This window comes from Entelurus aequoreus, linkage group LG14, assembly GCF_033978785.1.
Source record: "Entelurus aequoreus isolate RoL-2023_Sb linkage group LG14, RoL_Eaeq_v1.1, whole genome shotgun sequence".
Lineage (NCBI taxonomy): Eukaryota > Metazoa > Chordata > Actinopteri > Syngnathiformes > Syngnathidae > Entelurus > Entelurus aequoreus.
Window position 1 is genome coordinate 35,306,176 of NC_084744.1, and position 72,089 is coordinate 35,378,264.

At 39.9% G+C, this 72,089-nt stretch overlaps 2 protein-coding genes across 2 annotated transcripts; both read right to left on the reverse strand.

Moving 5' to 3' along the window:
• Window positions 1-12,810: 12,810 nt before the first annotated feature.
• Window positions 12,811-24,086, reverse strand: LOC133664280 (5'-3' exoribonuclease 1-like; the record flags this gene model as incomplete). The annotated part of the gene is made up of 2 exons (XM_062068792.1): window positions 12,811-15,542; window positions 23,979-24,086. Coding segments are annotated over 2 exons (399 nt in total), but the record flags the coding sequence as incomplete, so codon positions are not given.
• A 2,709-nt stretch (window positions 24,087-26,795) lies between these two features.
• On the reverse strand, window positions 26,796-58,819 carry LOC133664811 (5'-3' exoribonuclease 1-like). The gene is made up of 23 exons (XM_062069733.1): window positions 58,785-58,819; window positions 55,332-55,427; window positions 55,123-55,226; window positions 54,793-54,918; window positions 52,203-52,365; window positions 49,417-49,530; window positions 49,019-49,117; window positions 42,657-42,772; window positions 42,452-42,598; window positions 42,297-42,386; window positions 41,104-41,239; window positions 37,955-38,144; window positions 37,824-37,893; window positions 37,573-37,762; window positions 35,991-36,059; window positions 35,808-35,891; window positions 32,313-32,396; window positions 32,065-32,244; window positions 30,093-30,201; window positions 28,481-28,638; window positions 28,247-28,360; window positions 27,157-27,256; window positions 26,796-27,099 (listed from the first exon to the last, which is right to left on the reverse strand). Exons 2-23 carry the CDS (start codon window positions 55,419-55,421, stop codon window positions 26,810-26,812), a joined length of 2,823 nt encoding a protein of 940 aa, XP_061925717.1. The 5' UTR covers window positions 55,422-55,427; window positions 58,785-58,819; the 3' UTR covers window positions 26,796-26,809.
• Window positions 58,820-72,089: the final 13,270 nt, after the last annotated feature.

Sequence of the window (72,089 nt, forward strand, 5' to 3'; positions counted from 1 at the left end):
TACCACTGATAACTAAGTCAAAACTATTGACCACTAATAACTAACTCAATACTATTGATCACTTATAACTAACAATACTATTTAGCACTAATAACTAACTCAATACTATTGATCACTTATAACTAACTCAATACTATTTACCACTAATAACTAACTCAATACTATTGATCACTTATAACTAACTCAATACTATTGATCACATATAACTAACTTAATACTATTTACCACTGACAACTAAGTCAAAACTATTGACCACTAATAACTAACTCAATACTATTGACCACTAATAACTAACTCAATACTATTTACCACTGATAACTAAGTCAATACTATTGACCACTAATAACTAACTCAATACTATTGACCACTAATAACTAACTCAATACTATTTACCACTAATAACTAACTCAATACTATTGACCACTAATAACTAACTCAATACTATTTACCACTGATAACTAAGTCAATACTATTTACCACTGATAACTAAGTCAATACTATTGACCACTAATAACTAACTCAATACTATTTACCACTGATAACTAACTCAATACTCTTTATGACTAATAACTAACTCAATGCTATTTACCACTGATAACTAACTCAATACTATTGATTACTAATAACTAACTCAATACTATTTATGACTAATAACTAACTCAATGCTATTTACCACTGATAACTAAGTCAATACTATTGACCACTAATAACTAACTCAATACTATTGACCACTAATAACTAACTCAATACTATTTACCACTGATAACTAACAATACTATTTACCACTAATAACTAACGCAATACTATTTACCACTGATAACTAAGTCAATACTATTTACCACTGATAACTAAGTCAATACTATTGACCACTAATAACTAACTCAATACTATTTACCACTGATAACTAACTCAATACTATTTATGACTAATAACTAACTCAATGCTATTTACCACTGATAACTAACTCAATACTATTGATTACTAATAACTAACTAAATACTATTTATGACTAATAACTAACTCAATGCTATTTACCACTGATAACTAAGTCAATACTATTGACCACTAATAACTAACTCAATACTATTGACCACTAATAACTAACTCAATACTATTTACCACTGATAACTAACAATACTATTTACCACTAATAACTAACTCAATACTATTGATCACTTATAACTAACTTAATACTATTTACCACTGATAACAAAGTCAAAACTATTGACCACTAATAACTAACTCAATACTATTGACCACTAATAACTAACTCAATACTATTTACCACTGATAACTAAGTCAAAACTATTGACCACTAATAACTAACTCAATACTATTGACCACTAATAACTAACTCAATACTATTTACCACTGATAACTAACTCAATACTATTGATTACTAATAACTAACTCAATACTATTTATGACTAATAACTAACTAAATGCTATTTACCACTGATAACTAACTCAATACTATTGACCACTATAACTCAATACTATTTACAACTGATAACTAACAATACTATTTACCACTAATAACTAACTCAATACTATTGATCACTTATAACTAACTCAATACTATTGACCACTGATAACTAACTCAATACTATTGACCACTAATAACTAACTCAATACTATTGACCACTGATAACTAACTCAATACTATTGACCACTAATAACTAACTCAATACTATTGACCACTGATAACTAACTCAATACTATTGACCACTGATAACTAACTCAATACTATTGACCACTGATAACTAACTCAATACTATTGATCACTTATAACTAACTCAATACTATTGACCACTGATAACTAACTCAATACTATTGACCACTAATAACTAACTCAATACTATTGACCACTGATAACTAACTCAATACTATTGACCACTAATAACTAACTCAATACTATTGACCACTGATAACTAACTCAATACTATTGACCACTAATAACTAACTCAATACTATTGACCACTGATAACTAACTCAATACTATTGACCACTGATAACTAACTCAATACTATTGACCACTGATAACTAACTCAATACTATTGACCACTGATAACTAACTCAATACTATTGACCACTGATAACTAACTCAATACTATTGATCACTTATAACTAACTTAATACTATTTACCAGAGGTGTGGACTCGAGTCACAAGACTTGGACTCGAGTCAGACTCGAGTCATGAATTTGATGACTTTAGACTGGACTTGACAAAATGTAAAGAGACTTGCAACTCGACTTAGACTTTAACATCAATGACTTGTGACTTCACTTGGACTTGAGCCTTTTGACTTGACATGACTTGCTACTTTCCCCAAAACCCAAACCTTAAAAAGTTATTTGGGAGCGCTCCGTATCTTTCATTTTATACGTCTGTGTCTATAAGCGTGTGTGCTGCTTGTCAGCTGGTGTGCTGTCAGTACAACAGCCAATCAAATTAAATCTACATTGTTTTCATCCCACAGCTCTCATCCAATCAAATTGCAGGACAACCACCGAACAAGAGTTGTCAAACAATGCGGCAGAGAGAAACAATTATGCCAAAGTTGGTTTCGTTCGGGTATAAAAACTACAACTTGGTCAACAAAAAACGAATTGCCGTATGCAAATCACGCAGTTCGAATATTACAGACGGAGACGCAACAACTTCCAACTTCGTTCGACATTTGAAGTTGCACAAAGAAGGGTAAGTTTTGAATGTAAGATAACATTTATTGGCTAAGTAACATGACTTTTATTTGCTGTGTAGTTAAATCAGTGAGGCTGTAAACTCACTGCTAACGTTATAACCATAGACATCTTATAAGTAGACGCAGCATCGAGCGCTACTGCCTACTGGCGCAGACGAGACGAGGAGCCGCCATCTTGGAGTGGTGATCCGCTCCACTCAGTGCAATTCATTTGGCAGGAGCAATGAACTGTCAGCAAATTTAATTCATCTTACCTCACTGAATACCACTCATTTTCACGCGTTTTTTTTGTCAACCGTGTAGCTATGATAACGGACACATGTTTTGGCGTTTTTATTATTCATAGTTTGCTTAACAGTAATATAATATTCTTATATGCTATAAGTGACCAGACGTCCGAGATCAAAACTGGGAATATAAGCCCAGAGAAGGGGGGAAAAAAACGGTCAGCTATTTTTAAGTTGAAGAAACAATATGATTAGATTATATATGCATGCGTATATCCTACATAAACAATGTATGAATACATTAGATATCTATATATTTTAGGGACCTATAGACTTTAACTCTGTTGCTGCAGCAGCAGAGAGTTTATTCTGTCTTGACACTTTGTATTGATATTTTGTATTACATTCTTCCCTTAAATGATCATGTTTACAGTGATTGTTTTATATCTATTTTTTATGTATGTCGCTTTGGATAAAAACGTCTGCCAAATACTTAAACATATATAAACACCTGAAAGTCTTTATATCAGCTAAAACCACCAATCTGTTTCACTGGATTCAGAATAAAACCAAATGCTGTCTTACCCAACAATGTTAGTATTTGAATATTGTTACTTGAAGACTTATTCCTGGTTACAATTATACTGTTAAGAAAGTATTGTCTTATACTTTGCCTAAAATGAGAATGCATCATAATCAGTGGCGGCTGGTGAATTTTGTTTTAGGTGGGGCTGAAAGTTTGTAAAGCAAACCCCTGTAGGGGCGTCATCCTCCCCCAGAAGATTTATTTGTGATTCTCACATACAAATATTGAAGATCTTTGCTCCTTCTCAACTTTGTGGTAATGTTATTTTCATAAAATACAACCAATAGTATGTTAATGTTTGTTTTTGCAAATGTGTTTATTCTGTAAAGGAATGAGTTAAATGTTTAAAATTGTTTAAACTATTAAAATGACTGGTTAATAGTGCTATTATGAATTGCAATGTCAGCACCATTTTTTTCCCTGCAATTTCAAATGCACTTGTTTTAATAAATAAATACAGCGGTTTAAAAGCATACACAATCTGTGTAAAAATATTAGTCTGTGGTTAAAAGGACTTGAAAGGACTCGAAACTCAAAATGCAGGACTTGGGACTTGACTTGAGACTTTCTAGTCTTGACTTTGGACTTGACTCGGGACTTGCCTGTCTTGACTCGGGACTTGACTCGAGACTTGAGACTTACTTGTGACTTGCAAAGCAATGACTTGGTCCCACCTCTGCTATTTACCACTGATAACTAAGTCAAAACTATTGACCACTAATAACTAACTCAATACTATTGACCACTAATAACTAACTCAATACTATTTACCACTGATAACTAACAATACTATTTACCACTAATAACTAACTCAATACTATTGATCACTTATAACTAACTTAATACTATTTACCACTGATAACTAAGTCAAAACTATTGACCACTAATAACTAACTCAATACTATTGACCACTAATAACTAACTCAATACTATTTACCACTGATAACTAAGTCAAAACTATTGACCACTAATAACTAACTCAATACTATTGACCACTAATAACTAACTCAATACTATTTACCACTGATAACTAAGTCAATACTATTGACCACTGATAACTAACTCAATACTATTGATTACTAATAACTAACGCAATACTATTTATGACTAAAAACTAACTCAATGCTATTTACCACTGATAACTACCTCAATACTATTGATCACTGATAACTAACTCAATGCTATTTACGAGTAATACCTAACTCAATGCTATTTACCACTGATAACTAACTCAATACTATTGACCACATACTTCAACAAGTACTGTCTACTGCAAAGTACTGATAGCATCCTAAGACTAAAGTACACCAGAGTACACAGTGATGTAGTAGCAGTACTTCAACAAGTACTGCCAGTCAGACTAAACAGAAGCCCAAACTGGACTGATGAGGTCTACTGAAGACCACATGGCCAAGTCACACAGGCTGGCCCAGGGTCCACAGACAAAAACCAGGACTGACAGCTGGGAGCACTGAGGGTGCATTCAGGGCCACAGTGCAGGATTCTTGGTGGATGCACCCGGACCTCAGGTGGTCTCAGCTAACTGCACCTCCATGCATACTCACAGGACCAGGTACAGTTTTTGGTGGGCGACGTCTTGTTAGGGCAACCACACTGACCTGTCTCCTTGATTACCAAGGACAGCTTTACTAGACCTCTCTTTGGGTCTACAAGGAGGTGTGGGTGTGCCATGGACCAAGAACCATCTTGGTACAAGGGGCTAAGATAGTGACTAAGTCAGATGTGGACTAAGTCAGATGTGGACTAAGTCAGATTTTGACTAAGTTAGATGTTGACTAAGTCAGATGTTGACTAGGTCAGATGTGGACTAAGTCAGATAGTGACTAAGTCAGATAGTGACTAAGTCAGATGTTGACTAAGTTAGATAGTGACTAAGTCAGATGTTGACTAGGTCAGATGTGGAGTAAGTCAGATAGTGACTAAGTCAGATAGTGACTGAGTCAGATGTTGACTAAGTTAGATAGTGACTAAGTCAGATGTTGACTAGGTCAGATGTAGACTAAGTCAGATAGTGACTAAGTCAGATAGTGACTAAGTCAGATGTTGACTAAGTTAGATAGTGACTAAGTCAGATGTTGACTAGGTCAGATGTGGACTAAGTCAGATAGTGACTAAGTCAGATAGTGACTAAGTCAGATGTTGACTAAGTTAGATAGTGACTAAGTCAGATGTTGACTAGGTCAGATGTGGACTAAGTCAGATAGTGACTAAGTCAGATAGTGACTAAGTCAGATGTTGACTAAGTTAGATAGTGACTAAGTCAGATGTTGACTAGGTCAGATGTGGACTAAGTCAGATAGTGACTAAGTCAGATAGTGACTAAGTCAGATGTTGACTAAGTTAGATAGTGACTAAGTCAGATGTTGACTAAGTTAGATCTTGACTAAGTCAGGTGTTGACTAGGTCAGATGTGGACTAAGATAGATGTTGACTTAAGTCAGATTTTGACTAAGTTATATGTTGACTAAGTCAGATGTTGACTAGGTCAGATGTGGACTAAGTCAGATAGTGACTAAGTCAGATAGTGACTGAGTCAGATGTTGACTAAGTTAGATAGTGACTAAGTTAGATAGTGACTAAGTCAGATGTTGACTAGGTCAGATGTAGACTAAGTCAGATAGTGACTAAGTCAGATGTAGACTAAGTCAGATAGTGACTAAGTCAGATAGTGACTAAGTCAGATGTTGACTAAGTTAGATAGTGACTAAGTCAGATGTTGACTAAGTTAGATAGTGACTAAGTCAGATGTGGACTAAGTTAGATAGTGACTAAGTCAGATGTGGACTAAGTTAGATAGTGACCAAGTTAGATGTTGACTAAGTTAGATAGTGACTAAGTCAGATTTTGACTAAGCTAGATGTTGACTAAGTCAGATGTTGACTAGGTCAGATGTGGACCAAGTTAGATGTTGACTAAGTCAGATGTTGACTAAGTCAGATGTTGACTTAAGTCAGATTTTGACTAAGATAGATGTTGACTAAGTCAGGTGTTGACTAGGTCAGATGTGGACTAAGTCAGATAGTGACTAAGTCAGATAGTGACTGAGTCAGATGTTGACTAAGTTAAATAGTGACTAAGTCAGATGTTGACTAGGTCAGATGTAGACTAAGTCAGATAGTGACTAAGTCAGATAGTGACTAAGTCAGATGTTGACTAAGTTAGATAGTGACTAAGTCAGATGTTGACTAAGTTAGATAGTGACTAAGTCAGATGTGGACTAAGTTAGATAGTGACTAAGTTAGATGTTGACTAAGTTAGATAGTGACTAAGTCAGATTTTGACTAAGTTAGATGTTGACTAAGTCAGATGTTGACTAGGTCAGATGTGGACCAAGTTAGATGTTGACTAAGTCAGATGTTGACTTAAGTCAGATTTTGACTAAGTTAGATGTTGACTAAGTCAGATGTTGACTAAGTCAGATGTTGACTAGGTCAGATGTGGACTAAGTCAGATAGTGACTAAGTCAGATAGTGACTAAGTCAGATGTTGACTAAGTTAGATAGTGACTAAGTCTCTAAGACCTGTCTCCTTGATTACCAAGGACAGCTTTACCAGACCTCTCTTCGGGTCTACAAGGAGGTGTGGGTGTGCCATGGACTAAGAACCATCTTGGTACAAGGGGCTAAGATCTAAAACTGAACTCCTTGGGACCTAGCAGAATCAAATTGTGTCCAACAACAGAAACACGAGAATTCTTTCAATTGGTGCCGTGACCCGGATTTGCCGACTGTGAGTCCTCTTTGGACTACCCGGAGGATGAAGAGACAGTGTTAGAGGTCAAATAACCCATAATATGGGTCAAAATCACAATGATGACATTCATTAGACCAGCAGTAAAGTATCAAAGTAGATTGATTGATTGATTGATTGAAACTTTTATTAGTAGGTTGCACCGTACAGTACATATTCCGTACAATTGACCACTAAATGGTAACACCCCAATAAGTTTGTCAACTTGTTTAAGTCGGGGTCCACTTGAGGTTATGGCGGTCATTTACGTTAAGGAAGTAGTTTGACATGTACTTCGGTATCAGGGAGGTGTAACAGATTTTATAGACTAGGCTCAGTGCAAGTTGTTTAACTCTGTCCTCCACCCTGAGCCAGCCCACTTTGGAGAAGTGGGTAGGAGTGAGGTGGGATCTGGGGTGGAGGTCTAGAAGTAATCTGACTAGCTTGTTCTGGGATGTTTGGAGTTTAGATTTGAGGGTTTTGGAGGTGCTAGGGTACCTCGGGTATTTACTGTTCCTAATATACATAAACGACACGTCATCGGCATGCGACTGTGAATTGTTCTTGTTTGCGGATGACTCGGCCCTGCTGGTATCAGGTATTGTCTGATACCAGCTGACTGTTTTGAAGCGATCCCAAGCAACATGGACCAGGTTGCTCGTGAGCACAGGGGACCAGTCCCACTCATCTCATTTTAGGTTGAAATTATCACTGGAGTATTTTCTAAGGGATCTGGATTTGGCTGTTATGTGGCCGTTGGCTTTGGGTTCAGCTATTTTGCGGGTGCAGAAGGTTAGATAGTGGTCGCTAAGACCACAGATCATGATTATGTTATACCGGTCTGATGTGAGAATGAGATCTATGGTTGATTGGGTGGAATCACCCTTGTAGGTAGTGTTATTAGCTGGGAGAGACCATGCCGATTACACAGCTTGCTGTAAGATTTGAAGACAGGTGCATCTCTGTGTTGAATATCTGTGTTCAGATCTCCAGTTATAATTTTCTCCACGTTGTCTACCAGAGCTAAGCACTCCTCCAGAGCACCATAGAAGTCACTCTGATTAGGGGGTCTGTAAACAGTCCCTATTAGTACCGGCTTAGCGTTTTTAAATTTGATTTCCGCCCCATTGTGGTTGAGATCAGTGCGAGTTATGTATTTAATATCCTGGTGAATATACATACAAACACCCCCACCATGTTTATTCCTGTCCTTTCTGATAACCGAGAAGTTTTCTATCTCTATCTCTGAGTCAGAAACACTTTGATCAAATTTGGTTTCAGAGAAACACAAGATTTTTACCTTCGTGTTGAGGAACGTTTCTCTGATTTGGTCGAGTTTGGTTCCAGAGAGGCTGTTCACATTAAGGTGGATGATGTGTAGGCCACTGGAACCAAAAAGAACATCAGAGTCCGCTGTGGAAAGGTAATGTCCGGAAAAAGGAGGGATGGCCATGTTGGTTGTTATTGAAGTTGTAGAGCAGTCCAGTCCAGTTCACTGTTTGGATGGAGAGGCTTGGGGGAGGGGGAGTGAGGCCCATTGTTCATCAGCCAGGTGATGGGGGAGGGGCGGAGTTGGAGAGGGGGGGGGGGGGGGGGGCAGGTAGGGGGTTCGGGGGTGGGGGTTGTTTTCGCGGGCTTTGGTGAGGCTGAGAACAGTGACCAGGGACTTAGTCCAATCATGAAGTAAATACTTGGTCCTCCAAACACAAATAATCCAACTTAGTCGTGAATAAAACATGGTGATCACAGGTGGACTTAGTCCAATCATGAAGTAAATACTTGGTCCTCCAAACACAAATAGTCCAACTTAGTCGTGAATAAAACATGGTGATCACAGGTGGACTTAGTCCAATCATGAAGTAAATACTTGGTCCTCCTAACACAAATAGTCCAACTTAGTCGTGAATAAAACATGATGATCACAGGTGGACTTAGTCCAATCATGAAGTAAATACTTGGTCCTCCAAACACAAATAGTCCAACTTAGTCGTGAATAAAACAAGGTGATCACAGGTGGACTTAGTCCAATCATGAAGTAAATACTCGGTCCTCCAAACACAAATAGTCCAACTTAGTCGTGAAAAAAACATGGTGATCACAGGTGGACTTAGTCCAATCATGAAGTAAATACTTGGTCCTCCAAACACAAATAGTCCAACTTAGTCGTGAATAAAACATGGTGATCACAAGTGGACTTAGTCCAATCATGAAGTAAATACTTGGTCCTCCAAACACAAATAGTCCAACTTAGTCATGAATAAAACATGATGATCACAAGTGGACTTAGTACAATCATGAAGTAAATACTTGGTCCTCCTAACACAAATAGTCCAACTTAGTCGTGAATAAAACATGGTGATCACAGGTGGACTTAGTCCAATCATGAAGTAAATACTTAGTCCTCCAAACACAAATAGTCCAACTTAGTCGTGAATAAAACATGGTGATCACAGGTGGACTTAGTCCAATCCTGAAGTAAATACTTGGTCCTCCAAACACAAATAGTCCAACTTAGTCGTGAATAAAACAAGGTGATCACAGGTGGACTTAGTCCAATCATGAAGTAAATACTTGGTCCTCCAAACACAAATAGTCCAACTTAGTCGTGAATAAAACATGGTGATCACAGGTGGACTTAGTCCAATCATGAAGTAAATACTTGGTCCTCCAAACACAAATAGTCCAACTTAGTCGTGAATAAAACATGGTGATCACAGGAGGACTTAGTCCAATCATGAAGTAAATACTTGGTCCTCCAAACACAAATAGTCCAACTTAGTCGTGAATAAAACATGATGATCACAAGTGGACTTAGTACAATCATGAAGTAAATACTTGGTCCTCCTAACACAAATAGTCCAACTTAGTCGTGAATAAAACATGATGATCACAGGTGGACTTAGTCCAATCATGAAGTAAATACTTGGTCCTCCAAACACAAATAGTCCAACTTAGTCGTGAATAAAACATGGTGATCACAGGTGGACTTAGTCCAATCATGAAGTAAATACTTGGTCCTCCTAACACAAATAGTCCAACTTAGTCGTGAATAAAACATGGTGATCACAGGTGGACTTAGTCCAATCATGAAGTAAATACTTAGTCCTCCAAACACAAATAGTCCAACTTAGTCGTGAATAAAACATGGTGATCACAGGTGGACTTAGTCCAATCCTGAAGTAAATACTTGGTCCTCCAAACACAAATAGTCCAACTTAGTCGTGAATAAAACAAGGTGATCACAGGTGGACTTTGTCCAATCATGAAGTAAATACTTGGTCCTCCAAACACAAATAGTCCAACTTAGTCATGAATAAAACATGGTGATCACAGGTGGACTTAGTCCAATCATGAAGTAAATACTTGGTCCTCCAAACACAAATAGTCCAACTTAGTCGTGAATAAAACATGGTGATCACAGGTGGACTTAGTCCAATCATGAAGTAAATACTTAGTCCTCCAAACACAAATAGTCCAACTTAGTCGTGAATAAAACATGGTGATCACAGGTGGACTTAGTCCAATCCTGAAGTAAATACTTGGTCCTCCAAACACAAATAGTCCAACTTAGTCGTGAATAAAACAAGGTGATCACAGGTGGACTTTGTCCAATCATGAAGTAAATACTTGGTCCTCCAAACACAAATAGTCCAACTTAGTCGTGAATAAAACATGGTGATCACAGGTGGACTTAGTCCAATCATGAAGTAAATACTTGGTCCTCCAAACACAAATAGTCCAACTTAGTCGTGAATAAAACATGGTGATCACAGGTGGACTTAGTCCAATCATGAAGTAAATACTTGGTCCTCCAAACACAAATAGTCCAACTTAGTCGTGAATAAAACATGATGATCACAAGTGGACTTAGTACAATCATGAAGTAAATACTTGGTCCTCCTAACACAAATAGTCCAACTTAGTCGTGAAAAAAACATGGTGATCACAGGTGGACTTAGTCCAATCATGAAGTAAATACTTGGTCCTCCAAACACAAATAGTCCAACTTAGTCGTGAAAAAAACATGGTGATCACAGGAGGACTTAGTCCAATCATGAAGTAAATACTTGGTCCTCCAAACACAAATAGTCCAACTTAGTCGTGAATAAAACATGGTGATCACAGGTGGACTTAGTCCAATCATGAAGTAAATACTTGGTCCTCCTAACACAAATAGTCCAACTTAGTCGTGAATAAAACATGGTGATCACAGGTGGACTTAGTCCAATCATGAAGTAAATACTTGGTCCTCCAAACACAAATAGTCCAACTTAGTCGTGAATAAAACATGGTGATCACAGGTGGACTTAGTCCAATCATGAAGTAAATACTTGGTCCTCCAAACACAAATAGTCCAACTTAGTCGTGAATAAAACATGGTGATCACAGGTGGACTTAGTCCAATCATGAAGTAAATACTTGGTCCTCCAAACACAAATAGTCCAACTTAGTCGTGAATAAAACAAGGTGATCACAGGTGGACTTTGTCCAATTATGAAGTAAATACTTGGTCCTCCAAACACAAATAGTCCAACTTAGTCGTGAATAAAACATGGTGATCACAGGTGGACTTAGTCCAATCATGAAGTAAATACTTGGTCCTCCAAACACAAATAGTCCAACTTAGTCGTGAATAAAACATGGTGATCACAGGTGGACTTAGTCCAATCATGAAGTAAATACTTGGTCCTCCAAACACAAATAGTCCAACTTAGTCGTGAATAAAACATGGTGATCACAAGTGGACTTAGTCCAATCATGAAGTAAATACTTGGTCCTCCTAACACAAATAGTCCAACTTAGTCGTGAATAAAACATGGTGATCACAGGTGGACTTAGTCCAATCATGAAGTAAATACTTGGTCCGCCAAACACAAATAGTCCAACTTAGTCGTGAATAAAACAAGGTGATCACAGGTGGACTTAGTCCAATCATGGAGTAAATACTTGGTCCTCCAAACACAAATAGTCCAACTTAGTCGTGAATAAAACAAGGTGATCACAGGTGGACTTAGTCCAATCATGAAGTAAATACTTGGTCCTCCAAACAAGAGCAGAATAAAACCAAATGTTTGAAGGAGAATGTCCAAGGTGACCTTGGATTTGGTCAAGACCAGAAGAGCCAGGACCAGAACAAAGACCAAGGAGACGTTTCCAAAGCATAGAATCATTTAATTGAACATGATCACATGACTATCAGAGCTTGTACAACATAGCAGGACAAATATTACAAGAAATAAAAAGTCAACAACACAAATAAAAGGATTAGTCACGTGTTGGACTGTACTAAGTCAGGAGTAATATTGACTATCTTGAAGAGGGACTGTACTAAGTCAGGAGTAATATTGACTATCTTGAAGAGGGACTGTACTAAGTCAGGAGTAATATTGACTATCTTGAAGATGGACTGTACTAAGTCAGGAGTAATATTGACTATCTTGAAGATGGACTGTACTAAGTCAGGAGTAATATTGACTATCTTGAAGATGGACTGTACTAAGTCAGGAGTAATATTGACTATCTTGAAGATGGACTGTACTAAGTCAGGAGTAAATATTGACTATCTTGAAGATGGACTGTACTAAGTCAGGAGTAAATATTGACTCCCACAGACAAGCAAATGTAAAAAAGTACAGAATGAAAACAAGAAAATAGTCTCTGATCATGCAGATTTAAAAAGTGTTTTAACCAAATTAGTCTTCAAAGAAGTAGTTTTACATCCAAACTTAGTCCTCTGAAGAAAACCAAAGGGGGCGGAGCTACTCTCTGACTTCTATTTGTAGTTTGCCCTTCAAAGGCGAGGAAAAGATGACATCACTTTTAAATCAAAACACAGCAAATCTTACAGTTTTGGCTGCTAAAGTTAGCATGTTGCTAAAGTTAGCATGATGCTAAAACGTAAACATGTCACCAAAATTAATGTGATGCCAAAGTTAGCATGTTGCTAAAGTTAGCATGATGTTAAAATGTAAACATGTCGCCAAAATCAATGTGATGCCAAAGTTAGCATGTTGCTAAAGTCAGCATGATGCTAAAACGTAAACATGTCGCCGAGATTAATGTGATGCCAAAGTTAGCATGTTGCTAAAGTTAGCATGATGCTAAAACGTAAACATGTCGCCAAGATTAACGTGATGCCAAAGTTAGCATGTTGCTAAAGTTAGCGTCTTGCTTAAGTAAACATTTTGCAAAATTAAACATGTTGCTTCAGTTAGCATGTTGCTAAAGTTAACATGCATGTCAAACTTAAGCTACAATGTAAGCATGTTGTTAAAAGTTAGCATTTTGTCAAAGTTACAGTGATGATAACAAGTAAACATGTCATCAAAGTTAGCATGTTGCTCCAGTTAACATGTTGCTAAAGTTGTCATGTATGCTAAAGTTAGCATGATGCTAAAACGTAAACATGTCGCCAAAATTAATGTGATGCCAAAGTTAGCATGTTGCTAAAGTTAGCACGATGCTAAAACGTAAACATGTCGCCAAGATTAATGTGATGTCAAAGTTAGCATGTTGCTAAAGTTAGCATGATGCTAAAACGTAAACATGTCGCCAAAATTAACGTGATGCCAAAGTTAGCATGTTGCTAAAGTTAGCGTCTTGCTAAAGTAAACATTTTGCAAAATTAAACATGTTGCTTCAGTTAGCATGTTGCTAAAGTTAACATGCATGTCAAAGTTAGCATTAAGCTACAATGTAAGCATGTTGTTAGAGTTAGCATTTTGTCAAAGTTACAGTGACGATAACAAGTAAACATGTTATCAAAGTTAGCATGTTGCTCCAGTTAACATGTTGCTAAAGTTGTCATGTATGCTAAAGTTAGCATGATGCTACAATGTAAGCATGTTGTTAGAGTTAGCATTTTGTCAAAGTTACAGTGACGATAACAAGTAAACATTAAAGTTAGCATGTTGCTTAAGTAAGCATGTTGCTCCAGTTAACATGTTGCTAAAGTTGTCATGTATGCTAAAGTTAGCATGATGCTACAATGTAAGCATGTTGTTAGAGTTAGCATTTTGTCAAAGTTACAGTGACGATAACAAGTAAACATTAAAGTTAGCATGTTGCTTAAGTAAGTATGTTGCTCCAGTTAACATGTTGCTAAAGTTGTCATGTATGCTAAAGTTAGCATGATGCTACAATGTAAGCATGTTGCCAGAGTTAACATGTTCTTAAAGTTACCATAACAAGTAAACATTTGACCAAAGTTAGCATGTTGCAAAATTTGGCATGTTGTTTAAGTCAGCGTGACGCTAAAGTAAACATGTTAAAATTAGCATGTTGGTAAAGTGAACATGTTGCTACAGCTAGCATGATGTTAAAGTTAACTTCTTGCTAAAGTTAACATGTTGCTTCTGTTAACATGTTGCTAAAGCTAGCGTGTTAAAGTTAACATGTTGCTAAAATGAGCATGTTAAAGTAAACATGTTGCCTACGTTAACATTTCGTAAAAGTAGCAAAAGGTGGTATCTTGCTAAACTTAGCATGTTGATATAGTTGGCATGGTGCTAAAGTAGGTACATTGCTTAAATTAGCGTGCTGCTAAAATGTGTATATTTTTCAAGTTAGCATGTTGCAAAAGTTAACATGTTGCCAGAGTTAGCATGTTGCTAGAGTTAGCATGTTGATATAGTTGGCATGTTGCTAAAATGTGTATATTTTTCAAGTTAGCATGTTGCAAAAGTTGACATGTTGCCAGAGTTAGCATATTGCTAGAGTTAGCATGTTGATATAGTTGGCATGTTGCTAGAGTTAGCATGTTGATATAGTTGGCATGTTGCTAAAATGTGTATATTTTTCAAGTTAGCATGTTGCTAAAGTTAGCATGTTGATATAGTTGGCATGGTGCTAAAATGTGTATATTTTTCAAGTTAGCATGTTGCTAGAGTTAGCATGTTGATATAGTTGGCATGGTGCTAAAATGTGTATATTTTTCAAGTTAGCATGTTGCTAGAGTTAGCATGTTACATGAAGATATGACATCACTGCTCCGACACTTTACCCGACTCAAAGTTGACAGCCAGTTTCCTGTGTTTCCTTTTGGAGGCGGAGCCGGGGGTGTGGCCAGTTGAGGGTTTATTTGGCCGGGGGGGAGTGTGCGGGTCTGCCGTTGTCGTGGCAACAGCCTCTGCGCGAGGAGACGACTGGTCTTCTCTGGGCTTCTGAGCGTGTGATTGGCCAGGGGGCGTGTCCTGGCCTCTCCTGGCCGCTGATTGGGCGGCGCTGTAGAACTCCTGACCCTTCTTATTGGCCAACACCCGCTTCTTGGTCACCTGATCAACAACATCACACTTCACTCTAGTAATACTTCTAGTAATACTTCACTTTCTACTACTCTGTGTAGTAATACTTCACTTTCTACTACTCTGTGTAGTAATACTTCACTTTCTACTACTCTATGTAGTAATACTCACTTTCTACTACTCTATGTAGTAATACTTCACTTTCTACTACTCTATGTAGTAATACTTCACTTTCTACTACTCTATGTAGTAATACTTCACTTTCTACTACTCTATGTAGTAATACTCACTTTCTACTACTCTATGTAGTAATACTTCACTTTATACTACTCTATGTAGTAATACTTCACTTTCTACTTCTCTTTGTAGTAATACTTCACTTTCTACTACTCTATGTAGTAATACTTCACTTTCTACTACTCTATGTAGTAATACTTCACTTTCTACTACTCTATGTAGCAATACTTCACTTTCTACTACTCTATGTAGTAATACTCACTTTATACTACTCTATGTAGTAATACTTCACTTTCTACTACTCTATGTAGTAATACTTCACTTTCTACTACTCTATGTAGTAATACTTCACTTTCTACTACTCTATGTAGTAATACTTCACTTTCTACTACTCTATGTAGTAATACTTCACTTTCTACTACTCTATGTAGTAATACTCACTTTCTACTACTCTATGTAGTAATACTTCACTTTCTACTACTCCCCTAGTAATACTTCACTTTCTACTACTATATGTAGTAATACTCACTTTCTACTACTCTATGTAGTAATACTTCACTTCCTACTACTCTATGTAGTAATACTTCACTTTCTACTACTCTATGTAGTAATACTTCACTTTCTACTACTCTATGTAGTAATACTCACTTTCTACTACTCTGTGTAGTAATACTTCACTTTCTACTACTCTGTGTAGTAATACTTCACTTTCTACTACTCTATGTAGTAACACTCACTTTCTACTACTCTATGTAGTAATACTTCACTTTCTACTACTCTATGTAGTAATACTTCACTTTCTACTACTCTATGTAGTAATACTCACTTTCTACTACTCTATGTAGTAATACTTCACTTCCTACTACTCTATGTAGTAATACTCACTTTCTACTACTCTATGTAGTAATACTCACTTTCTACTACTCTATGTAGTAATACTTCACTTTCTACTTATTTGTAGTAATACTTCACTTTCTACTACTCTATGTAGTAATACTTCACTTTCTACTACTCTATGTAGTAATACTTCACTTTCTACTACTCTATGTAGTAATACTTCACTTTCTACTACTCTATGTAGTAATACTCACTTTCTACTACTCTATGTAGTAATACTTCACTTTCTACTACTCTATGTAGTAATACTTCACTTTCTACTACTCTATGTAGTAATACTTCACTTTCTACTACTCTATGTAGTAATACTCACTTTCTACTACTCTATGTAGTAATACTTCACTTTCTACTACTCCCCTAGTAATACTTCACTTTCTACTACTATATGTAGTAATACTCACTTTCTACTACTCTATGTAGTAATACTTCACTTTCTACTACTCTATGTAGTAATACTTCACTTTCTACTACTCTATGTAGTAATACTTCACTTTCTACTACTCTATGTAGTAATACTTCACTTTCTACTACTCTATGTAGTAATACTCACTTTCTACTACTCTGTGTAGTAATACTTCACTTTCTACTACTCTGTGTAGTAATACTTCACTTTCTACTACTCTATGTAGTAATACTCACTTTCTACTACTCTATGTAGTAATACTTCACTTTCTACTACTCTATGTAGTAATACTTCACTTTCTACTACTCTATGTAGTAATACTTCACTTTCTACTACTCTATGTAGTAATACTCACTTTCTACTACTCTATGTAGTAATACTTCACTTTCTACTACTCTATGTAGTAATACTTCACTTTCTACTACTCTGTGTAGTAATACTCACTTTCTACTACTCTGTGTAGTAATACTTCACTTTCTACTACTCTATGTAGTAATACTCACTTTCTACTACTCTATGTAGTAATACTTCACTTTCTACTACTCTATGTAGTAATACTTCACTTTCTACTACTCTATGTAGTAATACTCTCTTTCTACTACTCTATGTAGTAATACTTCACTTTCTACTTCTTTGTAGTAATACTTCAGTTTCTACTACTCTATGTAGTAATACTTCACTTTCTACTACTCTATGTAGTAATACTTCACTTTCTACTACTCTATATAGTAATACTTCACTTTCTACTACTCTATGTAGTAATACTTCACTTTCTACTACTCTATGTAGTAATACTTCACTTTCTACTTCTCTTTGTAGTAATACTTCACTTTCTACTACTCCTAGTACTCTTTGTAGTAATACTCACTTCCTACTACTCTATGTAGTAATACTTCACTTTCTACTACTCTATGTAGTAATACTTCACTTTCTACTACTCTATGTAGTAATACTTCACTTTCTACTACTCTTTGTAGTAATACTCACTTCCTACTACTCCTAGTACTCTTTGTAGTACTCATCTTAGTACTTGTTTGTAGTAATACTTACTTTCTGCTACTCTTAGTACTTTTTGTAGTACCCATCCTAGTACTTTTTTGTAGTAATACTTTCTACTACTCTTAATAGTCTTTGTAGTAATACTCTCTTTCTACTACTCTTAGTACTCGAGTAAAACCTGTGTAAAAGTTGGGTAAAGGTAGAGTACAAGTGGAGTAAAAGTGGGGTAAAACTTGGGTAACACTAGCGTAAAACTTGGGTAACACTAGTGTAAAACTTGGGTAAAACTAGAGAAAAACTAGAGAAAAACTTGGGTAAAACTAGAGTAAAACTTGGGTAAAACTAGAGTAAAACTTGGGTAAAACTAGAGTAAAATTTGGGTAAAACAAGAGTAAAACTTGGGTAAAATTAGAGTAAAACTTGGGTAAAACGTGAATAAAACTTGGGTAAAACTAGAGTAAACTTGGGTAAAACTAGAGTAAACTTGGGTAAAACTAGAGTAAAACTTGGGTAAAACTAGAGTAAAACTTGGGTAAAACTAGAGTAAAATTTGGGTAAAACAAGAGTAAAACTTGGGTAAAATTAGAGTAAAACTTGGGTAAAACGTGAATGAAACTTGGGTAAAACTAGAGTAAACTTGGGTAAAACTAGAGTAAACTTGGGTAAAACTACAGTCAAAGTTGGGTCAAAATTGAGTCAAAGTTGTGTCAAGGTTGGGTCAAGGTTAGGTAAAACTGGAGTAAAACTTGGGTAATACTAGAGTAAAACTTGGGTAAAACTTGGGTAATACTAGAGTAAACTTTGGTAAAACTAGAGTACAACTTTGGTAAAACTAGAGTAAACTTGGGTAAAACTAGAGTCAAAGTTGCTAAGTTGGGTAAAACTGGAGTAAAACTTGGGTATTACTAGAGTAAAACTTGGGTAGTACTAGAGTAAAACTTGGGTAATACTAGAGAAAACTTGGGTAATACTAGAGTAAACTTTGGTAAAACTAGAGTAAAACTTTGGTAAAACTAGCGTAAACTTGGGTAAAACTAGAGTCAAAGTTGCTAAGTTGGGTCAAGGTTGGGTAAAACTGGAGTAAAACTTGGGTAATACTAGAGTAAAACTTGGGTAATACTAGAGTAAAACTTGGGTGATACTAGAGTAAACTTTGGTAAAACTAGAGTAAAACTTTGGTAAAACTAGAGTAAACTTGGGTAAAACTAGAGTCAAAGTTGCTAAGTTGGGTCAAGGTTGGGTAAAACTGGAGTAAAACTTGGGTATTACTAGAGTAAAACTTGGGTAGTACTAGAGTAAAACTTGGGTAATACTAGAGAAAACTTGGGTAATACTAGAGTAAACTTTGGTAAAACTAGAGTAAAACTTTGGTAAAACTAGAGTAAACTTGGGTAAAACTAGAGTCAAAGTTGCTAAGTTGGGTCAAGGTTGGGTAAAACTGGAGTAAAACTTGGGTAATACTAGAGTACAACTTGGGTGATACTAGAGTAAACTTTGGTAAAACTAGAGTAAAACTTTGGTAAAACTAGAGTAAACTTGGGTAAAACTAGAGTCAAAGTTGCTAAGTTGGGTCAAGGTTGGGTAAAACTGGAGTAAAACTTGGGTAATACTAGAGTAAAACTTGGGTAAAACTAGAGTAAAACTTGGGTAAAACTTAGACTTAGACAAACTAATGATCTACAAGGGAAATTGTTCAACACACTAGCTCATCAGGTAATAGACTGATATCATCAGGTAATAGACAGATGTCATCTATTGCTGTATGGCCAGTGTTTTATACAGGTAATAGACTGATATCATCAGGTAATAGACAGATGTCATCTATTGCTGTATGGCCAGTGTTTTATACAGGTAATAGACTGATATCATCAGGTAATAGACAGATGTCATCTATTGCTGTATGGCCAGTGATTATACAGCAGGTAAACAGCTTTGCAGTTGTCCTTCCAGTCCAGTCTGCTGTTCAAGTGGACTCCCAAGTACTTATACTGCTCCACTACTGCCACCTCCCGGCCCCGGATCTTGATGGGCTCCACCGGGGTCACTCTCTTCCTGAAGTCGATGACCAGCTCCTTGGTCTTGTCCACATTAAGGACCAGATGGTTCGCCTGAGACTACTCCACAAAGTCAGCGATCAGTGTCCAATTCCTGTCCCTCTGATACACCCGACCACAGCAGAGTCGTCAGAGTATTTCTGCAGGTGCCAGGACCTGGAACTGTACTGGAAGTCTGAGGTGTACAGGGTGAACAGGAAAGGAGACAGGACTGTGTAGCACCTACACCACTGACCACAGTATCCGACAGGGAGCTCCCCAGTCGCACAAACTGGGGCCTGTCAGACAAGTAATCAGTGATCCAGGAGACAATGGATGAACTGACACCCATACTTGTCACTCATCAGAATTGGCTGAATGGTGTTAAAGGCACTGGAGAAATCAAAGACCATGATCCTCACAGAGCCCTTCCCACCATCCAGGTGAGAGTGAGTACCATGCAGCAGGTAGATAACAGCATCATCCACTCCTACATGGGGCTGATATGCAAACTGTAGAGGATCCAGGGAAGGAGCCACCAGGGGTCTCAGCTGATCCAGCATAAGTCTCTCGAGGACCTTCATGACCTGGGACGTCAGGGCAACAGGTCTAAAGTCGTTCAAGCCCGATGGGATGGGATTCTTGGGCACCGGCACCATGCAGGATGTTTTCCATAGTGCTGGTATCCTTTCTAACTTCAGACTCAGGTTGAAGATGAAGTGCAGGATCTCAGTTAGCTGAGCAGCACAAGTCTTCAGAACCCAGGGGTTGACTCAGTCAGGGCCTGCTGACTTGGCTGGGTTGACTCTCTCCAGCTGTCGTCTCACATGGCCAGGTGTCAGACACACCGGGCTGGCTTTCACAGTGGGGGTGGAAGTGGGGGAGGGGGGAAAAGAAACAGCGGTGGCAGGTAACAGAGAAGGAGTTTGTGGATTGATGGTCAGGGGAGGTGTGAGGACAGGAGTAGTGGGGGGAGGGCCAGTAAGGGGTGTATTGCTAAATCTATTGAAAAACAAATTCAGCTGGTTGGCTCTATCTACACCCCCATCCAGCAGTTAGGCTTTGTTGTTGAAACCTGTGATGGCTTTCATGCCCTTCCACACATCATGAGTGTTGTTCTGTTGGAGCTTAGCCTCTAGCTTCCTCCTGTAGGCATCTTTCCCTTCTCGCAGCTGAACTTTAAGCTGCCACTGAATCCTCCTCAACTCGTCCCGATCACCAGATCTGAAGGCTAGCTTCTTTTTTTTATTCAGCAGCACCTTTAGCTGGCTGGTGATCCAGGGCTTGTTATTTGGGTAACAGTGGACAGTTTTTGTAGGGATGATGGAGTCCTCACAGAAATTGATGTAGTCTGTGATGCTGTCTGTGATGCTGTCAATGTCTGTCCCGTGAGGCTTACAGAGTACTTCCCAGTCTGTAGTCTCAAAGCAATCCTGTAAAGCAATGCATGCCTCCTGGCTTCTCCTTTGCTCTGACTTTGTTGAAACGGGCCGCCTCCTCACAGCAGGAACATATTGAGGTGTTAAAAACACCAGATTGTGATCAGACCGTCCCGGGGGGGTGTTAGGGCAGTATGCATCTTTTGAATTAGCATAAAGCAGGTCCAGAGTTTTATTGCACAGTGCACATATTGATGGAAAGTGGGTGAAATAGAGTCCAAAGAAACATGATCAAAGTCACCCGAAAGGAGAATGAGGGCATCGGGATGTTTGGTCTGTTGCTTAGCAACAGCGGCATAAATGGTGTCACAAGCAACAGCTTTGTCAGCAGAAGGAGGAACATACACTCCGATGAAGATTACACAAGTAAACTCCCTTGGCAAACAATATGGTCGAATTCCAACAGCCAGAAGTTCAATGTCCGGCATACAAACACACTCCTTAACAGTAACATGTCCAGGATTACACCACCTCTCCTTCACCAAGATGGCAATCCCGCAGTTTTACCCAAGTTTTACTCCAGTTTTTAAGAGTAAAACTTGGGTAAAACTTGGGTAAAACTAGAGTAAAACTTGGGTACAACTAGAGTAAAACTAGAGTAAAACTAGAGTAAATCTTGGGTAAAACTTGGGTAAAACTAGAGTAAACTTGGGTAAAACTACAGTCAAAGTTGGGTCAAAGTTGAGTCAAAGTTGGGTCAAAGTTGGGTCAAAGTTGAGTCAAAGTTGAGTCAAAGTTGGGTCAAAGTTGGGTCAAAGTTGAGTCAAAGTTGAGTCAAAGTTGGGTCAAAGTTGAGTCAAAGTTGGGTCAAAGTTGAGTCAAAGTTGAGTCAAAGTTGGGTCAAAGTTGAGTCAAAGTTGAGTCAAAGTTGAGTCAAAGTTGGGTCAAAGTTGAGTCAAAGTTGGGTCAAAGTTGAGTGAAAGTTGAGTCAAAGTTGAGTGAAAGTTGGGTCAAAGTTGGGTCAAAGTTGGGTCAAAGTTGGGTCAAAGTTGGGACAAAGTTGAGTGAAAGTTGGGTCAAAGTTGGGTCAAAGTTGAGTGAAAGTTGAGTGAAAGTTGAGTGAAAGTTGGGTCAAAGTTGGGTCAAAGTTGGGTCAAAGTTGGGTCAAAGTTGGGTCAAAGTTGGGACAAAGTTGAGTGAAAGTTGGGTCAAAGTTGGGTCAAAGTTGGGTCAAAGTTGAGTCAAAGTTGGGTCAAAGTTGGGTCAAAGTTGAGTGAAAGTTGGGTCAAAGTTGGGTGAAAGTTGGGTCAAAGTTGGGTCAAAGTTGGGTCAAAGTTGGGTCAAAGTTGGGTCAAAGTTGGGTCAAAGTTGGGTCAAAGTTGAGTCAAAGTTGGGTCAAAGTTGAGTCAAAGTTGGGTCAAAGTTGAGTCAAAGTTGGGTCAAAGTTGGATCAAAGTTGGGTCAAAGTTGGGTCAAAGTTGGGTCAAAGTTGAGTCAAAGTTGGGTCAAAGTTGGGTCAAAGTTGAGTCAAAGTTGAGTCAAAGTTGAGTCAAAGTTGGGTCAAAGTTGGGTCAAAGTTGGGTCAAAGTTGGGTCAAAGTTGAGTGAAAGTTGGGTCAAAGTTGAGTCAAAGTTGGGTCAAAGTTGAGTCAAAGTTGGGTCAAAGTTGAGTCAAAGTTGGGTCAAAGTTGGATCAAAGTTGGGTCAAAGTTGGGTCAAAGTTGGGTCAAAGTTCAGTCAAAGTTGGGTCAAAGTTGGGTCAAAGTTGAGTCAAAGTTGAGTCAAAGTTGAGTCAAAGTTGGGTCAAAGTTGAGTGAAAGTTGGGTCAAAGTTGAGTGAAAGTTGGGTCAAAGTTGAGTCAAAGTTGAGTCAAAGTTGGGTCAAAGTTGGGTCAAAGTTGGGTCAAAGTTGGGTCAAAGTTGGGTCAAAGTTGGGTCAAAGTTGAGTCAAAGTTGAGTCAAAGTTGAGTGGAAGTTGGGTCAAAGTTGGGTCAAAGTTGAGTGAAAGTTGGGTCAAAGTTGGGTCAAAGTTGGGTCAAAGTTGAGTCAAAGTTGGGTCAAAGTTGGGTCAAAGTTGAATCAAAGTTGGGTCAAAGTTGGGTCAAAGTTGGGTCAAAGTTGAGTAAAAGTTGGGTCAAAGTTGAGTCAAAGTTGAGTCAAAGTTGGGTCAAAGTTGAGTCAAAGTTGAGTCAAAGTTGAGTCAAAGTTGGGTCAAAGTTGAGTCAAAGTTGGGTCAAAGTTGAGTCAAAGTTGGGTCAAAGTTGGGTCAAAGTTGGGTCAAAGTTGAGTCAAAGTTGAGTCAAAGTTGGGTCAAAGTTGAGTCAAAGTTGAGTCAAAGTTGAGTCAAAGTTGGGTCAAAGTTGAGTCAAAGTTGGGTCAAAGTTGAGTCAAAGTTGGGTCAAAGTTGGGTCAAAGTTGGGTCAAAGTTGAGTAAAAGTTGAGTAAAAGTTGGGTCAAAGTTGAGTCAAAGTTGGGTCAAAGTTGAGTAAAAAGTAAGAGTGAAAAGTGGTGTTCTCTGACCTGCAAGGGGATGAACTGCTTGTGCGAGCCCACAGGTGCAACATGGTGCGAGCCCACAGGTGCAACATGGTGCGAGCCCACAGGTGTAACATGGTGCGAGCCCACAAAGTTGGGTCAAAGTTGAGTCAAAGTTGGGTCAAAGTTGAGTCAAAGTTGGGTCAAAGTTGGGTCAAAGTTGGGTCAAAGTTGGGTCAAAGGTGAGTGAAAGTTGGGTCAAAGTTGAGTGAAAGTTGGGTCGAAGTTGAGTCAAAGTTGGGTCAAAGTTGAGTCAAAGTTGGGTCAAAGTTGGGTCAAAGTTGGGTCAAAGTTGGGTCAAAGTTGGGTCAAAGTTGGGTCAAAGTTGAGTCAAAGTTGGGTCAAAGTTGAGTCAAAGTTGGGTCAAAGTTGGGTGAAAGTTGAGTCAAAGTTGAGTCAAAGTTGGGTCAAAGTTGGGTCAAAGTTGAGTGAAAGTTGGGTCAAAGTTGAGTCAAAGTTGAGTCAAAGTTGAGTCAAAGTTGGGTCAAAGTTGGGTCAAAGTTGGGTCAAAGTTGGGTCAAAGTTGAGTGAAAGTTGGGTCAAAGTTGGGTCAAAGTTGGGTCAAAGTTGAGTGAAAGTTGGGTCAAAGTTGGGTCAAAGTTGAGTGGAAGTTGGGTCAAAGTTGGGTCAAAGTTGAGTGAAAGTTGGGTCAAAGTTGAGTGAAAGTTGGGTCAAAGTTGAGTGGAAGTTGGGTCAAAGTTGGGTCAAAGTTGAGTGAAAGTTGGGTCAAAGTTGAGTGAAAGTTGGGTCAAAGTTGGGTCAAAGTTGAGTCAAAGTTGAGTCAAAGTTGGGTCAAAGTTGGGTCAAAGTTGGGTCAAAGTTGGGTCAAAGTTGAGTCAAAGTTGAGTCAAAGTTGGGTCAAAGTTGGGTCAAAGTTGGGTCAAAGTTGGGTCAAAGTTGGGTCAAAGTTGGGTCAAAGTTGAGTCAAAGTTGGGTCAAAGTTGAGTCAAAGTTGAGTCAAAGTTGGGTCAAAGTTGAGTCAAAGTTGAGTCAAAGTTGGGTCAAAGTTGGGTCAAAGTTGGGTCAAAGTTGGGTCAAAGTTGAGTCAAAGTTGAGTCAAAGTTGGGTCAAAGTTGGGTCAAAGTTGGGTCAAAGGTGAGTGAAAGTTGGGTCAAAGTTGAGTGAAAGTTGGGTCAAAGTTGAGTCAAAGTTGGGTCAAAGTTGAGTCAAAGTTGGGTCAAAGTTGGGTCAAAGTTGGGTCAAAGTTGGGTCAAAGTTGGGTCAAAGTTGAGTCAAAGTTGGGTCAAAGTTGGGTCAAAGTTGAGTCAAAGTTGGGTCAAAGTTGAGTCAAAGTTGGGTCAAAGTTGGGTGAAAGTTGAGTCAAAGTTGAGTCAAAGTTGGGTCAAAGTTGGGTCAAAGTTGAGTGAAAGTTGGGTCAAAGTTGAGTCAAAGTTGAGTCAAAGTTGAGTCAAAGTTGGGTCAAAGTTGGGTCAAAGTTGGGTCAAAGTTGGGTCAAAGTTGAGTGAAAGTTGGGTCAAAGTTGGGTCAAAGTTGGGTCAAAGTTGAGTGAAAGTTGGGTCAAAGTTGGGTCAAAGTTGAGTGGAAGTTGGGTCAAAGTTGGGTCAAAGTTGAGTGAAAGTTGGGTCAAAGTTGAGTGAAAGTTGGGTCAAAGTTGAGTGGAAGTTGGGTCAAAGTTGGGTCAAAGTTGAGTGAAAGTTGGGTCAAAGTTGAGTGAAAGTTGGGTCAAAGTTGGGTCAAAGTTGAGTCAAAGTTGAGTCAAAGTTGGGTCAAAGTTGGGTCAAAGTTGGGTCAAAGTTGGGTCAAAGTTGAGTCAAAGTTGGGTCAAAGTTGGGTCAAAGTTGGGTCAAAGTTGGGTCAAAGTTGGGTCAAAGTTGGGTCAAAGTTGAGTCAAAGTTGGGTCAAAGTTGAGTCAAAGTTGAGTCAAAGTTGGGTCAAAGTTGAGTCAAAGTTGAGTCAAAGTTGGGTCAAAGTTGGGTCAAAGTTGGGTCAAAGTTGGGTCAAAGTTGAGTCAAAGTTGAGTCAAAGTTGGGTCAAAGTTGGGTCAAAGTTGGGTCAAAGTTGAGTCAAAGTTGGGTCAAAGTTGGGTCAAAGTTGAGTCAAAGTTGAGTCAAAGTTGGGTCAAAGTTGAGTCAAAGTTGGGTCAAAGTTGGGTCAAAGTTGAGTCAAAGTTGGGTCAAAGTTGGGTCAAAGTTGAGTAAAAGTTGGGTCAAAGTTGAGTCAAAGTTGAGTCAAAGTTGGGTCAAAGTTGAGTCAAAGTTGAGTCAAAGTTGGGTCAAAGTTGGGTCAAAGTTGGGTCAAAGTTGGGTCAAAGTTTAGTAAAAGTTGGGTCAAAGTTGAGTCAAAGTTGGGTCAAAGTTGGGTCAAAGTTGGGTCAAAGTTGAGTAAAAGTTGGGTCAAAGTTGGGTCAAAGTTGGGTCAAAGTTGAGTCAAAGTTGGGTCAATGTTGGGTCAAAGTTGAATCAAAGTTGGGTCAAAGTTGGGTCAAAGTTGGGTCAAAGTTGGGTCAAAGTTGAGTAAAAGTTGGGTCAAAGTTGAGTCAAAGTTGAGTCAAAGTTGGGTCAAAGTTGAGTCAAAGTTGAGTCAAAGTTGAGTCAAAGTTGGGTCAAAGTTGAGTCAAAGTTGGGTCAAAGTTGAGTCAAAGTTGGGTCAAAGTTGGGTCAAAGTTGGGTCAAAGTTGAGTCAAAGTTGAGTCAAAGTTGGGTCAAAGTTGAGTCAAAGTTGAGTCAAAGTTGGGTCAAAGTTGAGTCAAAGTTGGGTCAAAGTTGAGTCAAAGTTGGGTCAAAGTTGGGTCAAAGTTGGGTCAAAGTTGAGTAAAAGTTGAGTAAAAGTTGGGTCAAAGTTGAGTCAAAGTTGGGTCAAAGTTGAGTAAAAAGTAAGAGTGAAAAGTGGTGTTCTCTGACCTGCAAGGGGATGAACTGCTTGTGCGAGCCCACAGGTGCAACATGGTGCGAGCCCACAGGTGCAACATGGTGCGAGCCCACAGGTGTAACATGGTGCGAGCCCACAGGTGCAACATGATGCGGCCGCACAGGAAACACACCCGCTGCTCTGTAGAAGTTTTGGTTCTGGTGGTGCAGGTGAGCAGGAAGAGGTACCGCCCACAAAGGGGCGGGGCCACAGGCCTGGGGCGGCATCATCAAGCCACCTGAAAGCAGCAGCGTTGCCATGACGACATCACTTTGACCTCAGTTACGTTCCTCACCTGGCTGGTTGAAGATGGCTCTGATGGACGGAGCCTGCAGGTGTTCAACGCCACCGCGGTAAACTGGAGCTTGGAGAGGGAAGCTTGGGCCCAGTGAACTCTGGACATAGTTTGATCACATCATGATGAATGACATACCCATCTTTGGAAGGCCAATGACATCATGTCATACCAATCTTTGTAAGGCCAATGACATCATGTCATACCAATCTTTGTAAGGCCAATGACGTCATGGCATACCAATCTTTGAAAGGCCAATGACATCATGTCATACCAATCTTTGGAAGGCCAATGACATCATGTCATACCAATCTTTGTAAGGCCAATGACATCATGTCATACCAATCTTTGGAAGGCCAATGACATCATGTCATACCAATCTTTGTAAGGCCAATGAAATCATGTCATACCAATCTTTGTAAGGCCAATGACATCATGTCATACCAATCTTTGGAAGGCCAATGACATCATGTCTTACCAATCTTTGGAATGCCAATGACATCATGTCATACCAATCTTTGGAAGGCCAATGACATCATGTCATACCAATCTTTGTAAGGCCAATGAAATCATGTCATACCAATCTTTGTAAGGCCAATGACATCATGTCATACCAATCTTTGGAAGGCCAATGACATCATGTCATACCAATCTTTGTAAGGCCAATGACATCATGTCATACCAATCTTTGGAAGGCCAATGAAATTATGTCATACCAATCTTTGTAGGGCCAATGAAATTATGTCATACCAATCTTTGTAAGGCCAATGAAATCATGTCATACCAATCTTTGTAAGGCCAATGACGTCATGGCATACCAATCTTTGTAAGGCCAATGAAATTATGTCATACCAATCTTTGTAGGGCCAATGACATCATGTCATACCAATCTTTGTAAGGCCAATGAAATCATGTCATACCAATCTTTGTAAGGCCAATGACATCATGTCATACTAATCTTTGTAAGGCCAATGACGTCATGGCATACCAGTCTTTGTAAGGCCAATGACATCATGTCATACCAATCTTTATAAGGCCAATGAAATCATGTCATACCAATCTTTGTAAGGCCAATGAAATCATGTCATACCAATCTTTGTAAGGCGAAGAAAGCAGCTTTTTCTTTGGCCTCGTTCTCTGACTGGCACTGTGGTCCGTGAACGATCAGACCGTTGGACAGCTTGACTTGACACAACACCACACCCTAAGTACCCAGAGGACACAACATTAGGGACACAACACCACACCCTAAGTACGTGTGTGTGTGTGGTGCACAGGTGATATTACTTGCAGTGTGTGTGTGTGTGTGCACAGGTGATCATACCTGTGTGTTGTGCATGAAGGTGTAGTCTGGAGGTGCCATGTCTAGCGCCCCACACACACACCCCAGCTCTGACACCTTGCTGGCCATCAGGGTGTTGTTGACACAGGTGACAGGCAGGTGAGGAGAGGCATCTCCATGAGGAACGTTCATCATGGCAGCTGTGGACATGCTAACAGTTAGCACGCTGGCCACACCATCAAAGTGTGAATGAATGATGACTTACCACTGCGGTAAAACTCCAGTAATATTTGGGTAAAACTACATTAAAACTGTGGTAGAACTTGGTAAAAACTGGGGTAAAACTTAGTTAAAACTAGGGTAAAATTCAGATAAAAGCTTTGTTAGAACTGGGTAAAACTCGGGTAAACTGGGGAATAACTGGTGTAAACTTTGGTTAAAACTGGGGTAAAACTTAGTTAAAACTAGGGTAAAATTCAGATAAAAGCTTTGTTAGAACTGGGTAAAACTCGGGTAAACTGGGGAATAACTGCTGTAAGCTTTGGTTAAAACTGGGGTAAAACTTAGTTAAAACCAGGGTAAAATTCAGATAAAAGCTTTGTTAGAACTGGGTAAAACTCAGGTAAACTGGGGAATAACTGCTGTAAACTTTGGTTAAAACTGGGGTAAAACTTAGTTAAAACTAGGGTAAAATTCAGATAAAAGCTTTGTTAGAACTGGGTAAAACTCGGGTAAACTGGGGAATAACTGCTGTAAACTTTGGTTAAAACTGGGGTAAAACTTAGTTAAAACTAGGGTAAAATTCAGATAAAAGCTTTGTTAGAACTGGGTAAAACTCGGGTAAACTGGGGAATAACTGGTGTAAACTTTGGCTAAAACTGGGGTAAAACAGTTAAAACTAGGGTAAAATTCAGATAAAAGCTTTGTTAGAACTGGGTAAAACTCGGGTAAACTGGGGAATAACTGCTGTAAACTTTGGTTAAAACTGGGGTAAAACAGTTAAAATTAGGGTAAAATTCAGATAAAAGCTTTGTTAGAACTGGGTAAAACTCGGGTAAACTGGGGAATAACTGGTGTAAACTTTGGTTAAAACTGGGGTAAAACTTAGTTAAAACCAGGGTAAAATTCACATAAAAGCTTTGTTAGAACTGGGTAAAACTCGGGTAAACTGGGGAATAACTGCTGTAAACTTTGGTTAAAACTGGGGTAAAACTTAGTTAAAACTAGGGTAAAATTCAGATAAAAGCTTTGTTAGAACTGGGTAAAACTCGGGTAAACTGGGGAATAACTGGTGTAAACTTTGGTTAAAACTGGGGTAAAACTTAGTTAAAACTAGGGTAAAATTCAGATAAAAGCTTTGTTAGAACTGGGTAAAACTCGGGTAAACTGGGGTAAAACTTGATGAAATCTGGGGTAAAACTTGGTGAAATCTGGGGTAAAACTTGGTGAAATCTAGGGTAAAACTTGGGTAAAATTTGGATAAAACCTGCTTAAAAGTAGGGTAAAATTCAGATAAAACCGGGGTAAAGCTTTGTTAGAAGTGGGGTAAAATGCAGGTGAAAGTGGGGTAAATTGTGGGTAAAAGTAGTAAGCCTGAAGGTTGTTTGTTATAAAAAGACTATTAGAGTGAAAGTAGCACAGGACATGATAGTACCTAGTTTTTTAGATCTTCTTCTCATGTTCTTCTGAGCCTCACACACTTGTGGTTCCTTCTGCTGACTGTTGTCTATCTTCAACATCTCCTTCAGCACCATGGTGCCCTTCTGCAACACATGAACACATGAACACATGAAGTCAGTAGACTGAAGGTGGCCACATGACTCCTGGGAATCAGTGGGACTATGAAGTTATGACTGATGAACACATGAAGTCAGTAGACTGAAGGTGGCCACATGACTCCTGGGAATCAGTGGGACTATGAAGTTATGACTGATGAACACATGAAGTTAGTAGACTGAAGGTGGCCACATGACTCCTGGGAATCAGTGGGACTATGAAGTTATGACTGATGAACACATGAAGTCAGTAGACTGAAGGTGGCCACATGACTCCTGGGAATCAGTGGGACTATGAAGTTATGACTGATGAACACATGAAGTCAGTAGACTGAAGGTGGCCACATGACTCCTGGGAATCAGTGGGACTATGAAGTTATGACTGATGAACACATGAAGTCAGTAGACTGAAGGTGGCCACATGACTCCTGGGAATCAGTGGGACTATGAAGTTATGACTGATGAACACATGAAGTCAGTAGCCTAAGATGGCCACATGACTCCTGGGAATCAGTGGGACTATGAAGTTATGACTGATGAACACATGAAGTCAGTAGACTGAAGGTGGCCACATGACTCCTGGGAATCAGTGGGACTATGAAGTTATGACTGATGAACACATGAAGTCAGTAGACTGAAGGTGGCCACATGACTCCTGGGAATCAGTGGGACTATGAAGTTATGACTGATGAACACATGAAGTCAGTAGCCTAAGATGGCCACATGACTCCTGGGAATCAGTGGGACTATGAAGTTATGACTGATGAACACATGAAGTCAGTAGCCTAAGATGGCCACATGACTCCTGGGAATCAGTGGGACTATGAAGTTATGACTGATGAACACATGAAGTCAGTAGACTGAAGGTGGCCACATGACTCCTGGGAATCAGTGGGACTATGAAGTTATGAATGATGAACACATGAAGTCAGTAGACTGAAGATGGCCACATGACTCCTGGGAATCAGTGGGACTATGAAGTTATGACTGATGAACACATGAAGTCAGTAGACTGAAGGTGGCCATATGACTCCTGGGAATCAGTGGGACTATGAAGTTATGAATGATGAAAACATGAAGTCAGTAGACTGAAGATGGCCACATGACTCCTGGGAATCAGTGGGACTATGAAGTTATGACTGATGAACACATGAAGTCAGTAGCCTAAGATGGCCACGTGACTCCTGGGAATCAGTGGCACTATGAAGTTATGACTGATGAACACATGAAGTCAGTAGACTGAAGGTGGCCACATGACTCCTGGGAATCAGTGGGACTATGAAGTTATGAATGATGAACACATGAAGTCAGTAGACTGAAGATGGCCACATGACTCCTGGGAATCAGTGGGACTATGAAGTTATGACTGATGAACACATGAAGTCAGTAGACTAAGATGGCCACATGACTCCTGGGAATCAGTGGGACTATGAAGTTATGACTGATGAACACATGAAGTCAGTAGACTGAAGGTGGCCACATGACTCCTGGGAATCAGTGGGACTATGAAGTTATGACTGATGAACACATGAAGTCAGTAGACTGAAGGTGGCCACATGACTCCTGGGAATCAGTGGGACTATGAAGTTATGACTGATGAACACATGAAGTCAGTAGACTGAAGGTGGCCACATGAGTCCTGGGAATCAGTGGGACTATGAAGTTATGACTGATGAACACATGAAGTCAGTAGACTGAAGGTGGCCACATGACTCCTGCGAATCAGTGGGACTATGAAGTTATGACTGATGAACACATGAAGTCAGTAGCCTAAGATGGCCACATGACTCCTGGGAATCAGTGGGACTACGAAGTTATGACTGATGAACACATGAAGTCAGTGCTGCTCACCAGGGCAAAGGACTGTGGGGACAAGGGCTGGTCTGACTGGCTGCAGGGTGCAGGTGCAGGACCAGGAGCAGGTGCAGGACCAGGAGCAGGTACAGGTGCAGGTGCAGGAAGGTCTGCAGGCTCCTGGCACTCCTTGGAGATCTTCAGGCTGGCTAAAAGCTCCTCAAACTCCAGCGATGGCTGACAGACAGAAAAGGTGTGAAGACAGAGTACAGAGCAGAAAAAAAGGCAGGCATGCAGGTACTGACTTTAGAGGAGTTGACTTTAGAGTCGCTGTTGTGCAAATCTAGATCTTCATTTTTCTTCAACAGTCTGATGGGAGCCATTGAAGGCTGCAAAATACACACAAATACAGCATGGACACATCCTACAGAGTACAAGTACACACTAAGTACACACTTTGAAGGCTGCAAAATACAGCATGGACACATCCTACAGAGTACAAGTACACACTAAGTACACACTTTGAAGGCTGCAAAATACAGCATGGACACATCCTACAGAGTACAAGTACACACTAAGTACACACTTTGAAGGCTGCAAAATACAGCATGGACACATCCTACAGAGTACAAGTACACACTAAGTACACACTTTGAAGTCTGCAAAATACAGCATGGACACATCCTACAGAGTACAAGTACACACTAAGTACACACTCACTACGTTTACATGCAGTAAATTAGTCTGATTCCTCAAGTAGTTTGGTTTTGTATTTTCACACCTATGTCTAAAGTCCAAGGGTCTATCTTGTGACCTGACTGATACTGTTCCAGATGAAGGTTGTTATTGTCCTGGACTATCTTGTGCCCTGACTGATACTGTTCCAGATGAAGGTTGTTATTGTTGTGGACTATCTTGTGACCTGACTGATACTGTTCCAGATGAAGGTTGTTATTGTTCTGGACTATCTTGTGCCCTGACTGATATTGTTCCAGATGAAGGTTGTTATTGTTCTGGACTATCTTGTGCCCTGACTGATACTGTTCCAGATGAAGGTTGTTATTGTTGTGGACTATCTTGTGCCCTGACTGATACTGTTCCAGATGAAGGTTGTTATTGTTGTGGACTATCTTGTGCCCTGACTGATACTGTTCCAGATGAAGGTTGTTATTGTTGTGGACTATCTTGTGCCCTGACTGATACTGTTCCAGATGAAGGTTGTTATTGTTGTGGACTATCTTGTGACCTGACTGATACTGTTCCAGATGAAGGTTGTTATTGTTGTGGACTATCTTGTGACCTGACTGATACTGTTCCAGATGAAGGTTGTTAATGTTGTGGACTATCTTGTGCCCTGACTGATACTGTTCCAGATGAAGGTTGCTATTGTTGTGGACTATCTTGTGACCTGACTGATACTGTTCCAGATGAAGGTTGTTAATGTTGTGGACTATCTTGTGACCTGACTGATACTGTTCCAGATGAAGGTTGTTACTGCTCTGGACTATCTTGTGCCCTGACTGATACTGTTCCAGATGAAGGTTGTTACTGCTCTGGACTATCTTGTGCCCTGACTGATACTGTTCCAGATGAAGGTTGTTACTGCTCTGGACTATCTTGTGCCCTGACTGATACTGTTCCAGATGAAGGTTGTTATTGTTGTGGACTATCTTGTGACCTGACTGATACTGTTCCAGATGAAGGTTGTTATTGTTGTGGACTATCTTGTGACCTGACTGATACTGTTCCAGATGAAGGTTGTTATTGTTGTGGACTATCTTGTGACCTGACTGATACTGTTCCAGATGAAGGTTGTTATTGTTCTGGACTATCTTGTGCCCTGACTGATACTGTTCCAGATGAAGGTTGTTATTGTTGTGGACTATCTTGTGACCTGACTGATACTGTTCCAGATGAAGGTTGTTATTGTTGTGGACTATCTTGTGACCTGACTGATACTGTTCCAGATGAAGGTTGTTATTGTTGTGGACTATCTTGTGACCTGACTGATACTGTTCCAGATGAAGGTTGTTATTGTTCTGGACTATCTTGTGCCCTGACTGATACTGTTCCAGATGAAGGTTGTTATTGTTGTGGACTATCTTGTGCCCTGACTGATACTGTTCCAGATGAAGGTTGTTATTGTTGTGGACTATCTTGTGCCCTGACTGATACTGTTCCAGATGAAGGTTGTTATTGTTGTGGACTATCTTGTGACCTGACTGATACTGTTCCAGATGAAGGTTGTTATTGTTGTGGACTATCTTGTGCCCTGACTGATACTGTTCCAGATGAAGGTTGTTATTGTTGTGGACTATCTTGTGCCCTGACTGATACTGTTCCAGATGAAGGTTGTTATTGTTGTGGACTATCTTGTGCCCTGACTGATACTGTTCCAGATGAAGGTTGTTATTGTTGTGGACTATCTTGTGACCTGACTGATACTGTTCCAGATGAAGGTTGTTATTGTTGTGGACTATCTTGTGAACTGACTGATACTGTTCCAGATGAAGGTTGTTATTGTTGTGGACTATCTTGTGACCTGACTGATACTGTTCCAGATGAAGGTTGTTAATGTTGTGGACTATCTTGTGCCCTGACTGATACTGTTCCAGATGAAGGTTGTTATTGTTGTGGACTATCTTGTGACCTGACTGATTCTGTTCCAGATGAAGGTTGTTACTGCTCTGGACTATCTTGTGCCCTGACTGATACTGTTCCAGATGAAGGTTGTTACTGCTCTGGACTATCTTGTGCCCTGACTGATACTGTTCCAGATGAAGGTTGTTATTGTTGTGGACTATCTTGTGACCTGACTGATACTGTTCCAGATGAAGGTTGTTATTGTTGTGGACTATCTTGTGACCTGACTGATACTGTTCCAGATGAAGGTTGTTATTGTTGTGGACTATCTTGTGACCTGACTGATACTGTTCCAGATGAAGGTTGTTATTGTTCTGGACTATCTTGTGACCTGACTGATACTGTTCCAGATGAAGGTTGTTAATGTTGTGGACTATCTTGTGACCTGACTGATACTGTTCCAGATGAAGGTTGTTACTGCTCTGGACTATCTTGTGCCCTGACTGATACTGTTCCAGATGAAGGTTGTTGTCCAGGTGTGTTAGTCCCGATTGATCAAAAACCGAACACGATTGGATTAAGGTGTTTCCATGGGTTGTAGGAGGCTTATTTAGAGTTGGACTAAATGAGAAATCAGACTAATTTAGTGCATGTAGACATAGTGAGTTTGTAACATGACTTGTTACAGGTACATCCACATCAAAGACAATAGTCTACAACTGCTATCAACAACCATTTTACTACTACATATAAAATGTGTATCATGAGTCAAATGTGAGTAAGTGCTATAAGAAGTAAGATATGTATAATAAATCAAATATGTATAACTAGTGCTATGATGAGTAAAATATATATAATAAATGCAGTAAGTAAAATATGCTTAATGAATGCTATCAGTAAAAATGCATAAGTCCTATAATAAGTAAAATTGATATCATAAATGCTATAAGTAAAATATGTATAATTAGTGCTATGATATGTAAAAACTATATTAAAAATGCCATAATAAGTAAAAAAATATATAAAATAAATGCTATAATAAGTCAAATATGTATAATTAATGCTGTAATGAGTAGAATATGTATAATTAGTGCTATGATAAGTTACAAATATATTAAAAATGCCATAATAAGTTAAAAAAAAAGACATAAATGCTATAATAAGTCAAATATGTATAATTAATGCTATGAGTATAATAATAATGGGTAAAAAGGTACATGGTTTTGCCAGTGGGCAGGAGGGTGTTGAGGAGGAGCAGACTTGTGCAGAGTTTGCCACACATCAGTGTACGCCTCTTTACTCTGCAAGTGGACAAAGTGGCAGCCTCAGCACAATCTTCAAATACAATAATAATAATAATAATAATAATGATGTGAAAAGATTATGAGAGAAAAGTGGACCTTCGCTTGTTGTTTGTGGATCGGAACCTTAGAAGTGGAGTTGCCTTGAGGAGCAGCGTGCTTGTTGTGCTGCATGGATATAGAAACATAGATCACTGTGTCAGTAACAATAATCATAATGTTGTGCTGCATGGATATAGAAACATAGATCACTGTGTCAATAACAATAATCATAATGTTGTGCTGCATGGATATAGAAACATAGGTCACTGTGTCAATAACAATAATCATAATGTTGTGCTGCATGGATATAGAAACATAGATCACTGTGTCAATAACAATAATCATAATGTTGTGCTGCATGGATTTAGAAACATAGATCACTGTGTCAATAACAATAATCATAATGTTGTGCTGCATGAATATAGAAACATAGATCACTGTGTCAATAACAATAATCATAATGTTGTGCTGCATGAATATAGAAACATAGATCACTGTGTCAATAACAATAATCATAATGTTGTGCTGCATGAATATAGAAACATAGATCACTGTGTCAATAACAATAATCATAATGTTGTGCTTCATGAATATAGAAAAATAGATCACTGTGTCAATAACAATAATCATATTGTTGTGCTGCATGAATATAGAAAAATAGATCACTGTGTCAATAACAATAATCATATTGTTGTGCTGCATGAATATAGAAAAATAGATCACTGTGTCAATAACAATAATCATAATGTTGTGCTGCATGAATACAGAAACATAGATCACTGTGTCAATAACAATAATCATAATGTTGTGCTTCATGAATATAGAAACATAGATCACTGTGTCAATAACAACAATCATAATGTTGTGCTGCATGAATGTAGAAACATAGATCACTGTGTCAATAACAATAATCATAATATTGTGCTTGTTGTGCTGCATGAATATAGAAACATAGATCACTGTGTCAATAACAATAATCATAATGTTGTGCTGCATGAATATAGAAACATAGATCACTGTGTCAATAACAATAATCATAATGTTGTGCTGCATGAATATAGAAACATAAATCACTGTGTCAATAACAATAATCATAATATTGTGCTTGTTGTGCTGCATGAATATAGAAACATAGAGCACTGTGTCAATAACAATAATCATAATGTTGTGCTGCATGAATATAGAAACATAAATCACTGTGTCAATAACAATAATCATAATATTGTGCTTGTTGTGCTGCATGAATATAGAAACATAGATCACTGTGTCAATAACAATAATCATAATGTTGTGCTGCATGAATATAGAAACATAGATCACTGTGTCAATAACAATAATCATAATAATAATGTTGGTACATGAAAGTAGAAACATATTACTGTGTCAATAACAATAATAACAATAATAATAATGTTACATGAAAGTAGAAACATATATTACAGTGTCAATAACAATAATAATAATGTTGTTACATGAAAGTAGAAACATATCAGTGTGTCAATAATAACAATAATAATAATGTTGTTACATGAAAGTAGAAACATATCAGTGTGTCAATAACAATAATAATAATGTTGTTACATGAAAGTAGAAACATATATCAGTGTGTCAATAATAATACTAATAATAATGTTGTTACCTGTGTGGCGACAAAGGGCGAGCGTGGCGAGTGGTTGAGGTTCCCCACATGCTGCTGAGAGTAGAAGTTGGCGGCAGGCTGAGGTTTGACGATGGCGGTGAGTTTGTGCGAGCTGGGATCTGTTCGGCCGCCATGGGACACGTTCATCAGAGCGCTGGGTGGCAGGCGGTAACAACGAGGCGACGTGCACCTGACCACATGGACTCAGTGTCATCCAACCAGTCCTTGTACTGGTCCCCTTCAGTGCTCACCTGATGTTGAGGCCACCAGAGAACTCCTCGTCGAACAGAACCTCGTAGAGAACCTCGTCCTCACGCTCAGCTGCCGGGGTGACATCAGCAGTCAATACATGTGTCACCTCACTCCTGGTCTCCTGCCTCACCTCCTTTGATGCCGATGACCGTTCCTCTCAGACCCAGTGGCACCGTGAAGCTCTCTCGGGTGTTGATGACGCGGTCAAACAGGCGGTACTCGGCATTGGGGTCTGGGACCACCCCCTGTTGCTGCTCCAGGGGCCTGAAGAGGAGGTGTGGCTTGACAGTGACTCGGACTTTCTTGGTGCTCTTCTTCACCTGAGATGTGGAAGTGTGTCAGAACAAGGTAGAGGACATGAAGGTGTGACAGGAAGTGTGTCAGAACAAGGTAGAGGACATGAAGGTGTGACAGGAAGTGTGTCAGAACAAGGTAGAGGACATGAAGGTGTGACAGGAAGTGTGTCAGAACAAGGTAGAGGACATGAAGGTGTGACAGGAAGTGTGTCAGAACAAGGTAGAGGACATGAAGGTGTGACAGGAAGTGTGTCAGAACAAGGTAGAGGACATGAAGGTGTGACAGGAAGTGTGTCAGAACAAGGTAAGAGGACATGAAGGTGTGACAGGAAGTGGGTCAGAACAAGGTAGAGGACATGAAGGTGTGACAGGAAGTGGGTCAGAACAAGGTAGAGGACATGAAGGTGTGACAGGAAGTGTGTCAGAACAAGGTAGAGGACATGAAGGTGTGACAGGAAGTGTGTCAGAACAAGGTAGAGGACATGAAGGTGTGACAGGAAGTGCGTCAGAACAAGGTAGAGGACATGAAGGTGTGACAGGAAGTGTGTCAAAACAAGGTAGAGGACATGAAGGTGTGACAGGAAGTGTGTCAGAACAAGGTAGAGGACATGAAGGTGTGACAGGAAGTGTGTCAGAACAAGGTAGAGGACATGAAGGTGTGACAGGAAGTGCGTCAGAACAAGGTAGAGGACATGCAGGTGTGACAGGAAGTGTGTCAGAACAAGGTAGAGGACATGAAGGTGTGACAGGAAGTGTGTCAGAACAAGGTAGAGGACATGAAGGTGTGACAGGAAGTGTGTCAGAACAAGGTAGAGGACATGAAGGTGTGACAAGAAGTGTGTCAGAACAAGGTAGAGGACATGAAGGTGTGACAGGAAGTGTGTCAGAACAAGGTAGAGGACATGAAGGTGTGACAGGAAGTGGGTCAGAACAAGGTAGAGGACATGAAGGTGTGACAGGAAGTGGGTCAGAACAAGGTAGAGGACATGAAGGTGTGACAGGAAGTGGGTCAGAACAAGGTAGAGGACATGAAGGTGTGACAGGAAGTGTGTCAGAACAAGGTAGAGGACATGAAGGTGTGACAGGAAGTGTGTCAGAACAAGGTAGAGGACATGAAGGTGTGACAGGAAGTGCGTCAGAACAAGGTAGAGGACATGAAGGTGTGACAGGAAGTGCGTCAGAACAAGGTAGAGGACATGAAGGTGTGACAGGAAGTGGGTCAGAACAAGGTAGAGGACATGAAGGTGTGACAGGAAGTGGGTCAGAACAAGGTAGAGGACATGAAGGTGTGACAGGAAGTGTGTCAGAACAAGGTAGAGGACATGAAGGTGTGACAGGAAGTGTGTCAGCACAAGGTAGAGGACATGAAGGTGTGACAGGAAGTGCGTCAGAACAAGGTAGAGGACATGCAGGTGTGACAGGAAGTGTGTCAGAACAAGGTAGAGGACATGAAGGTATGACAGGAAGTGTGTCAGAACAAGGTAGAGGACATGAAGGTGTGACAGGAAGTGTGTCAGAACAAGGTAGAGGACATGAAGGTGTGACAGGAAGTGTGTCAGAACAAGGTAGAGGACATGAAGGTGTGACAGGAAGTGCGTCAGAACAAGGTAGAGGACATGAAGGTGTGACAGGAAGTGGGTCAGAACAAGGTAGAGGACATGAAGGTGTGACAGGAAGTGGGTCAGAACAAGGTAGAGGACATGAAGGTGTGACAGGAAGTGTGTCAGAACAAGGTAGTGGACATGAAGGTGTGACAGGAAGTGTGTCAGAACAAGGTAGAGGACATGAAGGTGTGACAGGAAGTGGGTCAGAACAAGGTAGAGGACATGGTGTGACAGGAAGTGTGTCAGAACAAGGTAGAGGACATGAAGGTGTGACAGGAAGTGTGTCAGAACAAGGTAGAGGACATGAAGGTGTGACAGGAAGTGTGTCAGAACAAGGTAGAGGACATGAAGGTGTGACAGGAAGTGTGTCAGAACAAGGTAGAGGACATGAAGGTGTGACAAGAAGTGTGTCAGAACAAGGTAGAGGACATGAAGGTGTGACAGGAAGTGCGTCAGAACAAGGTAGAGGACATGAAGGTGTGACAGGAAGTGTGTCAGAACAAGGTAGAGGACATGAAGGTGTGACAGGAAGTGGGTCAGAACAAGGTAGAGGACATGAAGGTGTGACAGGAAGTGGGTCAGAACAAGGTAGAGGACATGAAGGTGTGACAGGAAGTGTGTCAGAACAAGGTAGAGGACATGAAGGTGTGACAGGAAGTGTGTCAGAACAAGGTAGAGGACATGAAGGTGTGACAGGAAGTGTGTCAGAACAAGGTAGAGGACATGAAGGTGTGACAGGAAGTGCGTCAGAACAAGGTAGAGGACATGAAGGTGTGACAGGAAGTGGGTCAGAACAAGGTAGAGGACATGAAGGTGTGACAGGAAGTGCGTCAGAACAAGGTAGAGGACATGAAGGTGTGACAGGAAGTGTGTCAGAACAAGGTAGAGGACATGAAGGTATGACAGGAAGTGTGTCAGAACAAGGTAGAGGACATGAAGGTGTGACAGGAAGTGTGTCAGAACAAGGTAGAGGACATGAAGGTGTGACAGGAAGTGTGTCAGAACAAGGTAGAGGACATGAAGGTGTGACAGGAAGTGCGTCAGAACAAGGTAGAGGACATGAAGGTGTGACAGGAAGTGGGTCAGAACAAGGTAGAGGACATGAAGGTGTGACAGGAAGTGTCTCAGAACAAGGTAGAGGACATGAAGGTGTGACAGGAAGTGGGTCAGAACAAGGTAGAGGACATGGTGTGACAGGAAGTGTGTCAGAACAAGGTAGAGGACATGAAGGTGTGACAGGAAGTGTGTCAGAACAAGGTAGAGGACATGAAGGTGTGACAGGAAGTGTGTCAGAACAAGGTAGAGGACATGAAGGTGTGACAGGAAGTGTGTCAGAACAAGGTAGAGGACATGAAGGTGTGACAGGAAGTGGGTACAACCTTGGACTTCTCCACCGCCTCCTCAATTTTCTCCACGATGGCAGCGTCCAGCACCTGCAGGTCACATGACGCCCTGCTGATGGAGCTGACAGGGTGACCTTTCAGCCATGTGGTGATCTCTGACACCTTCTCTGCCCTGTGGACCAGTCAGTCATCGCCATGACAACATGTACATGGACACTTGTCCTGCGTCTGCTGCAAATCTAAACCACTTTTCTGGAAAACTAAATATCAATAATCATCGATATTGACTGATGTCATGATACAGTTTTAACATGAGTCCTGTAGTTGCTAATATGTGTGGTGGTTAGCATGAGTCGTGTAGTTGCTAATATGTGTGGTGGTTAGCATGAGTCGTGTAGTTGCTAATATGTGTGGTGGTTAGCATGAGTCGTGTAGTTGCTAATATGTGTGGTGGTTAGCATGAGTCGTGTAGTTGCTAATATGTGTGGTGGTTAGCATGAGTCGTGTAGTTGCTAATATGTGTGGTGGTTAGCATGAGTCGTGTAGTTGCTAATATGTGTGGTGGTTAGCATGAGTCGTGTAGTTGCTAATATGTGTGGTGGTTAGCATGAGTCGTGTAGTTGCTAATATGTGTGGTGGTTAGCATGAGTCGTGTAGTTGCTAGTAAGTGTGGTGGTTAGCATGAGTCGTGTAGTTGCTAATACGTGTGGTGGTTAGCATGAGTCGTGTAGTTGCTAATATGTGTGGTGGTTAGCATGAGTCGTGTAGTTGCTAATATGTGTGGTGGTTAGCATGAGTCGTGTAGTTGCTAATATGTGTGGTGGTTAGCATGAGTCGTGTAGTTGCTAATATGTGTGGTGGTTAGCATGAGTCGTGTAGTTGCTAATACGTGTGGTGGTTAGCATGAGTCGTGTAGTTGCTAATATGTGTGGTGGTTAGCATGAGTCGTGTAGTTGCTAATATGTGTGGTGGTTAGCATGAGTCGTGTAGTTGCTAATATGTGTGGTGGTTAGCATGAGTCGTGTAGTTGCTAATACGTGTGGTGGTTAGCATGAGTCGTGTAGTTGCTAATATGTGTGGTGGTTAGCATGAGTCGTGTAGTTGCTAATATGTGTGGTGGTTAGCATGAGTCGTGTAGTTGCTAATATGTGTGGTGGTTAGCATGAGTCCTATAGTTGCTAATACAAGAACAAGATGGCAGACAGGACTTTGAAAGTGGAGTGGTTTACCCGTTCTGGTCCTCCCCCGGCCAGACGTCGTCTTCGTAGAACACGTCGTCATGAGAGTTCCTGGACACGGCGTCAAACACCTCGGAGAACCTGTCCACACCACAAGTTCCCAACACCGTCGTCCTACCTGGTGCACTAAAATGGCGTTTCCTCACCTGTCCAGGTATTCCGCCAAAAGCTCCTCCACGGCGGCGGAGTAGAGCCACTCCTTCTCGGTCCTCCTGGTGTAGCCAGGGACCTCCTCGTTCTTCTTGTTGAACTTCAGGTTGAGGCCCACGTTGGCTTTCTGCTCGCCACAGGGACTTGGCAGCAGAACAGTCCTTTTAGCGGCGCTCTTGGTTGCCAAACATGCACACTCACTTCTTTTTGCTGCCTCTGCCGATGAAGATGCTGCCGGAGAAGCGGGACACCAGGTAGCTGGTCATACCCAGACGGGACGCCACCACATACCCGGGATTGTACTTGACACAGTACTTCTGTCAAACACAAGAGGCGGCAGATACTCTCTACATCACAACTACATGGCAGATACAATATAAACAGTGGCAACTACATCACAACTACATGGCAGATACAATATATACAGTGGCAACTACTCTCTACATCAGTGGTCCCCAACCACCGGGCCACGGCCCGGTACCGGTCCGCGGACCGATTGATACCGGGCCGCACAAGAATTTAAAAAAAAAAAAAAATACTTAAAAAAAAAAAAAATGAAACATAAAAAACACAATATATACATTATATATCAATAAAGATCAATACAGTCTGCAGGGATAAGTCTGTAAGCACACATGATTGTATTTATTTATGTAAAAAAAAAAAAAAAAAAAAATATATATATATATATATATATTTTTTTTTTAAATACACCACCCCACACCGGTCTGTGGGACAAATTTTTAAGCGTTGACCGGTCCGCAGCTACAAAAAGGTTGGGGACCACTGCTCTACATCACAACTACATGGCAGATACAATATATACAGTGGCAACTACATCACAACTACATGGCAGATACAATATATACAGTGGCAGCTACTCTCTACATCACAACTACATGGCAGATACAATATATACAGTGGCAACTACTCTCTACATCACAACTACATGGCAGATACAATATATACAGTGGCAACTACTATCTACATCACAACTACATGGCAGATACAATATATACAGTGGCAGCTACTCTCTACATCACAACTACATGGCAGATACAATATATACAGTGGCAACTACTCTCTACATCACAACTACATGGCAGATACAATATATACAGTGGCAACTACATCACAACTACATGGCAGATACAATATATACAGTGGCAACTACTCTCTACATCACAACTACATGGCAGATACAATATATACAGTGGCAACTACATCACAACTACATGGCAGATACAATATATACAGTGGCAACTACATCACAACTACATGGCAGATACAATATATACAGTGGCAACTACTATCTACATCACAACTACATGGCAGATACAATATATACAGTGGCAACTACTCTCTACATCACAACTACATGGCAGATACAATATATACAGTGGCAACTACTCTCTACATCACAACTACATGGCAGATACAATATATACAGTGGCAACTACTCTCTACATCACAACTACATGGCAGATACAATATATACAGTGGCAACTACATCACAACTACATGGCAGATACAATATATACAGTGGCAACTACTCTCTACATCACAACTACATGGCAGATACAATATATACAGTGGCAACTACATCACAACTACATGGCAGATACAATATATACAGTGGCAACTACATCACAACTACATGGCAGATACAATATATACAGTGGCAACTACTATCTACATCACAACTACATGGCAGATACAATATATACAGTGGCAACTACTCTCTACATCACAACTACATGGCAGATACAATATATACAGTGGCAACTACATCACAACTACATGGCAGATACAATATATACAGTGGCAACTACATCACAACTACATGGCAGATACAATATATACAGTGGCAACTACTCTCTACATCACAACTACATGGCAGATACAATATATACATTGGCAGCTACTCTCTACATCACAACTACATGGCAGATACAATATATACAGTGGCAGCTGCTCTCTACATCACAACTACATGGCAGATACAATATATACAGTGGCAACTACTCTCTACATCACAACTACATGGCAGATACAAAATATACAGTGGCAACTACTCTCTACATCACAACTACATGGTAGATACAATATATACAGTGGCAACTACTCTCTACATCACAACTACATGGCAGATACAATATATACAGTGGCAACTACTCTCTACATCACAACTACATGGCAGATACAATATATACAGTGGCAACTACTCTCTACATCACAACTACATGGCAGATACAATATATACAGTGGCAACTACGCTCTACATCACAACTACATGGCAGATACAATATATACAGTGGCAACTACTCTCTACATCACAACTACATGGCAGATACAATATATACAGTGGCAACTACTATCTACATCACAACTACATGGCAGATACAATATATACAGTGGCAGCTACTATCTACATCACAACTACATGGCAGATACAATATATACAGTGGCAACTACTCTCTACATCACAACTACATGGCAGATACAATATATACAGTGGCAGCTACTATCTACATCACAACTACATGGCAGATACAATATATACAGTGGCAACTACATCACAACTACATGGCAGATACAATATATACAGTGGCAACTACTATCTACATCACAACTACATGGCAGATACAATATATACAGTGGCAGCTACTATCTACATCACAACTACATGGCAGATACAATATATACAGTGGCAACTACTCTCTACATCACAACTACATGGCAGATACAATATATACAGTGGCAACTACTCTCTACATCACAACTACATGGCAGATACAATATATACAGTGGCAACTACTCTCTACATCACAACTACATGGCAGATACAATATATACAGTGGCAACTACTCTCTACATCACAACTACATGGCAGATACAATATATACAGTGTCAACTACTCTCTACATCACAACTACATGGCAGATACAATATATACAGTGGCAACTACTCTCTACATCACAACTACATGGCAAATACAATATATACAGTGGCAACTACTCTCTACATCACAACTACATGGCAGATACAATGTATACAGTGGCAACTACTCTCTACATCACAACTACATGGCAGATACAATATATACAGTGGAAACTACTCTCTACATCACAACTACATGGCAGATACAATATATACAGTGGCAACTACGCTCTACATCACAACTACATGGCAGATACAATATATACAGTGGCAACTACTCTCTACATCACAACTACATGGCAGATACAATATATACAGTGGCAACTACTATCTACATCACAACTACATGGCAGATACAATATATACAGTGGCAGCTACTATCTACATCACAACTACATGGCAGATACAATATATACAGTGGCAACTACTCTCTACATCACAACTACATGGCAGATACAATATATACAGTGGCAGCTACTATCTACATCACAACTACATGGCAGATACAATATATACAGTGGCAACTACATCACAACTACATGGCAGATACAATATATACAGTGGCAACTACTATCTACATCACAACTACATGGCAGATACAATATATACAGTGACAGCTACTATCTACATCACAACTACATGGCAGATACAATATATACAGTGGCAACTACTCTCTACATCACAACTACATGGCAGATACAATATATACAGTGGCAACTACTCTCTACATCACAACTACATGGCAGATACAATATATACAGTGGCAACTACTCTCTACATCACAACTACATGGCAGATACAATATATACAGTGGCAACTACTCTCTACATCACAACTACATGGCAGATACAATATATACAGTGGCAACTACTCTCTACATCACAACTACATGGCAGATACAATATATACAGTGGCAACTACTCTCTACATCACAACTACATGGCAAATACAATATATACAGTGGCAACTACTCTCTACATCACAACTACATGGCAGATACAATATATACAGTGGCAACTACTCTCTACATCACAACTACATGGCAGATACAATATATACAGTGGCAACTACTCTCTACATCACAACTACATGGCAGATACAATATATACAGTGGCAACTACTATCTACATCACAACTACATGGCAGATACAATATATACAGTGGCAGCTACTATCTACATCACAACTACATGGCAGATACAATATATACAGTGGCAACTACTCTCTACATCACAACTACATGGCAGATACAATATATACAGTGGCAGCTACTAGCTACATCACAACTACATGGCAGATACAATATATACAGTGGCAACTACATCACAACTACATGGCAGATACAATATATACAGTGGCAACTACTATCTACATCACAACTACATGGCAGATACAATATATACAGTGGCAGCTACTATCTACATCACAACTACATGGCAGATACAATATATACAGTGGCAACTACATCACAACTACATGGCAGATACAATATATACAGTGGCAACTACTATCTACATCACAACTACATGGCAGATACAATATATACAGTGGCAACTACTCTCTACATCACAACTACATGGCAGATACAATATATACAGTGGCAACTACTATCTACATCACAACTACATGGCAGATACAATATATACAGTGGCAACTACTATCTACATCACAACTACATGGCAGATACAATATATACAGTGGCAACTACTATCTACATCACAACTACATGGCAGATACAATATATACAGTGGCAACTACTCTCTACATCACAACTACATGGCAGATACAATATATACAGTGGCAACTACTCTCTACATCACAACTACATGGCAGATACAATATTACAGTGGCAACTACTCTCTACATCACAACTACATGGCAGATACAATATATACAGTGGCAGCTACTATCTACATCACAACTACATGGCAGATACAATATATACAGTGGCAACTACATCACAACTACATGGCAGATACAATATATACAGTGGCAACTACTCTCTACATCACAACTACATGGCAGATACAATATATACAGTGGCAACTACATCACAACTACATGGCAGATACAATATATACAGTGGCAACTACTATCTACATCACAACTACATGGCAGATACAATATATACAGTGGCAACTACTCTCTACATCACAACTACATGGCAGATACAATATATACAGTGGCAACTACTATCTACATCACAACTACATGGCAGATACAATATATACAGTGGCAACTACTCTCTACATCACAACTACATGGCAGATACAATATATACAGTGGCAACTACTATCTACATCACAACTACATGGCAGATACAATATATACAGTGGCAACTACTATCTACATCACAACTACATGGCAGATACAATATATACAGTGGCAACTACTATCTACATCACAACTACATGGCAGATACAATATATACAGTGGCAACTACATCACAACTACATGGCAGATACAATATATACAGTGGCAACTACTATCTACATCACAACTACATGGCAGATACAATATATACAGTGGCAACTACTATCTACATCACAACTACATGGCAGATACAATATATACAGTGGCAACTACTCTCTACATCACAACTACATGGCAGATACAATATATACAGTGGCAACTACTCTCTACATCACAACTACATGGCAGATACAATATATACAGTGGCAACTACTATCTACATCACAACTACATGGCAGATACAATATATACAGTGGCAACTACTCTCTACATCACAACTACATGGCAGATACAATATATACAGTGGCAACTACTATCTACATCACAACTACATGGCAGATACAATATATACAGTGGCAACTACTCTCTACATCACAACTACATGGCAGATACAATATATACAGTGGCAACTACTATCTACATCACAACTACATGGCAGATACAATATATACAGTGGCAACTACTATCTACATCACAACTACATGGCAGATACAATATATACAGTGGCAACTACATCACAACTACATGGCAGATACAATATATACAGTGGCAACTACTATCTCCATCACAACTACATGGCAGATACAATATATACAGTGGCAACTACTATCTACATCACAACTACATGGCAGATACAATATATACAGTGGCAACTACTATCTACATCACAACTACATGGCAGATACAATATATACAGTGGCAACTACTCTCTACATCACAACTACATGGCAGATACAATATATACAGTGGCAACTACTATCTACATCACAACTACATGGCAGATACAATATATACAGTGGCAACTACTCTCTACATCACAACTACATGGCAGATACAATATATACAGTGGCAACTACATCACAACTACATGGCAGATACAATATATACAGTGGCAACTACTCTCTACATCACAACTACATGGCAGATACAATATATACAATGGCAACTACTATCTACATCACAACTACATGGCAGATACAATATATACAGTGGCAACTACTCTCTACATCACAACTACATGGCAGATACAATATATACAGTGGCAACTACTATCCACATCACAACTACATGGCAGATACAATATATACAGTGGCAACTACTCTCTACATCACAACTACATGCTGGTTGTGTAAGTAAGTGAGTAAGTCTTACATGCTGGTTGTGGATGAGAGCCTCCAGTTGGGGTTCATGCGGCACGTTGAAGACCACACGTATACGTCCTTCTTTGATGACATCACTGGAGTCTTGCACCTGTGGACAGGAAGGAGTTAGTCCACTTCCTGTGATGTAGTGGTGGTAGGAGTGTGATGTAGTGGTGGTAGGAGTGTGATGTAGTGGTGGTAGGAGTGTGATGTAGTGGTGGTAGGAGTGTGATGTAGTGGTGGTAGGAGTGTGATGTAGTGGTGGTAGGAGTGTGACGTAGTGGTGGTAGGAGTGTGATGTAGTGGTGGTAGGAGTGTGATGTAGTGCTGGTAGGGGTGTGATGTAGTGGTGGCAGGAGTGTGACGTAGTGGTGGTAGGAGTGTGATGTAGTGGTGTGGTGCACACACCTCTCCCATGGCAGCGTAGTAGGGGTTGGCCACCATGAAGACGGTTGTGTGAGGAGGGAATAGTTCTTCTAGGCTGCTGAAGGTGCTCAAGGAGGAATAAAAGGCCTTGATGTCCTGCAACACACAATAACTCTTTTAATTTCAACTAACTCATGTCCTGGAACACACAATAACTCTTTTAATTTCAACTAACTCATGTCCTGGAACACACAATAACACTTTTAATTTCAACTAACTCATGTCCTGGAACACACAATCACACAATAACTCTTTTAATTTCAACTAACTCATGTCCTGGAACACACAATCACACAATAACTCTTTTAATTTCAACTAACTCATGTCCTGAAACACACAATAACTCTTTTAATTTCAACTAACTCATGTCCTGGAACACACAATAACTCTTTTAATTTCAACTAACTCATGTCCTGGAACACACAATAACACTTTTAATTTCAACTAACTCATGTCCTGGAACACACAATCACACAATACCTGTTTTAATTTCAACTAACTCATGTCCTGGAACACACAATAACACAATAACTGTTTTAATTTCAACTAACTCATGTCCTGGAACACACAATAACTGTTTTAATTTCAACTAACTCATGTCCTGGAACACACAATAACTGTTTTAATTTCAACTAACTCATGTCCTGGAACACACAATAACTGTTTTAATTTCAACTAACTCATGTCCTGGAACACACAATCACACAATAACTGTTTTAATTTCAACTAACTCATGTCCTGGAACACACAATCACACAATAACTGTTTTAATTTCAACTAACTCATGTCCTGGAACACACAATCACACAATAACTGCTTTAATTTCAACTAACTCATGTCCTGGAACACACAATCACACAATAACTGTTTTAATTTCAACTAACTCATGTCCTGGAACACACAATCACACAATACCTGTTTTAATTTCAACTAACTCATGTCCTAGAACACACAATAACTGTTTTAATTTCAACTAACTCATGTCCTGGAACACACAATCACACAATAACTGTTTTAATTTCAACTAACTCATGTCCTGGAACACACAATAACACAACAACTCTTTTAATTTCAACTAACTCATGTCCTGGAACACACAATAACACAATAACTGTTTTAATTTCAACTAACTCATGTCCTGGAACACACAATCACACAATAACTGTTTTAATTTCAACTAACTCATGTCCTGGAACACACAATAACACAATAACTCTTTTAATTTCAACTAACTCATGTCCTGGAACACACAATAACACAATAACTCTTTTAATTTCAACTAACTCATGTCCTGGAACACACAATCACACAATACCTGTTTTTATTTCAACTAAGTGAGTCAACTATGTCAGTATTAAAACATTGCTGAGGACAATACAACTTAGTCTTCTTGAACCAGTATTGAGGATTTAGCTAAATGTTGGACAATATAATAGGTACACCTCCCACCATTCTCACATACATCCCTAAATGACCTTAGATGTAGTAGATGTGGCACACTGTCAGAAGTTACACTTTATCACTATTTCTACTGTATCCTCTTATTGACTCTGTTTAACTGATGCAGAGTTAGTTGTCAGTGGACCACTCCTCTTATTGACTCTGTTTAACTGATGCAGAGTTAGTCGGGAGTGGACCACTCCTCTTATTGACTCTGTTTAACTGATGCAGAGTTAGTTGTTAGTGGACCACTCCTCTTATTGAGTCTGTTTAACTGATGCAGAGTTAGTCGGGAGTGGACCACTCCTCTTATTGACTCTGTTTAACTGATGCAGAGTTAGTTGTTAGTGGACCACTCCTCTTATTGAGTCTGTTTAACTGATGCAGAGTTAGTCGGTAGTGGACCACTCCTCTTATTGACTCTGTTTAACTGATGCAGAGTTAGTCGGTAGTGGACCACTCCTCTTATTGACTCTGTTTAACTGATGCAGAGTTAGTCGGGAGTGGACCACTCCTCTTATTGAGTCTGTTTAACTGATGCAGAGTTAGTCGTTAGTGGACCACTCCTCTTATTGACTCTGTTTAACTGATGCAGAGTTAGTCGGGAGTGGACCACTCCTCTTATTGAGTCTGTTTAACTGATGCAGAGTTAGTTGTTAGTGGACCACTCCTCTTATTGACTCTGTTTAACTGATGCAGAGTTAGTCGGGAGTGGACCACTCCTCTTATTGACTCTGTTTAACTGATGCAGAGTTAGTTGTTAGTGGACCACTCCTCTTATTGAGTCTGTTTAACTGATGCAGAGTTAGTCGGGAGTGGACCACTCCTCTTATTGACTCTGTTTAACTGATGCAGAGTTAGTTGTTAGTGGACCACTCCTCTTATTGACTCTGTTTAACTGATGCAGAGTTAGTCGGGAGTGGACCACTCCTCTTATTGAGTCTGTTTAACTGATGCAGAGTTAGTCGGGAGTGGACCACTCCTCTTATTGACTCTGTTTAACTGGTGCAGAGTTAGTCGGGAGTGGACCACTCCTCTTATTGACTCTGTTTAACTGATGCAGAGTTAGTCGGGAGTGGACCACTCCTCGTATTTAGTCTGTTTAACTGATGCAGAGTTAGTCGGTAGTGGACCACTCCTCTTATTGAGTCTGTTTATCTGATGCAGAGTTAGCTTGTGCAGCTGGTGGGTCCATGACTTGTGTTTTGTTTGCTCAGCCGTTTTACTGCCTTGTTGCAGACAATCAGGCATGTAAATAAACATTTGGAGAGTATTTGTGTGTCAATAAGTCAGTTGACCAATCAAACATGTTTTGGAAGAGTTAGTACCTTGACCACAGTCTGGTAGGCAAAGGGAATGACTTGTTTGGCCCATTGCTTCTCCAGCTCCACCACACCACCGCCTTTAGGTACAAACTTCCTTCCTGTCAGCAGCTGGCCGTACAGAAGCACCGAGGTCTCGTTCACCTGGATGCCTTTCTTCTTCACCAAACTGTGAACGACATACACCTGAGGTCACTCACTACACCTACTTACTCTTCACTCATGCCTTCACTTACTCTTCACTCATGCCTTCAACATCAACTGTGCTGAGGTCACACACTACACCTACTTACTCTTCACTCATGCCTTCAACATCAACTGTGCTGAGGTCACTCACTACAGCTACTCACTCTTCACTCATGCCTTCAACATCAACTGTGCTGAGGTCACTCACTACAGTTACTTACTCTTCACTCATGCCTTCAACATCAACTGTGCTGAGGTCACTCACTACACCTACTTACTCTTCACTCATGCCTTCAACATCAACTGTGCTGAGGTCACTCACTACACCTACTTACTCTTCACTCATGCCTTCAACATCAACTGTGCTGAGGTCACTCACTACAGCTACTTACTCTTCACTCATGCCTTCAACATCAACTGTGCTGAGGTCACTCACTACAGCTACTTACTCTTCACTCATGCCTTCAACATCAACTGTGCTGAGGTCACTCACTACAGCTACTTACTCTTCACTCATGCCTTCAACATCAACTGTGCTGAGGTCACTCACTACAGCTAGTTACTCTTCACTCATGCCTTCAACATCAACTGTGCTGAGGTCACTCACTACAGCTACTTACTCTTCACTCATGCCTTCAACATCAACTGTGCTGAGGTCACTCACTACAGCTACTTACTCTTCACTCATGCCTTCAACATCAACTGTGCTGAGGTCACTCGCTACAGCTACTTACTCTTCACTCATGCCTTCAACATCAACTGTGCTGAGGTCACTCACTACAGCTACTTACTCTTCACTCATGCCTTCAACATCAACTGTGATGAGGTCACTCACTACAGCTACTTACTCTTCACTCATGCCTTCAACATCAACTGTGATGAGGTCACTCACTACAGCTACTCACTCTTCACTCATGCCTTCAACATCAACTGTGATGAGGTCACTCACTACAGCTACTTACTCTTCACTCATGCCTTCACTTACTCTTCACTCATGCCTTCAACATCAACTGTGCTGAGGTCACTCACTACAGGTACTTACTCTTCACTCATGCCTTCAACATCAACTGTGCTGAGGTCACTCACTACAGCTACTCACTCTTCACTCATGCCTTCAACATCAACTGTGCTGAGGTCACTCACTACAGCTACTTACTCTTCACTCATGCCTTCAACATCAACTGTGCTGAGGTCACTCACTACACCTACTTACTCTTCACTCATGCCTTCAACATCAACTGTGCTGAGGTCACTCACTACACCTACTTACTCTTCACTCATGCCTTCAACATCAACTGTGCTGAGGTCACTCACTACACCTACTTACTCTTCACTCATGCCTTCAACATCAACTGTGCTGAGGTCACTCACTACACCTACTTACTCTTCACTCATGCCTTCAACATCAACTGTGCTGAGGTCACTCACTACAGCTACTTACTCTTCACTCATGCCTTCAACATCAACTGTGCTGAGGTCACTCACTACACCTACTTACTCTTCACTCATGCCTTCAACATCAACTGTGCTGAGGTCACTCACTACACCTACTTACTCTTCACTCATACCTTCAACATCAACTGTGCTGAGGTCACTGACTACAGCTACTCACTCTTCACTCATGCCTTCAACATCAACTGTGCTGAGGTCACTGACTACAGCTACTCACTCTTCACTCATGCCTTCAACATCAACTGTGCTGAGGTCACTCACTACAGCTACTTACTCTTCACTCATGCCTTCAACATCAACTGTGCTGAGGTCACTCACTACAGCTACTTACTCTTCACTCATGCCTTCAACATCAACTGTGCTGAGGTCACTCACTACACCTACTTACTCTTCACTCATACCTTCAACATCAACTGTGCTGAGGTCACTGACTACAGCTACTCACTCTTCACTCATGCCTTCAACATCAACTGTGCTGAGGTCACTCACTACAGCTACTTACTCTTCACTCATGCCTTCAACATCAACTGTGCTGAGATCACTGACTACACCTACTCACTCTTCAGTGATGCCTTCAACATCAACTGTGCTGAGGTCACTCACTACACCTACTTACTCTTCACTCATGCCTTCAACATCAACTGTGCTGAGGTCACTCACTACACCTACTTACTCTTCACTCATGCCTTCAACATCAACTGTGCTGAGGTCACTCACTACACCTACTCACTCTTCACTCATGCCTTCAACATCAACTGTGCTGAGGTCACTCACTACACCTACTTACTCTTCACTCATGCCTTCAACATCAACTGTGCTGAGGTCACTCACTACAGCTACTCACTCTTCACTCATGCCTTCAACATCAACTGTGCTGAGGTCACTCACTACACCTACTTACTCTTCACTCATGCCTTCAACATCAACTGTGCTGAGGTCACTGACTACACCTACTCACTCTTCAGTGATGCCTTGGACGTCTTTCTCCCAGTCTCTCTGCTCCTTGTCTGACAGGTAGGAGACTTGTGTGGGTGGAGGTGTGTCATACACCCTCTGCACACCTGCTGCTTCCTGCAGGTAGAACCTGCCCAGCACACAGACAAGATGTACACAGTGTTACTATTCAAACTGGAGGTCTAAACTATGAAATATACTTGTTCAATAAAATGTAATGAATACTTAGGTCTACTACGCTACTGTGTGCCATGTGTGAAGGTGTGGCTAATAATGTTGTTTTCCTTGTGCCGTGTAGTGGGCGTGGCTTATCAGGACATGAAGGTGGCCTTACTTGCGTTCTCCATCGGACACAGCGATGATGCGAGCTTCCTCCAGGTGTGGCCAGTTGACAAACACACACCTGCCCAGCACTCCTTCAGCCACCTGCTCACACAGCTGCAAGGACATACAACACACACACACATTTATAAAGCATGCAGAGCTGCAAGGACATAGAAGACATGGTATTTATAAAACATGCAGAGTATTTGAAGGACTTACCATGTCTTCTTGTGGAGGAGTGATGATGCTCAACATCATGTTCTCACCTCTGCTGCTCTGCTGGAACACCACCACCCCGCTCTTCTTCATGTGGAACTGAGGTGAACACATGATGTTTAGTGACGTCATGAACATACATCATGTCTCCTCTACAATGTTCATGTACACATAGTTGTCCTCTACAATGTTCATGTACACATAGTTGTCCTCTACAATGTTCATGTACACGTAGTTCTCCTCTACAATGTTCATGTACACATAGTTGTCCTCTACAATGTTCATGTACACATTGTTGTCCTCTACAATGTTCATGTACACGTAGTTCTCCTCTACAATGTTCATGTACACATAGTTCTCCTCTACAATGTTCATGTACACATAGTTCTCCTCTACAATGTTCATGTACACATAGTTGTCCTCTACAATGTTCATGTACACATAGTTCTCCTCTACAATGTTCATGTACACATAGTTCTCCTCTACAATGTTCATGTACACATAGTTCTCCTCTACAATGTTCATGTACACATAGTTCTCCTCTACAATGTTCATGTACACATAGTTCTCCTCTACGATGTTCATGTACACATAGTTCTCCTCTACAATGTTCATGTACACATAGTTGTCCTCTACAATGTTCATGTACACATAGTTCTCCTCTACAATGTTCATGTACACACAGTTCTCCTCTACAATGTTCATGTACACATAGGTTGTCCTCTACAATGTTCATGTACACATAGTTCTCCCCTACAATGTTCATGTACACATAGGTTGTCCTCTACAATGTTCATGTACACATAGTTCTCCTCTACAATGTTCATGTACACATAGTTGTCCTCTACAATGTTCATGTACACATAGTTGTCCTCTACAATGTTCATGTACACAGTTCTCCTCTACAATGTTCATGTACACATAGTTGTCCTCTACAATGTTCATGTACACATAGTTCTCCTCTACAATGTTCATGTACACATAGTTCTCCTCTACAATGTTCATGTACACATAGTTGTCCTCTACAATGTTCATGTACACATAGTTGTCCTCTACAATGTTCATGTACACATAGTTCTCCTCTACAACGTTCATATGTACATAGTTCTCCTCTACAATGTTCATGTACACACAGTTCTCCTCTACAATGTTCATGTACACATAGGTTGTCCTCTACAATGTTCATGTACACATAGTTCTCCCCTACAATGTTCATGTACACATAGGTTGTCCTCTACAATGTTCATGTACACATAGTTGTCCTCTACAATGTTCATGTACACATAGTTGTCCTCTACAATGTTCATGTACACATAGTTCTCCTCTACAATGTTCATGTACACATAGTTCTCCTCTACAATGTTCATGTACACATAGTTGTCCTCTACAATGTTCATGTACACATAGTTCTCCTCTACAATGTTCATGTACACATAGTTCTCCTCTACAATGTTCATGTACACATAGTTGTCCTCTACAATGTTCATGTACACATAGTTGTCCTCTACAATGTTCATGTACACATAGTTCTCCTCTACAACGTTCATATGTACATAGTTCTCCTCTACAATGTTCATGTACACATAGGTTGTCCTCTACAATGTTCATGTACACATAGTTCTCCTCTACAATGTTCATGTACACATAGTTCTCCTCTACAATGTTCATGTACACATAGTTCTCCTCTACAATGTTCATGTACACATAGGTTGTCCTCTACAATGTTCATGTACACATAGGTTGTCCTCTACAATGTTCATGTACACATAGTTCTCCTCTACAATGTTCATGTACACATAGTTCTCTTCTACAATGTTCATGTACACATAGTTCTCTTCTACAATGTTCATGTACACATAGTTCTCCTCTACAATGTTCATGTACACATAGGTTGTCCTCTACAATGTTCATGTACACATAGTTGTCCTCTACAATGTTCATGTACACATAGTTGTCCTCTACAATGTTCATGTACACATAGTTGTCCTCTACAATGTTCATGTACACATAGGTTGTCCTCTACAATGTTCATGTACACATAGTTGTCCTCTACAATGTTCATGTACACATAGTTCTCCTCTACAATGTTCATGTACACATAGTTCTCCTCTACAATGTTCATGTACACATAGGTTGTCCTCTACAATGTTCATGTACACATAGTTGTCCTCTACAATGTTCATGTACACATAGTTGTCCTCTACAATGTTCATGTACACATAGTTGTCCTCTACAACGTTCATGTACATTGTTGGTGTTGTCATGAATATTTCAGTTCTTTCTAGTCCAAGTTAGAGTCGTCCTCTGTTATGTTGCAAAGATAAAGACACTTGATACATTCCTGGGGCTCGGTGGACATGTCCTTCACACCCACATCTCACAGCATGACATGTATTTTAGTCACAGCTTACTCTCTAAATGTCTTTCTTTTGTATCTGATATGACTTCATCCATCTTTAATCCACACATTGCTGTCTTTTTGTATCTGATATCACAATCACTTAACGTGTCTTTTGACCCAAAACATCTTTTATGTACCTTTTTAACCTCAAAACATTTTTTATGTATAATTTTAACCCCAAAACATATTTTATGTATATTCATTTTTAACCTCAAAACATCTTTTATGTAAATTTTTTTAACCTCAAAACATCTTTTATGTACATTTTTAACCCCAAACATCTTTTATGTACATTTTTAACCTCAAAACATCTTTTATGTACATTTGTTTTAACCTCAAACCATATTTTATGTACATTTTTAACCCCAAAACATTTTATGTACATTAATTTTTTAACCTCAAAACATCTTTTATGTACATTTTTAACCTCAAAACATATTTTATGTACATTTTTAACTCCAAAACATATTTTATGTAAATTTGTTTTTAACCTCAAAACATATTTTATGTACATTTTTAACCCCAAAACATATTTTATGTACATTTATTTTTAATCTCAAAACATATTTTACGTACATTTTTAACCTCAAAACATATTTTATGTACATTTTTAACCCCAAAACATATTTTACGAATATTTATTTTTAACCTCAATACATCTTTTATGTACATTTTTAACCCCAAAACATATTTTACGTATATTTATTTTTAACCTCAAAACATATTATGTACAATTTTAACCCCAAAACATATTTTATGTATATTTATTTTTAACCTCAAAACATCTTTTATGTACATTTTTAACCCCAAAACATATTTTATGCACATTTGAGGATGTAGTTGGTGTATACTGTACATGATGTAGTCAGTGCATACTGTACATAATGAAGTCGGTGCATACTGTACATGAAGTAGTTGGTGTATACTGTACATGACGTAGTCAGTGCATACTGTACATGATGTAGTTGGTGCTCACTGTACATAATGTAGTCAGTGCATACTGTACATGATGTAATCGGTGCATACCACAGAAGTATATGATGTAGATGATGTACCTTATGTTTGATGTGCTGCAGCGTGGGGAAACCACAGAAGTAGATGATGTTTGATGTGTTGCAGTGTGGGGAAACCACAGAAGTAGATGATGTACCTTATGTTTGATGTGTTGCAGCGTGGGGAAACCACAGAAGTATATGATGTACCTTATGTTTGATGTGCTGCAGCGTGGGGAAACCACAGAAGTAGGTGATGTACCTTATGTTTGATGTGCTGCAGCGTGGGGAAACCACAGAAGTATATGATGTACCTTATGTCTGATGTGTTGCAGCGTGGGGAAACCACAAAAGTATATAATGTAGATGATGTACCTTATGTTTGATGTGCTGCAGCGTGGGGAAACCACAGAAGTATATGATGTAGATGATGTACCTTATGTTTGATGTGCTGAAACGTGGGGAAACCACAGAAGTAGATGATGTACTTTATGTTTGATGTGTTGCAGCGTGGGGAAACCACAGAAGTAAATGATGTTCCTTATGTTTGATGTGTTGCAGCGTGGGGAAACCACAGAAGTAAATGATGTACCTTATGTTTGATGTGTTGCAGCGTGGGGAAACCACAGAAGTATATGATGTACCTTATGTTTGATGTGTTGCAGCGTGGGGAAACCACAGAAGTAGATTATGTACCTTATGTTTGATGTGCTGCAGCGTGGGGAAACCACAGAAGTAGGTGATGTACCTTATGTTTGATGTGTTGCAGCGTGGGGAAACCACAGAAGTAGATGATGTACCTTATGTTTGATGTGTTGCAGCGTGGGGAACCCACAGAAGTATATAATGTAGATGATGTACCTTATGTTTGATGTGCTGCAACGTGGGGAAACCACAGAAGTAGATGATGTACCTTATGTTTGATGTGCTGCAACATGGGGAAACCACAGAAGTAGATGATGTACCTTATGTTTGATGTGCTGCAACGTGGGGAAACCACAGAAGTAGATGATGTACCTTATGTTTGATGTGTTGCAGCGTGGGGAAACCACAGAAGTAGATGATGTACCTTATGTTTGATGTGCTGCAGCGTGGGGAAACCACAGAAGTAGATGACGTACCTTATGTTTGATGTGTTGCAGCGTGGGGAAACCACAGAAGTAGATGACGTACCTTATGTTTGATGTGTTGCAGCGTGGGGAAACCACAGAAGTAGATGACGTACCTTATGTTTGATGTGTTGCAGCGTGGGGAAACCACAGAAGTAGGTGATGTACCTTATGTTTGATGTGCTGCAGCGTGGGGAAACCACAGAAGTAGGTGATGTACCTTATGTTTGATGTGCTGCAGCGTGGGGAAACCACAGAAGTAGATGATGTACCTTATGTTTGATGTGTTGCAGCGTGGGGAAACCACAGAAGTAGATGATGTACCTTATGTTTGATGTGTTGCAGTGTGGGGAAACCACAGAAGTAGATGATGTACCTTATGTTTGATGTGTTGCAGTGTGGGGAAACCACAGAAGTAGATGATGTACCTTATGTTTGATGTGCTGCAGCGTGGGGAAACCACAGAAGTATATGATGTACCTTATGTTTGATGTGTTGCAGCGTGGGGAAACCACAGAAGTAGATGATGTACCTTATGTTTGATGTGCTGCAGCGTGGGGAAACCACAGAAGTATATGATGTACCTTATGTTTGATGTGTTGCAGCGTGGGGAAACCACATACGTATATGATGTACCTTATGTTTGATGTGCTGCAGCGTGGGGAAACCACAGAAGTAGGTGATGTACCTTATGTTTGATGTGCTGCAGCGTGGGGAAACCACAGAAGTAGGTGGTGTACCTTATGTTTGATGTGTTGCAGCATGGGGAAACCACAGAAGTAGATGATGTACCTTATGTTTGATGTGTTGCAGTGTGGGGAAACCACAGAAGTAGATGATGTACCTTATGTTTGATGTGTTGCAGCGTGGGGAAACCACAGAAGTAGATGATGTACCTTATGTTTGATGTGTTGCAGCGTGGGGAAAGCACAGAAGTAGATGATGTACCTTATGTTTGATGTGCTGCAGCGTGGGGAAACCACAGAAGTAGGTGATGTACCTTATGTTTGATGTGCTGCAGCGTGGGGAAACCACAGAAGTAGGTGGCTGAGCGGTCCACAGTCCTGTAAAGGTGTTTTAGTGGAACTTGCCAGGCGTCCATAGGAATGTTTTGTGTCCTACAAAGGCAGAGAGTAGGGTGGAGTCACACAGGTGCATGCTGGGAGTTGTAGGAGGACGTACACAGGTGCATGCTGGGAGTTGTAGGAGGTACCTGACGTGACAGTGCTGCATGTGGGGGAAGATGTGAGGCAGGCAGGAGGTGAGAGTGAAGTCCATGTCTGCATCGTAGAAGTAGAGAGCACACTCTTTGTGATGGTTTCTCTCACGTTCTTCTCTGCGCATCTTGTCATTGCACATGTCCATGGCTGCCAGCAGGTGTCTCTGTGGAGAAACATCTCGTCATTGCACATGTCCATGGCTGCCAGCAGGTGTCTCTGTGGAGAAACATCTTGTCATTGCACATGTCCATGGCTGCCATCAGGTGTCTCTGTGGAGAAACATCTTGTCATTGCACATGTCCATGGCTGCCAGCAGGTGTCTCTGTGGAGAAACATCTCGTCATTGCACATGTCCATGGCTGCCATGTGTTCTGCATCCTGATTGGCTAAGGGACTGTAGACCATTGTCAATCAATCCTGTACAGTGCAGAATGTATACTGTGGTGAGGGAAATGGTCTTGAACTAGTTTTTAATATGGATGAGACCGACCTATTTTGTTGTAATGCAGGATGAAGACAAGAGCGAAGGATTTAAGGCCCAAAAAGATGGTGTGACTGGTTATGTGTGGAAATGCTGCTGGCTTTATGATAAAACCCAGGCTTATTTATAGGTAAAAAAAATCCTTAAAAACAGGTTTTGATCTTTGGTTTCATTCTTTAATACAGTAGTGTACGGTACTTATTTGTTTTAAATCCACCAATGTTTGAACTTTGAGAGTGTTTAAATGTGAGAAAATAAATATGACATGCTGATACAATATATACATTTGAAGTAGAAGTACCTCATCGATGAAGGGGATGAGAACAATGGCCTCCCACTCCTGCTGCTTGCCATTCAGGTCTGTTTTGAAGTCAGTGGGGTAATAGTCAATGATGGGGGAATCTTCACTGCTCATCAGGGGCTAAAACATCAAAATAAAAGCCCTTAAGTGCAACAATCATGGTTACTTGGATAAACTTTCAAATGAGTCGACACTTTTGAAGGCCGGTGCAAACCAAGTGGTGGTATACATGATAGCTCACATGCTAATGCTAATAGTAGCCTGCACCATTCAGGCAGCAATTAGAGGATATACATGATAGATCACATGCTAATGCTAATAGTAGCCAGTAGCATTCAGGCAGCAATTAGATGATATACATGATAGATCACATGCTAATGCTAATAGTAGCCAGTAGCATTCAGGCAGCAATTAGATGATATACATGATAGATCACATGCTAATGCTAATAGTAGCCAGTAGCATTCAGGCAGCAATTAGATGATATACATGATAGATCACATGCTAATGCTAATAGTAGCCAGTAGCATTCAGGCAGCAATAAGATGATATACGTGATAGATCACATGTTAATGCTAATAGTAGCCAGTAGCATTCAGGCAGCAATTAGATGATATACATGATAGATCACATGCTAATGCTAATAGTAGCCAGTAGCATTCAGGCAGCAATTAGATGATATACATGATAGATCACATGCTAATGCTAATAGTACCCTGAAGCATTCAGGCAGCAATTAGATGATATACATGATAGATCACATGTTAATGCTAATAGTAGCCAGTAGCATTCAGGCAGCAATTAGATGATATACATGATAGATCACATGCTAATGCTAATAGTAGCCAGTAGCATTCAGGCAGCAATTAGATGATATACCTGATAGATCACATGCTAATGCTAATAGTAGCCAGTAGCATTCAGGCAGCAATTAGATGATATACATGATAGATCACATGCTAATGCTAATAGTACCCTGTAGCATTTAGACAGCAATTAGATGATATACATGATAGATCACATGCTAATGCTAATAGTAGCCAGTAGCATTCAGGCAGCAATTAGATGATATACATGATAGATCACATGCTAATGCTAATAGTACCCTGTAGCATTCAGGCAGAAATTAGATGATATACATGATAGATCACATGCTAATGCTAATAGTACCCTGTAGCATTCAGGCAGCAATTAGATGATATACATGATAGATCACATGCTAATGCTAATAGTACCCTGTAGCATTCAGGCAGCAATTAGATGATATACATGATAGATCACATGCTAATGCTAATAGTAGCCAGTAGCATTCAGGCAGCAATTAGATGATATACATGATAGATCACATGCTAGTGCTAATAGTAGCCAGTAGCATTCAGGCAGCAATTAGATGATATACATGATAGATCACATGCTAATGCTAATAGTAGCCAGTAGCATTCAGGCAGCAATTAGATGATATACATGATAGATCACATGCTAATGCTAAAAGTAGCCAGTAGCATTCAGGCAGCAATTAGATGATATACATGATAGATCACATGCTAATGCTAATAGTACCCTGTAGCATTCAGGCAGCAATTAGATGATATACATGATAGATCACATGCTAATGCTAATAGTACCCTGTAGCATTCAGGCAGCAATTAGATGATATACATGATAGATCACATGCTAATGCTAATAGTACCCTGTAGCATTCAGGCAGCAATTAGATGATATACATGATAGATCACATGCTAATGCTAATAGTACCCTGTAGCATTCAGGCAGCAATTAGATGATATACATGATAGATCACATGCTAATGCTAATAGTAGCCAGTAGCATTCAGGCAGCAATTAGATGATATACATGATAGATCACATGCTAATGCTAATAGTAGCCAGTAGCATTCAGGCAGCAATTAGATGATATACATGATAGATCACATGCTAATGCTAATAGTAGCCAGTAGCATTCAGGCAGCAATTAGATTATATACATGATAGATCACATGCTAATGCTAATAGTAGCCAGTAGCATTCAGGCAGCAATTAGATGATATTCATGATAGATCACATGCTAATGCTAATAGTAGCCAGTAGCATTCAGGCAGCAATTAGATGATATACATGATAGATCACATGCTAATGCTAATAGTACCCTGTAACATTCAGACAGCAATTAGATGATATACATGATAGATCACATGTTAATGCTAATAGTAGCCAGTAGCATTTAGACAGCAATTAGATGATATACATGATAGATCACATGCTAATGCTAATAGTAGCCAGTAGCATTCAGGCAGCAATTAGATGATATACATGATAGATCACATGCTAATGCTAATAGTAGCCAGTAGCATTCAGGCAGCAATTAGATGATATACATGATAGATCACATGCTAATGCTAACGTTACCCAGTAGCATTCAGGCAGCAATTAGATGATAGATCACATGCTAATGCTAATGCTAACATTACCCTGTAGCATTCAGGTAGTAGCTCCATGCTAGCAGCAGGCAGGACTGCCAACAGCTGCTGGAAGGGCAGGAAGGCTTTCCCCAGGTCAAAGGTCAAGTGCAGCTGTGCTATGTTCTTGATGTCGGACAGGAAAGGTGCGTAGTGGTAGGGGTAGTACCTGAACATTATGTTGCTCATTAGAGGACGGACCATGGCAATAATCATCTACAAGGATCATGTTCTCACCAGCTCCAGGATTTGACTCCATGGTAATAATAGTGAAGGATCCACTGGAGACCTTCCACGTAACATCTGGCCTGCTGGGCTAGGAACTCACTGGAAACATCAATATATATTAATACTACACTTTGTACTATGTGCTATATTCCACGTAACATCTGGCCTGCTGGGCTAGGAACTCACTGGAAACATCAATATATATTAATACTACACTTTGTACTATGTGCTATATTCCACGTAACATCTGGCCTGCTGGGCTAGGAACTCACTGGAAACATCAATATATATTAATACTACACTTTGTACTATGTGCTATATTCCACGTAACATCTGGCCTGCTGTGCTAGGAACTCACTGGAAACATCAATATATATTAATACTACACTTTGTACTATGTGCTATATTCCACGTAACTTCTGGCCTGCTGTGCTAGGAACTCACTGGAAACATCAATATATATTAATACTACACTTTGTACTATGTGCTATATTCCACGTAACATCTGGCCTGCTGGGCTAGGAACTCACTGGAAACATATTAATACTACTTGTATACACTTTGTACTATGTGCTATATTCCACGTAACATCTGGCCTGCTGTGCTAGGAACTCACTGGAAACATATATTAATACTACTTGTATACACTTTGTACTATGTGCTATATTCCACGTAACATCTGGCCTGCTGTGCTAGGAACTCACTGGAAACATATATTAATACTACTTGTATACACTTTGTACTATGTGCTATATTCCACATAACATCTGGCCTGCTGGGCTAGGAACTCACTGGAAACATCAATATATATTAATACTACACTTTGTACTATATTCCACGTAACATCTGGCCTGCTGTGCTAGGAACTCACTGGAAACATCAATATATATTAATACTACACTTTGTACTATGTGCTATATTCCACGTAACATCTGGCCTGCTGGGCTAGGAACTCACTGGAAACATCAATATATATTAATACTACACTTTGTACTATGTGCTATATTCCACATAACATCTGGCCTGCTGGGCTAGGAACTCACTGGAAACATCAATATATATTAATACTACACTTTGTACTATGTGCTATATTCCACGTAACATCTGGCCTGCTGTGCTAGGAACTCACTGGAAACATCAATATATATTAATACTACACTTTGTACTATGTGCTATATTCCACGTAACATCTGGCCTGCTGTGCTAGGAACTCACTGGAAACATTAATATATATTAATACTACACTTTGTACTATGTGCTATATTCCATGTAACATCTGGCCTGCTGTGCTAGGAACTCACTGGAAACATCAATATATATTAATACTACACTGTGTACTATGTGCTATATTCCACGTAACATCTGGCCTGCTGGGCTAGGAACTCACTGGAAACATATATTAATACTACTTGTATACACTTTGTACTATGTGCTATATTCCACGTAACATCTGGCCTGCTGTGCTAGGAACTCACTGGAAACATATATTAATACTACTTGTATAGACTTTGTACTATGTGCTATATTCCACGTAACATCTGGCCTGCTGTGCTAGGAACTCACTGGAAACTTATATTAATACTACTTGTATACACTTTGTACTATGTGCTATATTCCACGTAACATCTGGCCTGTTGTGCTAGGAACTCACTGGAAACATCAATTAATACTACACTTTGTACTATGTGCTATATTCCACGTAACATCTGGCCTGCTGGGCTAGGAACTCACTGGAAACATCAATATATATTAATACTACACTTTGTACTATGTGCTATATTCCACGTAACATCTTGCCTGCTGGGCTAGGAACTCACTGGAAACATCAATATATAATACTACACTTTGTACTATGTGCTATATTCCACGTAACATCTGGCCTGCTGGGCTAGGAACTCACTGGAAACATATATTAATACTACTTGTATACACTTTGTACTATGTGCTATATTCCACATAACATCTGGCCTGCTGGGCTAGGAACTCACTGGAAACATATATTAATACTACTTGTATAGACTTTGTACTATGTGCTATATTCCACGTAACATCTGGCCTGCTGTGCTAGGAACTCACTGGAAACATATATTAATACTACTTGTATACACTTTGTACTATGTGCTATATTCCACGTAACATCTGGCCTGCTGGGCTAGGAACTCACTGGAAACATATATTAATACTACACTTTGTACTATGTGCTATATTCCACGTAACATCTGGCCTGCTGTGCTAGGAACTCACTGGAAACATATATTAATACTACACTTTGTACTATGTGCTATATTCCACGTAACATCTGGCCTGCTGGGCTAGGAACTCACTGGAAACATCAATATATATTAATACTACACTTTGTACTATGTGCTATATTCCACGTAACATCTGGCCTGCTGTGCTAGGAACTCACTGGAAACATCAATATATATTAATACTACACTTTGTACTATATTCCACGTAACATCTGGCCTGCTGGGCTAGGAACTCACTGGAAACATATTAATACTACTTGTATACACTTTGTACTATGTGCTATATTCCACGTAACATCTGGCCTGCTGTGCTAGGAACTCACGGGAAACATATACTAATACTACTTGTATACACTTTGTACTATGTGCTATATTCCACGTTTTTTTAAATTTTTTTTTTTACATAAATAAATACAATCATGTGTGCTTACGGACTGTATCCCTGCAGACTGTATTGATCTATATTAATATATAATGTATATATTGTGTTTTTTATGTTGATTTCATAAAAAAAAAATAAAAAAAAAATTCTTGTGCGGCCCGTTACAAACCAAGTGGTGATATACATGATAGCTCACATGCTAATGCTAATGCTAATAGTAGCCCGCACCATTCAGGCAGCAATTAGATGATATACATGATAGATCACATGCTAATGCTAATAGTAGCCAGTAGCATTCAGGCAGCAATTAGATGATATACATAATAGATTACATGCTAATGCTAATAGTAACCTGTAGCATTCAGGCAGCAATTAGATGATATACATGATAGATCACATGCTAATGCTAATAGTAGCCAGTAGCATTCAGGCAGCAATTAGATGATATACATAATAGATCACATGCTAATGCTAATAGTAGCCAGTAGCATTCAGGCAGCAATTAGATGATATACATGATAGATCACATGCTAATGCTAATAGTAGCCAGTAGCATTCAGGCAGCAATTAGATGATATACATGATAGATCACATGCTAATGCTAATAGTAGCCAGTAGCATTCCGGCAGCAATTAGATGATATACATGATAGATCACATGCTAATGCTAATAGTAGCCAGTAGCATTCAGGCAGCAATTAGATGATATACATGATAGATCACATGCTAATGCTAATAGTAGCCAGTAGCATTCAGGCAGCAATTAGATGATATACATGATAGATCACATGCTAATGCTAATAGTAGCCAGTAGCATTCAGGCAGCAATTAGATGATATACATGATAGATCACATGCTAATGCTAACGTTAACATCCCAAATTAAAGGCCTACTGAAACCCACTACTACCGACCACGCAGTCTGATAGTTTATATATCAATGATGAAATCTTAACATTATAACACATGCCAATACGGCCGGGTTAACTTATAAAGTGACATTTTAAATTTGCCGCTAAACTTCCGGTTCGAAACGCCTCTGAGGATGACGTATGCGTGTGACGTAGCCCGACGAACACGGGTATGCCTTCCACATTGAAGCCGATACGAAAAAGCTCTGTTTTCATTTCATAATTCCACAGTATTCTGGACATCTGTGTTCGTGAATCTGTTTCAATCATGTTCATTGCATTATGGAGAAGGAAGCCGAGCAAGCAAAGAAGAAAGTTGTCGGTGCGAAATGGACGTATTTTTCGAACGTAGTCAGCCACAACAGTACACAGCCGGCGCTTCTTTGTTTACATTCCCGAAAGATGCAGTCAAGATGGAAGAACTCGGATAACAGAGACTCTAACCAGGAGGACTTTTGATTTGGATACACAGACGCCTGTAGAGAACTGGGACAACACAGACTCTTACCAGGATTACTTTGATTTGGATGACAAAGACGCAGACGTGCTACTGTGAGTATGCAGCTTTGGCTTTTTTTTGCGTATGTACGTAACTTTTTTTAAATATATAAGCTTTATGAACCTTGGGTTAGGTGAACGGTCTTTTGGGCTGAGTGATTGTGTGTGTTGATCATGTGTTTGAATTGTATTGGCGTGTTCTATGGAGCTAGGAGCTAGCAGAGGAGCTAGGAGCTAGCATAACACGTACCGTACCGTACGTGCGCGTCACGTACGTAACTTTTTAAAAATATATAAGCTTTATGAACCTTGGGTTAGGTGAACGGTCTTTTGGGCTGAGTGATTGTGTGTGTTGATCGGGTGTTTGAATTGTATTGGCGTGTTCTATGGAGCTAGGAGCTAGCAGAGGAGCTAGGAGCTAGCATAACAAACACGCAGGTGTTATTATGCAGGATTAATTTGTGGCATATTAAATATAAGCCTGGTTGTGTTGTGGCTAATAGAGTATATATATGTCTTGTGTTTATTTACTGTTGTAGTCATTCCCAGCTGAATATCAGGTACCGTGAGTATGCAGCCTTGGCTGCTAAACATTCGATAACTTGACCGTATGTGCGCGTCACGTACGTAACTTTTAAAAAATATATAAGCTTTATGAACCTTGGGTTAGGTAAACGGTCTTTTGGGCTGAGTGATTGTGTGTGTTGATCAGGTGTTTGAATTGTAGTGGCGTGTTCTATGGAGCTAGGAGCTAGCAGAGGAGCTAGGAGCTAGCATAACAAACACGCAGGTGTTTTTATGCAGGATTAATTTGTGGCATATTAAATATAAGCCTGGTTGTGTTGTGGCTAATAGAGTATATATATGTCTTGTGTTTATTTACTGTTGTAGTCATTCCCAGCTGAATATCAGGTCACCCCCGGCTCTCACAGCATCTTCCCTATCTGAATAGCTTCAACTCCCCACTAGTCCTTCACTTGCACTTTACTCATCCACAAATCTTTCATCCTCGCTCAAATTAATGGGGAAATTGTCGCTTTCTCGGTCCGAATCTCTCTCACTTCATGCGGCCATCATTGTAAACAATAGGGAACTTTGCGTATATGTTCAACTGACTACGTCACGCTACTTCCGGTAGGTGCAAGCCTTTTTTTTATCAGATACCAAAAGTTGCAATCTTTATCGTCGTTGTTCTATACTAAATCCTTTCAGCAAAAATATGGCAATATCGCGAAATGATCAAGTATGACACATAGAATAGATCTGCTATCCCCGTTTAAATAAAAAAAATTCATTTCAGTAGGCCTTTAAAGCTGCAAGCAGCGTTGGTCGGGTCCGCATTTTGGCTGGTGCTAGTCCTAGGTGTCCCAATACTTTTGTCCAGTGGTAGTCCTGAGTGAGACCTACATAGAGGTTTTTGTTGCATGTCTCTACGACATTCGTACTGGGAGTTAGAGGAAGTTGTGTCTGTGTTTTTTTCCTAGGTGCTGCGGCACAGTGGTTCTTTTCTTTGAAGGCTCGTAAAATCAAAACCGTAGCACTTATTAAAACGCTTTCGCCAACTTTTAATCAGAAGGGTTCAATCTCTCTCCTGTAGTAGTTTGAAGCCAAAACGACAAACGTGCTCAGAGAAGATAATGTTTGATGTTTGGTGACCGGTTTTTAAAAAAAAATTGTTTTGAAGTGGGGATATCAAACTTCCTGTTTATTTTTGCTGAAGGATGTCAATCTATGAAATGTAGGTCTAAGTGAGACCTACGTAGAGGTTTTTGTTTCATGTCTCTAAAACGTTCCTACCGGAAGTTACAAGCAGTTTTGTCTGTGTTTTCCTCTGAGAAGCAGTTTTGTCTCTGTTTTATTCAAAAATTGTGCTAGAGCGCAATTTTGAGTTTTGGGGTTCGGTTTTTTTTTTTGGTCGCAATTTCTACCAGGCCCGATGTGTGTAAAAAAGTTTGGTGAGTTTTGAAGTATTTTGAGGGGGTCAAATTACAGCTCAGAGACAAAAATGAGTGTTTTTAGTCATTTTTTGTGTTGAAGGGGAAATTGCCAACTTACTGTTGGTTTTTGCCCGAGGATGTGAAATTATGAATTGTAGGTCTAAGTGACACCTACATAGAGGTTTTTGTTTCATGTCTCTACGACCTTCCTAGTGGGAGTTACAGGCAGTTTGTTTTTGTTTTTTTCCTAGGGGGCGCTAGGGCGCAATTTTGATTTTTAGGGTCCGCATGTACCCTGTACAAAGGACTCCCACAGGGAGTCCTTTGTACAGGTACAAAGGAACCTATTGAAATTGTAAGGTTGATTATTATTCCGCAGCTTTGTGCACTACATTGCCCCCCTTAACATGCTTCAAAACTCACCAAATTTTATACACACATAGAAAAACTGGGACAGCACACTTTAGTAAAAAAACCAAACCCCAAAAATCAAAATTGCGCTCTAGTGCCCCCTAGGAAAAAAAAAAAAAAAACTGCCTGTAACTCCCACTAAAAAGGTCGTAGAGACATGAAACAAAAACCTGTACGTAGGTCTCACTTAGACCTACAATTCATAATTTCACATCCTCGGGCAAAAACCAACAGGAAGTTGGCAAAAAATGACTAAAAACACTAATTTTTGCCTCTTTGAGCTGTAATTAGACCCCCTTAAAATACTTCAAAACTCACCAAAATTTTTACACACATCGGGACTGGTGGAAATTGCGATCTAAAAAAACCAGAACCCTAAAACTCAAAAATGCGCTCTAGCGCAATTTTTGAATAAAACAGAGACAAAACTGCTTCTCAGAGGAAAACACAGACAAAACGGCTTGTAACTTCCGGTAGGAACGTCTTAGAGACATGAAATAAAAACCTCTACGTAGGTCTCACTTAGACCTACATTTCATAGATTGACATCCTTCAGCAAAAATCAACAGGAAGTTTGCTATCCCTCCTTCAAAACAAAATTTTTGTTGAAACCGGTCACCAAACATCAAACATTATCTCCTCCAAGCGCGTTTGTCGTTTCGGCTTCAAACTTCTACAGAAGAGAGATTGAAACCTTCTGATTAAAAGTTGGCGAAAGCGTTGTAATAAGTGCTACGGTTTTGATTTTACGAGCCTTCAAAGAAAAGAACCACTGTGCCGCAGCACCTAGGAAAAAAACACAGACACAACTTCCTCTAACTCCCCGTACGAATATTGTAGAGACATGCAACAAAAACCTCTATGTAGGTCTGACTTAGAGCTACATTTCACACACTGACATCCTTCAGCAAAAATCAACAGGAAGTTGGCAATCACCCCTTCAAAACAAAAGTTTCATAAAAACACTCATTTGTGCCTCTTTGCGCTGTAATTTGACCCCCTTAAAATACTTCAAAACTCACCAAACTTTTTACACACATCAGGACTGGCGGAAATTGCGATCTAATTAGGACTAGCACCTGCCAAAATGCGGACCCGACCAACGCTGCTTGCAGCTTTAATTGGGGTTTGGTTTTTTTACTAAAGTGTGCTGTCACAGTTTTTCTATGTGTGTATACAATTTGG

What these genes read in the sequence shown, in the direction of transcription:
- LOC133664811 (XM_062069733.1), bottom strand. Translation starts at nt 55,421, where the DNA reads ATGAAGAAGAGCGGGGTGGTGGTGTTCCAGCAGAGCAGCAGAGGTGAG. An exon ending in TCCACAAACAACAAGCGAAG is followed by an intron (nt 35,892 to 35,990) that starts GTCCACTTTTCT and finishes GTCCACTTGCAG; the next exon opens with AGTAAAGAGGCGTACACTGA. An exon ending in CTAAAGTCAACTCCTCTAAA is followed by an intron (nt 32,245 to 32,312) that starts GTCAGTACCTGC and finishes TCTGTCTGTCAG; the next exon opens with CCATCGCTGGAGTTTGAGGA.